Source organism: Natator depressus, chromosome 3 (genome assembly GCF_965152275.1).
Source record: "Natator depressus isolate rNatDep1 chromosome 3, rNatDep2.hap1, whole genome shotgun sequence".
In the NCBI taxonomy this organism is placed as follows: domain Eukaryota; kingdom Metazoa; phylum Chordata; order Testudines; family Cheloniidae; genus Natator; species Natator depressus.
The window spans coordinates 74,266,374-74,338,462 of record NC_134236.1 but is presented as its reverse complement, the minus strand read 5'-3'; the positions used below and the strand labels follow the sequence as shown (position 1 = coordinate 74,338,462).

Genomic DNA, 72,089 nt, shown 5'->3' with positions numbered 1-72,089 from the left:
GCTATCTGAAATGCCCTTGTAGTTTCTACGCTCCCACATCCCAGAAGATATATTGCTGTGGACAGAGGATAGCTGCCCCATTTCCACACCAGAATGGAAGTTTGCATTTCAATGATGAATTAAGCAATCCCTGTATATAGTCTGTATGTCACTATGGGATCCTTCTGGATAAAAAGTTTTATACAAATAGAAGTTGTTACTTTTATTTATTAAAAACACAAAAATATCAAGAAAAGAACTTTCTATGAAAACTAAATTATTTTTACTTTCTATTAATTATTACAAGACAAATTTTGTTTCCAGCGATTTGTTAATATATTGAATTCTCTTATCCATAGATTAATAAAGTTAGAAGGGACCATTGTGATAATCTCTCTGACCTCCTGTATAATACTGGCCATAGAACTTCCCTGAAATAATTCTTGTCTGAACTAGAACATATCTTGTAGAAAAAACATCCATTCTTGATTTAAGAATTCCCAGTGATGGATACTGCACCATCCTTTATAACTTCTTCCAAAGGCTAATTATTCTCTTTGTTAAAAGTCTGCACCTTACTTTATTTCTAGGCTGAATTTGTGTAGCTTCAACTTCCAGCCATTGGAAATTATTATATCTTTGTCTGCTAGAATGAAGAGCCCTCTATTATTACATTTCTGTTCTCCTTTTATGTACGTACAGTCTGTGCATATAGTAATGCCACAGAATAGAAGATTATGCTGCTCTATCGATCTCTAAATTGCTTCATATAGCAATTCTACTGGATTTCAGTGTAGCACTGCTATAGGAGATATTTGTTGGCTTCATGCACCTTATTCAATACAACAAAATTGCCAGTTAATATTATTAGCTCTGAAGAAGCTTCCTATCCAGTCATAGCATAGGGATGCTCTTTAAGTACATACATATAAAACTTGTGTAATAATTACTGCTTGTGAACAAGAAGTGAAAGTCATTTGAAAAACTAAAACTGTTGTAAAAATGACAGGCCCAACAAAAGTCTTACCTATTCCAAAAAAGAGAATACTAGCAATAACCCTAATCTGAATTCCAGCTTATTCTCCCTATTGAGCAGAAACACACCAGAGGCTGTAGAAGTTGTTTTGTATACTACAAACTGCTCTGGGACTTGCTCTTTCTCTTATGCACAATGATGCTATTATGTCAAACTGTGACATAAACATTTTCTATTGAAGTGGGACGAACTGTGTGATCTAAAGGATCTTTTCCATTTCTAGATGCTATGGTCCTCTAGGCAAAACCATGAAGTAAATATACTAAAAATTGCAAATAAACATTGAGAAATACATTTCTGTGCATTGGCCCAATCCGGCTGCAAACCATTACTTCGTCACTATTACCTGAAGGAAACGTGCCTGGTTTACCCTGCACGGTTAGGTTGTTGTAAGGCAGCATACATCAACCTAATTATGTCAGCGTACACACTACAGCCTTGTCCTGCTGATGTAAGTGCCCTACTACACCGACATAATAACTCCACCTCCACAAGAGGTGTAGGACTTACACGGGTGTAGTTAGGAGAACTGCATTACTTACATTGGCTGTTTGGGAACCTCTGGCCTATGTGTTTGTGGGAGTGGAGGGTACAGTGCTGTCTGGGAAGGGAAGAGCTCGTTTACAGTATATATCCTGTCTGAGTCTCTATGGCAGACTGCTAACTTCCTGGTGATGAGAAGCATTTCTCCCTTGCTTTGCTGGACCTTGACTGTAAAGTACATTTTCTGCTGTTCACACATTAGTCCTAATCCTTTACACTTGTCACACAAGGACATAGGGCTGAATTAATCACGGACGCTAAATGTGCTCCTACTCAAAAGAGACTGCAAAAATGACTCCTCCCTGCCACTGTTTTTCTGGAGGGTTCACCTTCCATGAGACTGGAATGGTGTTATAAATTTAATTTCTTTTCAAACAAAGGCTGTTCCTTGGATGCTTTACAAAACAAACAAAAAATGGCACCATATTCTTCTTAATGGAAAGTTGTTCTGAAATGCCAATGTTTTAAAGCACAGATTACAAAGGGAAAAAATGTATACTATAGGAATAGCTTATTAACTGGCTATGCACTTTCCCTATGCACAAGTCTCATTAACAAGCATTACTCTTTTGTGTGGATGATGAGTGGCCAAGAATTAATGAGCAAAGTGAAACATAAAAAAGGTAATGCCATTTAATTTCAGTCCACAAGGGATACTTTCCTGCTCCCTCCATGTTAACGCAGCTAAAGAAATAAAACAATGAACCAGCTTTTTCTATCTTTGTTGATCCCAGAAAGCTTTACCATAGCTTTGGAGAGGAGCCATGGTCCTGTGATTAAGGTACTGGCTTGGGATTCACGAGATTTGTATTCAGTTCTGGCTTCTGTCATCTACCCCTTGTGTGATTTTGGGCAAATCACATAATCTTTCTGTATCTCCGTTCCCCCATTGGTAAAATGGATATAAGAATACCTCCCTTCTCCCATCCTGTGTTTGTCTTGTCTATCTAGATGGTCAGATTTTCAGATCAGGGATTGTCTCATGATGTGTATGTAGAGGGCCTAGCTCAGTGGGTCCCTGATTCAGATGGAGCCTCTAGATGCTACTGTAATAAAAATAATAATACTAAACATACCTCATGAGTGGCCACTGTCCATACAGAAAGAGTCAATGCCCTTTAGAGGAATGAAATAAAAAAAATCCCTACTTCAATAATAATTCATATGTGGGATGCCAATGTATAGGAGCACCCCTCACCTCCCTCCTGCCCCAGTTCACTTCCTCCCAAAATGTGTAAGCCGCAGCCCAAAGAAAGGTTATCACAGGGCCCAGAGGAAAGATGTTGCAGAAATAACTCTACTTTGCTTTCTTTTGTATCCCCTACCCCAGTTAGGGATCCACTGTGTTTGCATCTTGTCCACTCACAGAAGCGGAGATGATAATTTTGGATTCATTTATTAAGAATGCCATTTGACTTCAATAGGAGTACTACATGTGGAAGGGCTATTGCACTGTTGCCAATCCATAGTCATATCTGATCCTTCATGTAAAGTGATCACATGCAGGACTCAGGATCACAGATATGCTCCCTCCCTCCTATCAATTTACATAATTGCACTATTGGCTAGATTTGTCCCCTTCCTCTGAAGTGTGTAGATTCCTTACAGTGTTTCCATGGCATCTAGCTCTATGTGTATGAGTTGAAAAGTCTCTTTGGAAAAACTCGGTTGTCAGAAAGTTGATTAGTACCTTTCTGTAAGGACCCCGAGAAACATTTGTAGTCAAGCTCCACTGTTCCTAATGAAAGACAGCAACTAATCCCATACACAGCTTTTGATTCCTAAGTAGGGTAATAGCTCTCTGAGACTTAATTGAAAATTGTAGCCAGTACTAATATAGCAAATTTATATTTTTGTTAAATTCTTCTCATTCAAAGCGTTGCTTCAAGATGCACTATTTCTCCATCATTCTATTTCTCAGGGTTGGAGAAAAACTTTATGATTTTTATTGTTTACTTTCCAGTTTGCAGAACAGGGCCTTGAACAAATTATTCTTGATGCTGAATTGTTTGCCTAATGTACTGTAATGCTGGCCTGCAATTATAAATAAACACTTAACCGATTTTGTTTGGTTAGATCAAGGATTCTATGAGAGGATATTTGTGACCTGTCAATGTTTCAGTGATCCATTTTATTACAAGGTTTGCTTCTTCATCATAGTAAGTATATGGAGCATTGCCTAAGGTTTTGAACAACAAGGGTGCAAGAGATTTCTGTTAAACAGGGTTTACTCCCTCTGTAAAAGTATTCTAAAGAATACAGGGCAACTTTAGCACAAGGGCCAAAATTTAGTTTTCCTAATACTCCCCACATTAGGCATAAAAACAAAGGAAGTTGATTTGTTTTGGTGTCCTTTTTTTTTTTTTTTTTAAACTATATATGGTTTCATTCTATAGCTGTGAATTTTCCTTTGGCAAACTCCAGACATTTTTGAAGAGTTCTGTGGGTGGATTCCTTTGTTTTTAAGACATTAGAATGTCACTTCTCCAGTCTTCACCAAACAATGATGCAGAGACTCCAAGGTCTCTCCCACATAATACTGAAGAATACTTAAGTTCCCATTTGAAAGACAGATTTGACATTTTTAAAAACATCAGAGACTGAAATGTAATATGAAAGTGCTATTGAGAATCAGGATAACCCATATTAGCCTATTATTAATGTGCTAGATTAGCAAGCAAGAAACTAAATTATTCCTGGAAAGACCTGTTTACTAAAGTCTCAGTGCATATAATCATGGATCTATTCCATCTTCCTATGCTATGATCAGCCTGCTTTTCCTATTTCTGCTCCATATAAACTAGTAAAAGCCTATGGGAATTTGGATGAATGACTTTGATATTTGCCAAAATGCAATTTTTCTTTAAGGGCCTCCCTCTTCCACTTCTGTGCTCCTCTCCCACATCTGATATCTATTAAGAGATTAAACTCTCTGCAGTGGTTTTGGTGTGCTGGCTGTGACCCGGTGTGCCTGGGGTAGCCCTCACTGGAAATGCCAAGGTCAGAGCAGGCTGCAAAAGGGAGAGCAGATACTCCCAAGACTGGTGGGTAACACTGAAGTTAAACTCCTCAACCAGTCACAAACTGTGCTTCTGATTCCCCATACTGGTTATCAAGAAGCAAAACAAAAAACAAAAACAAAACAAAACAAACAAAAATCACACCGCCCCCTTTACTGCATTCCAGTTCTCTGGCTCCCAGTCAGCACCTAGGTCCAGTACAGTGAGAAGTTATTTTAAAACTCTACTCACATATACGAAATGTTCTTCTGACCCCAAAAGGTCAGCCACGTTACCAGGTCAGTATAGGTTTGGATCTTACCCAAAATACCATGCTGCCAGCCAATCCTTTAGTGTCTAAAACTAAAGGTTTATTATAAAGAAAAAAGAAAGAACAAGAAGAGAGATGTTAAGTGGTAAAATAGTCACATACATACAAAGACTTCAAAGTCCATATATCGGGTTCCTAGCAGTATTGGTGAGCTTGCTGACTTGAAAGTCTCTCTGGAATACATCCACAGCTTGGATGGGCCATTCAAGCCTTTATTCAGAGCTTCAGTTTGTAGCAAAGTTCATCCAGAGGTTAGAAGCAGGATTGAAGACAAAATGGAGAAGATGCAGCTGCCTTTTATAATCTTTTGCCATGTGGCCTGTAATTCCTTTGTATCAAACACAAGCTACCCAGCACATGGCTTGGAAGCCTTAGGGTATGTCTTCACTAGCAATGTTAAACGTGGCTTTAACGTGGCTGTAGAGTCGTGGCACCAGCGCTGGGAGACAGCTCATTAACACCTCTCATTAACAATCTGAACGGTAGCATTGTACACCCACAATACATTAACTTTACAGAGATGTAAATGACTATACAAAGTGCAAGGCAGTGGAGAATCAGGCCTGGTTTTCAGTGGAACTGTTCTATATTCTTCTTGTTTGTTGTCCCTGACTTTACATTGAATGAGCAACAAAATAATTTGGACAATAGAAAAAAAAAAACCCAAACCTCCATAACCTGAACTTCTACTTCAAACATGTTTGTTGCTGGACTGACTGGAAAGTACAACTAACAAGAAAGTCACAGATGTTGGCATATTAGCAGAGAGCAGTGTACTAGAACTCAGGAGGGAGGCCTTGCTCTGATCTCCAACCATAAATTATAGCAGCGGGAATAAGAGGTGCGGATTAGATAGTGGCTGGGTAGGGATCCCCAGAGATTTAGGGCTTGTCTACACTGGCAACGTTAAAGCGCTGCACTTTAACATGGCTTGTGTAGTCGTGGCACAGCGCTGGGAGAGAGCTCTTCCAGGGCTCTAAAAAAAACACCTCCGTGAGGGTGTAGCTCCCAGCGCTGGTGCTCTGTCTATACTGGCACATTACAGCGCCGAAACTTGCAATACTCGGGGAGGGGTGGGGTGTTTTTTCACTCCCCTGAGTGAGAAAGTTGCAGCACTGTAAAGTGCCAGTGTAGACAAGCCCTTAGGTAAGCATTCCAACTTATTAGAAGAGAACCTCTGGAGGTTCATTCCTCACTTGAAAATCATAATGCAGAATATTTTACTGTATTAGTGCAAAACTCCATCTTGGATGTGCATTTGCTCCAGTGGTAGCAATAGGGCCAGAACTTCACAGATTCAGGAAAGATATATAAAATTGCATATTTAAATACACACACACATATGCTATAGCCTCACAGTTACAGTGCTTGTAGCTATGACTAAAAGAGTTAAAGGCAGTTTATTTCTAACAGTCGTTTTCAGTGATTTATAATTTCCCCCCAATATTAGCATTCAGAAAAATAATCTTACTTTATGTATCTATTGCAATTTACAACACTTGAGAGGGTACCTTTCTGTTAAACTGGGTGCCTTTGACATTATTTTAAATAATCCAGTAAAAACAGAACCAGGAGCAACCCCCTAAGAAATGTACAACCTTTACACAACCCAATCTATTCATCCACTCAGGGACAAACAAATGGGCATTGCAGTATTTCTGAAAGTTCAATGATTCCTGACTATTTAGGAGCAAGGATAGAAGCTGATTTCTTAGCTGAAAACTCCTTGTGGAGAATGTTCTATCATTCAGCTCCCAGAGTTACAAGCACCATAATAAATAAATAAGTAAATAAAATAAAATAAAGGTATTTCCACAAATAGGAACAATTTTGGTGCATTTCTGCTCTGCTAACTATTGACCAAATTCTCTTCCTCTTAGTCTGTGAATGGTCCCACTGGTGCTAATGTAATCCACACACCTTCTTGATGTGGTTTCTGTCCCATCTAGTGGCACCAAGACCGCTATAGAGAGAGATTAATGAGTGTGCCCTATAGCCTTAGCTAACAGGGAGTTGGCTTTTAGCTCATGCGGTAGAGGCTCATGCACTAAGCTCCAGAGGTCCCAGGTTTAATACTGTCCTCCGTCAACCGGGGTCTGTTAGTGTTGCATTAAGACTTGGAGATTCTCCTTCAGATCAAGTGATAGTAGCCTGTGCTTTTGGAAAAGGAGGATCTAAATTCTATTCCTGCTTATCCCATCATCATATATCAAGAGTAAAAATAATAGTGAAGCCAAGACTTGTGTGAATAAAGTGGGCAGGACTTGACAGTGTGTGTCTGTTCTAAAATGTATCCTTTCTCCAGCTCTTTATTAGTTAAGTAATATTTTATTGTCTTTTCCCCACCTCTGAACTATTAGAACTGTTAGATAGCCCTTCTAAAATTATCTTAAGCTTGGAAGCACTAAAAGACATCACTATTCAAAAGGTGAGACTAGAATTTAATGAGGGTATTAGCCCAATAGATCACAGCTTGCATCAGGAAGCATATGTTCATTACTAAGCTGTGATTGCTTCAGTGAGTAAAAATGCTTTTTCAAATCATATCAAACACTCTGCTTTTCCCAGAGTCAGTCTTGTGCCATAGCAATACCAACCTTTTGCAAATAAAATGTGGTCATACATTATTTGTTTTACAGGATCAAGAACTGGAGCCTGTTGTAATAGGCTCTCTACAAATACAGGAAGACAAAGGGACAGATTTGTATGTGTATTCAGGCACCTGGAGATGCAGATAGGCTCCCAAGTCCTCTTAGAATCAAGCATCATTGTCATAAAAGGGCATAGAAGTGGAAGATGGACTTTGACATAGTTGAGGTCCAGGCCCTTTAGGGCTTCCTAGATCACAAAGGACACCTGAATTTCACCCAGATTAAAGAGACGATGAGGATGACACACAGATGCAACAGGATTTCTTTTGTCTAGCCTATTTCAAAGGCAAGCAGATCCACACTGCACCAACTGTGAGTGGTCTTTTTGAGAGAGTGGCACCATTGATGGTGCCAAAGTGCCATTGACTTCCATGCACAGATAGATGGAAGGATATTATTTCATATAATATCTTTAGCTTTGTCACTCTTTTCAGGTACATCTAACAGAGTTAATTTACAAATCCTTGTTGTGGAAATCTCTGAGTCTAAAGGCAAGGGAAGTAACAAAAGAGTTACTTTTGTTCTATCCTCTTGGTTCTTAAAAAGGATTGGGCATGATTTATGTTTAGTTTTTTTTAAAGATTTGTTTGTCAATAACAATTTATTTTTAATCTCAGGTTTCCAAAGGTGTGATCACTGTCTCTTGTCTTCTGTTTTGTTGCCTAGTAAGGGAGACAGAATACTGAAACTGTAACATGGGAATGGGATGTGTGCATTCTAGCACAGGCAGCTTCACAGCACATCACAGGATGACTCTGAGAGGTGTGAAATGATTTTCATGCTACATTTCAAGCTCAGCTCCAGTTCACTAGCCTTCTGCATCAGTTAACAGATAAATGTCATATGCTTCCACTGCAAAAATAGCAGTCTATTTTTTTCAACATAACCCTTATTCATTTAGTCTTTCTTCGCTTGCTTCAGTTAATGTCATATGGTTGCATGTATCCTAGGCCTAGATTCAGCAAAAGAACTTAAGCGTGTGTGTAATTTTAAGCATGAGTCGTCCCATTGAAGTCCATGTGATTGTGCATGTGCTATGCTGTGCTGGAGCCCAAATTGTTGCAGTGAGTGTTTGCTTTTTCATGGTCGTCAAATTTAATCCTCTATTACAGTGATGAAGCAGGCATTAAGAGGGTGGACCTCATAAAATCTTGGCATTAGAGACGTGCTAGAACCAAACCCCCCAGATCCAAATGTCTGCACTTGGGGGAAGAAGTTCAGATCCAGACCTAAGTATTGAAACTCAGGCCCTGTTTCTGGTTAGCACATGATGGTACTTTATAAAGGAATCTGAATATTTAATGTTATGTAATTGCTTCATAATAGAATAAGTGCTCTTGCCTGAAGTCTGTGCAGCATCTCATCCGGTATGCCTATTTCCTGAATCCAGTACTCTTTGGCTTATATATAAATATAATTGGCTTATTCCATCAACTGTGTTCCACACTTTGACAATTTTCATGAATAAAGAGATTTTGGGAGGGTGTGATTTCTGCTCCTAGTCTTCCCTATATTATTAAACTTTGGCCCGTGCTGCACATTATGCAGATACCTCAAAAGAAGCATGTAAGATCTTTTACGTTGTATCAAGCTCCATTAGGAGGGAAATCTGAACGGGATATGGCTCAGAATAGTACTTTGGCTGTTGAAAGCCACCCTCCCACAGCCACCTCTTAGGTAGGGTTGAAAAAGCAATATCATGGATGAAAGAGAAATATTCATGCAAATATTCCTGTGAGCAAAATAATTCAAAAAGTCTAAACACAAATATTCTCATGTAACATGTTTGCAGGTAGTGACTGCTTCAAGGATTCTGACAGTTGTAGTCAAAGAAATAAATTACATAGTACTTGTGCTAACCATTGTGTATTATGCACTGTGAGTAAGACAGGCCAATGACATTTTAGATGGTTACCCACTGCTCTCAAAAAATTGAACACCACAGCAGGTAAAGGGTAAACAAAGATCTTAACAGTGGGGGTATCCTTCTGCAAAGAACCAAATCTAAAATGAGTCTCTGCCATCAGCATTGCCTGTTCCCACACATCAGGAATTAATATAGACCAGTCTTTGCTACCATACTAGTCCACAAATTGGGCTACTCTTGCTTCCAGGACTTTGTCCACGCTGAAATATTTCCTAAAATCTCTCCATTGCTTTAGCACTGCTGCAGCTCTACAGATGCTAACAAAGGTGGAAATGCTGGTGTTGAGAAGCCACTAGCAGTTTGACCATTGTGGTTCTCAACCTGCAGCCCGCAGGCTGCTTGCGGGGGCCCAATCAGCACAGAGCTGTGGCCCATGTGACATCCTCAGAGCCAGCGAGATGGTATTGGATGTGGCCCACATAAAACATTGTGGCCCACAATGGTAAACAGAACAGTTGAGAACCACTGTGTTATCTAAACCTGCAGTGCTAGAAGAAACAGCAGTAAAAATGTCAACAGCCAGTCTTTACTTTCACTCCTACCCCTGGAGGACCTGTACTAATGCTGGGGCAACAGGATTTTCAAAAACACTTCCACGTAGATGTAGCCACTCATGACAGTCCTTTTACGTTAGGGAAACTTTCCCTCCACTTTCCCTCCCCCATCCCCGCCACTTGCTTCTGGGGTAAAATGACCAGAAAAGTCACTTTTTATTCAAGGGCCCTAGCAGGTACATTTAGATCCTGCTCATAGTTATTTTTTATCTGAGACAATGTGTTCTCCCTGGCATACCAGCCTAAAAACCCAAGCTTTCCTCCAGCTGTGGGCCGAGAGTAACCCTTCCTTGTATTTTTTGCTACTCATTAGTTTGTCAAAGGGTCCTCTCTCCAGACCTGGTATCTTATCTTGGGCAGTTATTACAGGATTGGCCTTTCTACTTTCCTGATTCCAGGGAAGTCTGTTAATCCCTTCCTGCACTGGCTAGGTATGAATATGCCATAAGTATTTATTTCTACAACCATTTTCTTATTATTTGGAGCTGTTCTGTGTGGTCAGAATGGGCATCAAGGGAGAAAGGCTCAATGCCCATTGAAGGCTACTTGAAAGGTGAGGGGGGCAAAAGCTCATTTGTGTGCATTTCTTGACCAGCTCTGTGGGTCTCGACTGCATAGACAAGTGAAGCCCCTCCATCACCCACCCCATACTTGGTCCAGTGAAGAGCCAGCTTACCTATAGAGGCCACAGTGTTGCCAGAATACTGTTTTTTTGTAAGTGTTTCCTAAGCAAAGATTTGAAAGACTAATGATCTACCCATTGGTCTCCTTAGGCATTCTGAACTGTCAGTTGGGAAGACCAGTACTCAGTCTTAGTGTTAGTGTATTAGTGCACTTGAGAAGGGAAACCTTCTTTTGAAGTGCACTGCTGGTATTCACCAGAGAGCAATGTTGCCCTCCATGTACAGCCCTCCATGGAATGACAAAGCTCTTCCCTCAGACAAAGAAGAAAGAGAGGTGAAGCTGGTGCATTAATTCGAGGGAACAAAGAGGAAAACAATGTGCGCACTGCATTCTATCCAGATGAGCTGAAAATATAAAGGTCAAGGCAAGATTTATTCCTTTTGTCTGGGATGAAAGTCCACTATCCATGCTGGCCTGACAAGTTAATTGTTCAGGCACATTCAACTGAAGCGTCTCTCAATTAAAGCACAACTGTGTATGCATACAGTAAAACCAGCAAATAAATGCAGAATCCTGTGGGAATGCTAATCTTGAGCAGTGAAAATATAACAGGTTGTCAATTAAATAAGCTTTGAAGATATGTTTTAAGAATATTCAGGGAGTTAATTTCCATCTTGATAGCCACTTGATAGTCACTGATTTGCTGTGTGGCCACGGAAAAGTCACTTGGGTCACATTTTTTAAAGCAGCTGTTGATTTTGGGTGTCTTCATTTCTGAAAGTCCAAAGTTGATTTTCAAAAGTGCTCAGCACCCACAACTCCAGCTGAACTCAGTGGAAGCTACATGTGCTCAGCATCTAAAAAACAAAAGAAAATATCCCTCCTTCCCGTTCCCTACAAAAAACCTGACCCAGGTTGGATGCGTATTTGGGAGCTATTATTGAAAGCGTGGGCCTTGACTTCTTTTTGTTATAATGCCCACTATCTGTATTGTGTTCAAGAAATTAATATGAGAGAACCTGAAGCTTCCTGTAATCTTCATTTTCTTCTCGTTCTCATTTTGGTTATTGTCCGATACTTGGGGATTGGATAGAGACACATGCTGAGTGCCTACTACAGTCTTTGTAATAGCCAAAGTGCAGTTTGACTATGAAGAGCTCTGTGTGCCTTGAAAGGTTGTCCCTCTCACCAGCAGAAGTTGGTCCAGTACAAGATATGACCTCACCCACCTTGTCTGTGTAAAAATGGCATTCTGGAGTTTTAAGTTTGGCTTTCTCTGAGTGAGAGATCAAATACACTCACTTTATAAGTTAAAAGAGAAAAAGAGTTTTCATAGTGGCATTATATCCTTTCAGTCTTGACACTGCTCCCATAAAGAAATAACTAGTCTTCCACAAATTCTTTTAACTGAAAATACAATTAATTGAAATAAAATTAATACATTTGATACAATGTAATAACATTTATTGAAAGCTAAGCTCATTCCCTGCCTGAATTGTTTCAGAGTAGCAGCCGTGTTAGTCTGTATTCGCAAAAAGAAAAAGAGTACTTGTGGCACCTTAGAGACTAATCAATTTATTTGAGTATAAGCTTTCGTGAGCTACAGCTCACTTCATCGGATGCATTCAGTGGAGTTGTAGCTCACGAAAGCTTATTCTCAAATAAATTGATTAGTCTCTAAGGTGCCACATGTACTCCTTTTCTTTTTGCCTGAATTGTGTTACTGATGCTATTAATAGGCACCTTGCTTGAAGATTCTGCAGTTAGACTTAGTTAATGATGATGCATGAGCTAGAACTGAATCCAACCCTCTTCCTCTTGGTCGTATTGGCTCTATGGGGAGTCAAAAGCAGTAAAAATGTATCTTAGTCACTAAAGTCAGCAGATATGACTCAATCCACAAAGGGAGCAGATCTCTATGGAGTGAGGAAGTGTTATTTCTACAGTCATTTTTCTGTTCATAACTAGAGTTAAGGATTGGGGGGGGGGAATCCAACATTAGAGAAATGGAGCATATTTATACGTATGTGCCAAACCAATGGGAGGCAAACGATTTATTGTAAATAGTGTGCAGCAACATCCATCTCCCCTAATGGAAATGTCATGTGTGCATCTGTTTTAAACATCCAATTTAACAGAAAGAACTTAATGCGAATGCAGGAAGAAAATAAAAGTGGGATCACACACACAGTGTTTCCATAGCAGTTGGTGCTAAATCCCAGTGTGTTTCTATAAACTGCTCCTTTACATACCCAGAGCAAGAGCAGACTAGACTTTCCAGTGCACGCTCCCCCTGCCCAGGATTGGTGCAGGCAGGTCCACCCCGGCTCTGAGCAGCCCCTGGCGGGCAGCGAGCTCTCTCCCTCCCTTGGGAAGCACCAGCCTCGCTCCATTGCAACGGGCCTCTGCCGTGCGCTCGCTCGCCCCTGCACTCAGGGCTGGGGCCGACTGCTAACGCAGGTGCAAGGTGCGCCAGGCTGCTACCACATACCTGGAGCGGCCGGCGCGGCGAGCCCGGCCCGAAGGATGCTCGGCGGGAGCGCGCGGCCACTGGTGCACGTTCTCGGAGCGCGGAGTCTCCTCCCCTCCCGGGCGGGGGCCCGCCCCGGCAGCAGCGGCGGCGGCGGCGGCGGCAGCATTGCACAGACCGGCCGGGACGGCCAGCAGCCACTTGCAGGGAAGCAGTTAGTAGAAGGAGGCGGCTGGCTGGAAAACGTTTCCTCCTCCTCCTCCGACCAGGCTTTGAGTCTGTTTGTCCAGCAGCAGCAGATCCGTCCTCAAAGCAATGGGGAAGGTTGCGCTGAGCGGGGCGCAGGCGGGCTACCCTGAGGAAGAGAGAGCAGCCCCAGCTTGCAAGCAATGCGCCTCCTGGGCTGCCTCCTCCTGCTCCCAGCTTTGAACCTTTTGTTTTCTCCAGTCGGGGGCAGCGAGCTGCTGGCTGCTGCTATGTCAGGAAAGTTCCAGGAGGCGTCGGATCAGGCCAGGCGTTTGCTCTGCCGGGATCTGCAAGGCGCGGTGGTTGTTCCGAGGTGAGACTTTGTTCTCTTCCTAAACACCCTTCTGCCCGCTGTTCAGAGCAAGTGGATTGCTCCAGTTGTGGGTGCGGGGGGGTGCTATGCGTGTGCGCCAGAGGGAGCGGATCATCTGAATGGGAGAGAGGGGAGAGGTGAACCCCAGAATTGTGCTGGGGTTTTTCTTTTTCTGGAGAGTCCTGCACAATTGTCCCAGGTGCATTTGTTTTGTTTAACTTACAGTGCGGATCCCATCCGCTAGACTAATTCTCTCGTTTCTGACTGGGGCTGAGCTAGAAACGCACCGTTTCTCCGTGGCACCTGGTGCCCTTTCACTCGGGCTGTTGTCTCTAAGCAGCTAGGCCATTTTAGACATCTGCACCCCGAAGAGTACTTGCATTCCTGGGCCCCAGGGCAACTGGCTGTCGAACCTAATTCGAGTTGCAAATAATCTCTAGCCAGCTGTCCAGGTGGGAAAAATCCGCTTCATCTTCAGGCTTTATTCCAGGAGCCATTTATCAAGCCATTAATTAATAGGCAGAGTGGTTACTAGGGTTTTATAACCCTAGTTATAACCCAGTTGCACTGCTGCAGAGTTCAGCCAAAGAAACTGACTCTTCTTTCCGAATCTAAAGGTGCTATAAAAAGTAGAGGTTTTGTCAGCCATGAGGTAGGCGCTTTAGGTTTCTCACACAATTGTTTCCCAAGACAAACCTTCACACGAGGCGTTTCCATTTCCTCTTTTTTAAAAGTGTTTCCTCGTCTGGCCCCTCAAATTCTGGCATTATTTTATATCTGTTCAAACTTGGCCATAAAGCATGTGCTTTTTACAGTGGTCTTTGGCCTCTTCGCAAAGGTGTTGAAAACACACATTCCATGTTTTTTCTTTTATTGCCTCAGTTGTGGGCTTGTTCTTTCGAGTGGTTGCTAAATAAAAGCTGTAGTTCAGTATGTGATCCAAACATGAAAGCTCCCTATTATCCTCGAGGAGTTACATTCATAGTAGATATTTAAAGGGTTGAATGTCATCTCTTTATCTTCCCTTACCTTTTTAAGAGTGATTCTTTACAGTTTGATTTTATAGCCTATACAGTATCTATATTTCTCTATTTTTCATTCCAATTCTCTCTTTTATGTATTGTCTTGTTATCACTTTGCCTGCAGAAATGCAAATTAAATTGGGTGGCTGGGGACTCAGATTTCTACTTTTAAAATATATTAAATAGATTTCAAGTCCAAAATACTTTCTACCAGAGGATGCATGTTATTTATTGCCTAAGAAAGGAAATTGACTTGTGAATTCTTGGACTGTGAGAACTGCAACAGTATCTATCTAGTTATTTTAGGATTTTCTGTCCTTACCAGCAGTGTTTTGTATCTAAGGTCTTGATTGTGAAAAGTTTTTTACTAGACAAAAATACTAACATACACCCATTGATATATTTTTGATTGAAGAGTGACTCTTAGCCAAAAAAGTGCCCCATGTGAAAACATGAGAGAAACTGGTTTTCCCGTCTGGTTAGAACAATTTTATTTGTGGGATTTGTGTTTACAATGCAACTTTGTGCATAGCATCTTTCATTAATGACTGTACAAAGACACATAATACAAGACACACTCTGAAATGTTTCAGTAAGTAGAATTGTAAAGACATTTTTGGCAAATCAGTTAAGGTATAATTGTTTCCCCATGAAAATGGGGTGAAACAAAGGAATATATATGCATAAAGATATAAGCAACATCTACTTTTGCAAAATGGGGAGAAGATGTGACAAGCAAGTTGTGTGTGTGGCTGAGGGGACTGTCAAAAATTGTTCATTTTTATTGAAGAATGAATGTTTAAATACTGGGAAATATATTTTGTACAATGCATTCTCTGCTATTGTAAGGAACATATGGTACATAGCTGATCTTATAGCAGAGAGAATAAGAATCTGATATGAGAGACAGTTTCTCACAGATTACATAGACCATTTCTGAATATCTGTTAACTGCTTTTTTGAAAAACAGCTTTTAGTTGAACGGGAAAAACCAAGTTCCCTCTAATTTTTGACAGGCCGTGTGTGCAAAAAATTTCTTCTGTGCAAATTGTTGTGCTTCTGTGCAAATTCTTGTGCGTGTGGTGTTTCGCCAGGTGTGCAGGGTTTAGGATCTGTGTGCGTGCGCACACGTGCACAGCTTAGAGGGAACAGTGATTGCCAGCTCTTCAGTGTGCTTTGCTTCAATGTTTGCAGTGTTCTACTCTCTACTGTCTGATGTCAGGTTTAACAGTGATGTTGTCACTTCCCAGGGTCATATTAGACTAAAAAATTTAATTGTAATGAACCTGTCTACAGAAGCAGATTTGACGCTGACCAGTATTGAGGTTTATTTGTTTTATTTGCTGTGATCATCTTTGAATAATTTTTGCTTGTTTCCATACCTGAAATTGAATTTTTGCACTCATACTATCCCAGATCAGAAACCCAGATGCTTTTCTTATGCACGTTTACTTGCATAAGTTATTAGACAGTGTCCTTATTATTACAGTGTGTGTCAAATGGATAGCTGCCTTTATAAACTGAGAAAATAATATGAATCAGGACAAAACTGACAGGAGCATACTCGTTTCCCATTATCTGCTCATCTATTAAGAGATGTTGACACTTTTCATAAGGTAATGGCTGATCACGTTGTTTTCACATTTCATTCCTGTGCCACTCTGAAAATCTCCCTTTAATAATAAGAGTAGGTGATGTATGGAGGCATAGCATACTAAGGGCTTGTACACACTACCACTTATGTCAGTATAACTTGTGTAGCTCGGGGTGTGAATAAGCCACCCCTCCCCCACCGAGTGACATAAATTACACCAACCTAAGCGCGGTGTGGACAGCACTATGTCAGCTTCACCCACTGACACAGCTATCACCTCTATTGGAGGTGGTTTTATTATGCTGATGGGAGAGCTCTTCACCAGACATGCTACAGTGGTGCAGCTGCATTCATGCTATTGTAGACTAGCCCTAAGTGACGAAACAGTAGAAAAGGCTTGTAGTTTTGAAGTTGGAAACAGGTATTGCTGTTTTGTAACTATTTGCACGAAGATAACTTTACTTACTGTAGTAGAAAGAAATCTGGAGGAGTCTCTTACATCCAGTGTAAGACATTGGTCCTGCTTTGAAGTGCTGTAGATATGATGGGGCATTAAAACATATATAGGGATTATCACATGCTTCTTAGTGCCTTATTTCACTGGTAGATGTTTTGCTTATTCATTCCAATCTATATTACATTCCACTGTCTTGAATAAACAAAAGATCTTGAGATCAATTAAATATCTTAATTGGGTAGAATGTCTGCCAACATATTTTGACTTTGCTCATTTCAGGCCACATTCTGGTACCCTTATCCATGCTGAATAACACCTTGCTCAGTGAGTAGTCTCATTGAGCTCAATGGGCTCAATTATAAGTGGCATAAGTCACTTGCATAGGGGGCATAAGGAAGCCCAAGATTCTCCCTCATTCCCCTGTGTTGGCTACCCATAAGATCAACTTATACAGGAGAGTTGGGGAGAGCAGATGTATCTGTGATGCTACTCTTCTCTTTTGCATAGGGGGCCAGTCAGGAAGTGGGTAAAGGCTTGACTCCATTCCCCCACACCCTCCCCTTATGCACTGGCCAGTGCAGCAGAGAGGGGAAGTAAGCTGTTTCAGGAAAGGGCTGGCAAAACTTACTTTTCCTCCTCCCACTCCAAATTTGCTTCTGGGGCAGACCCACTGGGCTAGTAAGGCGTTATTCAATGTGAATAAGGATATGAGAAGCCAACCCAGAGCGTGCTAATATTCTTACACCAACTAGCATGACACAATGCTTGGGCTAAATGACTCAAAGCTGGATTTAAAGTTGTTAGCATGGCTGAAGTCCAAGAAGATTTCTTCATGCACTGGTCCTCTTCCATCAGAATTATGAACAAATCTTGGGCATGTGGAATCCGTCTGGAATTTTGTAAATATGCATCTTGCTGCTTGGTTCACATCTATGGTGTTTTTGAATTCTTGGTCTCACTGTGTGTGTACTGTATGTTATGTTATGTTATGGGTTTTTTTTTGTGGGGGGGGAAGAATTGTGAGGGAAGATATCTTGATGTGTCTAGATAATAGTCCTATCTCTTGCATAGTGCTTTTCATCAGAAGACCTCAAAGTACTTTACAAAGGAAGTCAGTATCATTATCCTCATTTCACAGATGGGGAAACCGAGATACAGAGAAGTAAAGTGACTTGCCCATGGTTAGCCAGCCAGCCAGTGACATAGCCAGGACTAGAACCCAATAGGTACACTGCCCCTCAGGAAAGCAATGCATTTTAAAAAGCATGTGTAGTCTGTGTGCTAAGGGCTATAACTACCATCCAAATTAGTAGTACAACTAAGAATTTAGATTTGCTACATGATTTTCTCATGTATTGATGAACCTGAATAAAGAAGAACATGGATGAATTACAGTGATATTTTAAATGTAGGAAATAATAATAACGAGGAAGTCTGGTGACATGATAAAACACAGCACACATGTTTTATACATTACCTGTCAAGACCCCAAGACCAAACTAATTCCATAGAACGTTTTATAATATGAGGGAGGAATACTATTAAACACTTTGTGAGTAAAAAGGGAAAGAGCAGGAACATGAAGCTTTTAATCACTTAGGTTGCAGTTCAGGAAAGTACTTAAGCACATGCTTAACTTTAACGACACACTGGAATATAGCAAGTGCTTAAGCGCTTTCTGAGCTGAAGCCCCAGTTTAGTCATTCCATGTAAATTTACTTGAAAGATTCCTCATAGGATACAAGCGTCTCAGTGTTTACATGTTTCAACACCTTTCTTTTCTAAAGCTTAGCTTACTGTCTAAGGCCCAGATTCAGTAAGGTATTTCAGTACATGCCTAATTTGAAGTATGGGAGTAGTCCAGTTGACTTCAGTGGCACTTTTGAAGTACCTTGCTGAATTGAGTATATTTTGCTGCCATCTATATATAGATAGCACACAAATAACTGTCGAAATAAACATTATTAAGACTGCAAAGTCAAACACGCAAATGTTAGGAAATGCCAAATTAAGGTTGCCTGTGTTCTTTTAACTTAGTTTTTGTGTTTGTAATTCCTAGGCTTTCTAAAAAGCATACTGAAAAAGCAGAAATTTGATTGTGGCATCCTATTGACGCCTGTGTAGTTGACATCCGTAGCATTTGAACCTTGAACCACATGCAGGCTTGTGCCACTTAAGCTAACGGACTAACTGTTAGCAGTAGTAGGTTGTCATTCTGCAAGTGAGTTTCACAGATATTTGCTGACATCAGAGGAATGGTGAGACTCCAAAATCTTGAGTTCCTTTCAAGGCTCTCGTGGGAAGTGTGCTCTAGTGGGTGCAGACTTTTCTGTCCATTTCTCTCCCAAAGTGTGACCCTTCTACCTCATCCCCTTCAACCTGTCTCTTTCCCACATCAGGCTCCTTGTCCTAATGCCATTCTCCTTGTCTATGCAGTCCCAGTTTCTTCAGGTTTCTCATCCCAGTCTTCTTGCTCAGCCCATCACAGTTCACCAGAAGCTCCCATTTCCAGCCTTCTTGCCTAGCTGGTCCCAGTCTCCATCCCAAAACACCTGTTTAGACCCTCCTGGCTTCAGGCCCAGTCTCAATGTCTCCACAGCTCCCGCTCCTAGTTCTTTTCCCCCCAGCTCTAGCTGTTTTGTCTATTGTCCCTGTCTGCAGGTCTGGCTCTTTTTCCCCCTCAGTATTCAAATCAGGCATTATCCTCCTCCACACTGCCTGGGTACCATCGGGGGGGGGTCATTGAAAGTACAGGAGAGACTGGTTCCCTGCTCTCAGTTCTGGTTCCCAAACCCAGCAGGGCCTATAGCAGCCCAGCGGTTTAATTTCAGGGAAAGTTCTACTCAGTCCTGGGATGAAACATAGCCAGTGTGGAGGGAATCTTGGGAATTTAGCAGCTAAAATATAAGATATGTCTACTGAGCATGTGCAAACGGCGACTTTTTTTCCCTAAAGGCTTATAATTTGGCCAAATCGGGGTGGATTTTCTTGGTGAGAGCAAAAGGCACGTCACTGATGCAAAGGCCACACCCCTGCCAAGTTTAAACTCCTTGCTTCAAAGCATGGTGGCATGAGAACTTTTCAAAGGACAGGCTGCTGGAATTTTTTAATATGGTACCCCTTAGGCATTCTGTGCCAAAAAATGAAAAATTCTGCGCCCAAATATTCTGCGTGCAATATTTTAAAATTCTGCACATTTTTATTTGTCAAAATAACCGTACATAATCACACCAGTTTCAATTATTTTGGTAATTTATTTCAAAATACCTGTAGAAAGTATATCTGTAAAAATACAGACACACACAAAAATTCCTCCAGGAGGAGAGAGTTAAAGAAACCCCTATAACAACCCAGTTCCTGTTTCTTTGCCCCCTTCTCCCTCCCCCCCTCAGAGCCCAGTTGGGGGGCCAGACACCCACAACCCCTCCCATCACAGAGCCCAGTCGCAGGCCCCCCCCAGTCAATACACCTGAACCCACTGCCCCCCACAGACCAGCCTTGGGGCCCCCTAGCTCATATACTCAGACCCCTTCCTCCCCAGAGCCTAGCCATTGCCCCACAGCCCAGACACCCCCTCCCCCCCGCCTCCTACCCCAGAACCCAGGGAGCCAGAGGGAGAAACAGCCTGTTGCTTAGTCTCAGGCCTGCATGGAGTTTCCTGTGCGCCGCCACCCGGTCCTTCACACAGGAGGTGCTGGGAACTGTAGCTGCCAGGCACCCTCTATCTTCTCCACCTCCCAGCAGTGTCTTCTATGTGCGAGCTGGGCTCTGCTGGGTCCAGTAACCCCTAGTGGCAGCTAGCAGCACTGTGGCCCATTTCTTTGGGGGACAGTAACATTATGTAGGCAGAATTTCATTTCGGAACCACTGCGCAATGCAAAATTTTGCAGAATTTCCCCAGGAGAAATATATGGGACAAAACAACATATTTTTCCTTATCCTTTTTCTTGGAAGTGGCTGAACTATTTTCACTGAAATTTCCCCAGCAATATTTAGTTAGTGTTTTTTTTGGCAAAGTTAAAAGCAATTGAAAACAGGGTCTTATAATGGGAAGTATCTGGCCTCCTCAATAATCAGCAGTGCTAACAGCCCCACCTATAATGTTACACATACAAAACCATGTTAAAAGAACATTAAGGTTGCAAAGTCAAGCACCCAAAAGTTAGGAAAAATGCCAGAATTAAAGTTGCTTGTGCAACCTTAATTCAGCTCCTTTGTGCTTATGCATTGTGATACACAGGACCAGATTTAGGGGCAAGCAACTGCCTGGGTGCCGCACTTGGAGGGCACCGGGCTTGGGATGCTGTTTTTGTTGTTAGCATCTTATATGACAGGGATAAATCATGCATACAAATTGTGCATCGAGGTCATGAAATTGGCTACAAATGCAATAAAAAATAAAGTATTCAAAAGTTTAACAAATTGGGTCGGGGCCGGGGAGGTGGTGCTGAAGATGCTCATCGCCTGGGGTGCCATTTGGTCTTAGGCCAGCCCTGATGATAGTCTTTAATTACATGCTATTTTTTCACAGGATTCCTTCCTCATTCAGTGCACAGGATGGCCAGTGTTCACTTAATGAGCATCTACTCCATATTTTGTTTTCTCCTCGTTGTTCCGTGTGTGGTCCCATGCCTTATGTGCAGCACACTATTCAAACCCTGCTCTGAAGACAGAATTATTCATTTCATCATTAATTTTCTATAGCGTTCATCACTATAGTATCAGAATGCTTTGCAAACGTTAATTCATTTATCCTCAGAAAATCTCTGTGAGGTCAGGAGGTGATATTATCCACATTTTATGATGGGAAGCTGAGGTACAGAGAAATTAAGGTCACAAGTGTCCACTGATTTAGGGTGCTCAATTTGAGTTACTTTAAATTCCAGAGAGAGAATTTATGCAACAGATGTACAAAGGAAAAAGCAGATTTTTTATATGAAGACTGTAAAAATCATATCTTTTTATGGCTGAATTGGACAGACTATAAAAACTATTAGAGCAGGTCATTGCTTTAGGATTTACTATACTCCACAAAATCACACCTTTTTGAGCATCCTCTAAAGTTCTGTGTTTATAATAATGAAAAAGTATGTGATTTCTCAAAAAAGTAGTAAAGATGCTTTTTAAAAAAGTGTTGAAAATGATTCTGAAATAGAAAAATTGAATTGTGTTGCTTAAATTCTGAAGTTCTGCAGATTTACTACTTTACTCTTATTCCATTGAGCCTTGTATTCTATCAGATCATTTAGGTTTAAAGTCTTCAGTATTATTTGTCACTTTTGAGGTTTTCTCCTGAAATTTGTTTGTGATTTGGTATGTTGTTGCCAAGAGTTGGTGTGTACATAGGTGTGTCTAACTAGGAAGCTATTAAATTGTGGTGTTCTGCCCTGGATATTGTTTGTTATAACTTCTTGTATTATATTAAAAAAAAGATGTGTGTATGTATATACACAAACACTCTTTATGATACAGGAAGTTATTCTAACTTCTATTTTATATCATAATTTACAAAAAACAACAACAACAGACTAACCAAAAACTCTTCTTGAAGCATTTAAAGAGTACACTCATGTGCATGCTTGCACTCAGTCTCTCATCAGAGGTTTGTGTGTGTGTGAAGTAACATCCCAGGAGATGGAATCCTTCTATTCACGGAGAAGAATCAACACATTTAGTGGAAATGAAGAACCTCCGCCCCCCGAATGTCATAACCCTGATTTGAAGGGCTTACCATTAGAGCTGAAAAGTTAGTTTGGTCTCCAGGACCACTGAAGGTTTGTCTACACCATGGAGACTATGCTGGCATAGCAGTGTCACTGATAATGACTTAAATCAGCAAGCAGGAAACATTGATTTAAATAATCAATTTCAGTCATGTTTTCAATTGAACTTTTTAGTTATTTTCTTAAAGGTTGATCCTCATTGGTTGGTAATCATTAAAATGTTGATTTGCAACTAAATATAGCCTTTGTACTAAGTTTGGTGCTTCTTTTTGCTAATAGGAGAATGTGCCATAGCTATACATGTATATATTTAAGCAGTTATATAAATTAATCTACATTCATTCAGATTTTTAATTTTTACATTTTTAATTACAAAATGGTGAATGATCTATTTCTTATTGACTAGATCATGATTAATTTTTTACTTGTGATTTGTCAAGCTCTATTTGGATGGAAATAAAAAATGCACTAAAACAGCATTTTAAATATTTTTATTTAAAATACATTAAATATGCTAGATGCAGAAGGGGGAAAAAGGCTTATCAAAAGTTTTGCATTGAAAATTGATTTCTTAAAGGAAATATTACCTGTAGTTAATCAATTGAATTGATAGTTTCCTATCCTCATGGCTTTCAAGATTTTAGAACTGCTTTATTTCATTCTCTCACTTATTTTTTCAACTCCCAGTTGGTTTCTTAACTTTGAATGAACTAGTCATTGAACTGAACTGGTTGAATAAACTGAAATGAAGAAAATGTTTTCGGTCAACCTGCAGAAACACTACAGCTGTCAAAAGTGGATTAGGCACGTCAGCAAACTCTGGTTCCAGGTGCTAAGCCAATGACTTCTACTAGTTCTGTGGTTTGACTTTCTTTAAACCATGGCAGCAAATATGTACTGCTTATAATTTTTTTTGTTTAAATAATTTAATAGATTATAATAAGTTTAGGCCTCCACTTAGGTTGTCAGTTTCAAATTTAGTTTTAAATAGGTTTATTTAAAAATCAAAACAAACCCATGTTTGATTTTAAAAACATTTTTTTTTTAATTTTATCTATTTTTATGCACTCTGTGTAGGAACACCATCACTTCCTGGAACGACGGTAGCTACGTTAATGGAAGCATTCTTCCATCAACATAACTGCATCTACACTGGGAGTTAAGTCAGCATAACTTATGGCGGGCACAGGTGTGGATTTTTTATACCCCTGATCGACATAGCTATGTCGACCTAACTTTTAAATATGGACCAGGCTTGAATCTTTGGAGTATCTGCTGAGGGTATGTCTAGACTAGAAACACTACATCATTTCCAGTGTAGACATTCATTACAGTGACCCAAGGGATTCTTCTATTGCGGTAGTAAATTCACCTCTTTGAGGCCTGGTCTACACTACAAAGTTAAATCAATGTAAGCTGCCTTGCATCAACCTAGCTGTACATGTGTCTACACTTGATGTAAGCACTCTCTTATGGTGACACAATTACACCAGCTCCCTGAGCCATGGTTGATGTAATGACATCGACATAGCATGAGTCCAGACACTGCATTACCCATGTCAACCCTAAAAGTCCTTCAGCAGCTGTCCCACGATGCCTGACAATGACCACTCTGGTCACAATTGAGATCTCCACAGCTCAGGAATGACCGAGACTGGAAGCTTCCCCTCTCTTTCTCCCCCCCACCCCAACCCACACACTTCAAAAGCTCTCAAATTTTTGAAAGGCTTTTTCCTGATTGTCCAGCTTACCGAGCACATTGAGCAGCTCTCCATTCTTGTCTGCAACTGCCCAGCTGACCATGCCAGCTACACACTTCAGATGCACTCCAGCCTGGAGTAGGCTGGAGCGATTAGATCTCCCTTGCCTGTGGTGAGAAGAGGCCATCCGTGAGCGGATTGCACAGGGGATGCAGGAGAAGGAGCACAACAGAGATCCGCAGCAGTGCCAAGTGAAAGCAAAGGAGCTGTGGCAGGCAGATCAGAAGGCTTGGGAGGCCAACAGTCAATCTGGTGCTGAGTCACAGACCAGCTGCTTTTACAAAGAGCTGAATGCCATAGTTGGCGGAGACCCCACCTGCACCCCACAGAGCATGGTGTATACCTCTGAGGAGCCGGAGTCACAAGCCCTTGCCTTGAAATAGGACAAGAAGGAGGAAGAGGAGGAGACTGGGGAGCATGTGAGTGGAGGGTGCGGCGGGGTCCAGCTATGCTACAAGACAAGACCTGTTTGAGACTCCACCACAGTCCAGTAAAGCACGGGTGAGCCCGATGCAGGGAAACAAACGTTGGGTAAGTGTGTACATGTATTTTCCATTACAATGAAGTACTGATGATGTCCCCAACTTAACAGGACACAGCTATTGACTTTTTTCACTAATTTATTCCTACTAGAAGAGGTAGCAGTACAACTAGAGAGGTAGTGTTGTTATTTGCTTTTTGTTCCCCTGTGGAGTTAGGTGGGGGCAGAGGGGCATGCGGAGCAGTTTGTTTATGTATGTAGGGATGTCCCTTGAATCCTCCTCGGAGATCTTGATAAAACTTTTATGGAGTTACTCTGTAGTCCTTTCCTGAAGGTTTCTACAGATGGCATCCCTATTTCTTTGTCCGCGGTAGGACACTTTCCCATCCTGGTCAACAGTTACTTTGGCAGTCACCATTGCAGTCAACAGGCTAACGGCATATGGGCCCTGGCAGCTTTGGGATGCCAGCAGCAGCTGTATTCTTGGTGCCTTTATCACCTTCAGGAGTGAGATATCAGCTAAAATCTCCACTGCCTGTAGAAAATGGTGCCAGTATTTAGTACCATTTCCCTCTACTTATCATAGAATCATAGAATCATAGAATATCAGGGTTGGAAGGGACCTCAGGAGGTCATCTAGTCCAACCCCCTGCTCAAAGCAGGACCAATCCCCAATTAAATCATCCCAGCCAGGGCTTTGTCAAGCCTGACCTTAAAAACTTCTAAGGAAGGAGATTCTACCACCTCCCTAGGTAACGCATTCCAGTGTTTCACCACCCTCCTAGTGAAAAAGTTTTTCCTAATATCCAACCTAAACCTCCCCCACTGCAACTTGAGACCATTACTCCTTGTCCTGTCATCTTCTACCACTGAGAATAGTCTAGAACCATCCTCTTTGGAACCACCTCTCAGGTAGTTGAAAGCAGCTATCAAATCCCCCCTCATTCTTCTCTTCTGCAGACTAAACAATCCCAGTTCCCTCAGCCTCTCCTCATAAGTCATGTGTTCCAGACCCCTAATCATTTTTGTTGCCCTTCGCTGGACTCTCTCCAATTTATCCACATCCTTCTTGTAGTGTGGGGTCCAAAACTGGACACAGTACTCCAGATGAGGCCTCACCAATGTCGAATAGAGGGGAACGATCACGTCCCTTGATCTGCTCGCTATGCCCCTACTTATACATCCCAAAATGCCATTGGCCTTCTTGGCAACATGGGCACACTGCTGACTCATATCCAGCTTCTCGTCCACTGTCACCCCTAGGTCCTTTTCCGCAGAACTGCTGCCTAGCCATTCGGTCCCTAGTCTGTAGCTGTGCATTGGGTTCTTCCGTCCTAAGTGCAGGACCCTGCATTTATCCTTATTGAACCTCATCAGGTTTCTTTTGGCCCAATCCTCCAATTTGTCCAGGTCCCTCTGTATCCTATCTCTGCCCTCCAACGTATCTACCACTCCTCCCAGTTTAGTATCATCCGCAAATTTGCTAAGAGTGCAATCCACACCATCCTCCAGATCATTTATGAAGATATTGAACAAAACCGGCCCCCGGACCGACCCCTGGGGCACTCCACTTGACACCGGCTGCCAACTAGACGTGGAGCCATTGATCACTACCCGCTGAGCCCGACAATCTAGCCAACTTTCTACCCACCTTATAGTACATTCATCCAGCCCATACTTCTTTAACTTGCTGACAAGAATACTGTGGGAGACAGTGTCAAAAGCTTTGCTAAAGTCAAGAAACAATACATCCACTGCTTTCCCTTCATCCACAGAATCAGTAATCTCATCATAGAAGGCGATTAGATTAGTCAGGCATGACCTTCCCTTGGTGAATCCATGCTGACTGTTCCTGATCACTTTACTCTCGTCTAAGTGCTTCAGGATTGATTCCTTGAGGACCTGCTCCATGATTTTTCCAGGGACTGAGGTGAGGCTGACCGGCCTGTTGTTCCCAGGATCCTCCTTCTTCCCTTTTTTAAAGATTGGCACTACATTAGCCTTTTTCCAGTCATCTGGGACTTCCCCCGTTCGCCACGAGTTTTCAAAGATAATGGCCAATGGCTCTGCAATCACATCCGCCAATTCCTTTAGCACTCTCGGATGCAACTCGTCCGGCCCCATGGACTTGTGCACGTCCAGCTTTTCTAAATAGTCCCTCACCACCTCTTTCTCCACAGAGGGCTGGCCATCTACCCCCCATGTTGCGATGCCCAGCGCAGCAGTCTGGGAGCTGTCCTTGTTAGTGAAGACAGAGGCAAAAAAAGCATTGAGCACATTAGCTTTTTCCACATCCTCTGTCACTAGGTTGCCTCCCTCATTCAGTAAGGGGCCCACACTTTCCGTGGCTTTCTTCTTGTTGCCAACATACCTGAAGAAACCCTTCTTGTTACTCTTGACATCTCTTGCTAGCTGCAGCTCCAGGTGCGATTTGGCCCTCCTGATTTCATTCCTACATGCCCGAGCAATATTTTTATACTCTTCCCTGGTCATATGTCCAACCTTCCACTTCTTGTAAGCTTCTTTTTTATGTTTAAGATCCGCTAGGATTTCACCATTAAGCCAAGCTGGTCGCCTGCCATATTTACTATTCTTTCGACTCATCGGGATGGTTTGTCCCTGTAACCTCAACAGGGATTCCTTGAAATACAGCCAGCTCTCCTGGACTCCTTTCCCCTTCATGTTAGTCCCCCAGGGAATCTTACCCATCTGCTCCCTGAGGGAATCAAAGTCTGCTTTCCTGAAGTCCAGGGTCCGTATCCTGCTGTTTACCTTTCTTCCCTGTGTCAGGATCCTGAACTCGACCATCTCATGGTCACTGCCTCCCAGATTCCCATCCACTTTTGCTTCCCCCACTAATTCTTCCCTGTTTGTGAGCAGGAGGTCAAGAAAAGCTCCCCCCCAGTTGGCTCCTCTAGCACTTGCACCAGGAAATTGTCCCCTACGCTTTCCAAAAACTTCCTGGATTGTCTATGCACCGCTGTATTGCTCTCCCAGCAAATATCAGGAAAATTAAAGTCACCCATGAGAACCAGGGCGTGCGATCTAGTAGCTTCTGCGAGTTGCCGGAAGAAAGCCTCATCCACCTCATCCCCCTGATCCGGTGGTCTATAGCAGACTCCCACCACTACATCACTCTTGTTGCTCACACTTCTAAACTTAATCCAGAGACACTCAGGTTTTTCTGCAGTTTCGTACCGGAGCTCTGAGCAGTCATACTGCTCCCTTACATACAGTGCTACTCCCCCACCTTTTCTGCCCTGCCTGTCCTTCCTGAACAGTTTATAACCATCCATGACAGTACTCCAGTCATGTGAGTTATCCCACCAAGTCTCTGTTATTCCAATCACGTCATAATTCCCTGACATCACCAGGACCTCCAGTTCTCCCTGCTTGTTTCCAAGGCTTTGTGCATTCGTATATAAGCACTTGAGAGAACCTGCTGATCGCCCCTCATTCTCAGTATGAGGCAGGAGCCCTCCCCTCACAGACGTTCCTGCCTGTGCTTCCTCCCGGTATCCCGTTTTCCCACTTACCTCAGGGCTTTGGTCTCCTTCCCCCGGTGAACCTAGTTTAAAGCCCTCCTTACTAGGTTAGCCAGCCTGCTCGCAAAGATGCTCTTCCCTCTCTTCGTAAGATGGAGCCCGTCTCTGCCCAGCATTCCTCCTTCATGGAACACCATCCCATGGTCAAAGAATCCAAAGCCTTCTCTCCGACACCACCTGCGTAGCCATTCGTTGACTTCCACGATTCGACGGTCCCTGCCCTGGCCTTTTCCTTCCACAGGGAGGATGGACGAGAACACCACTTGCGCCTCAAACTCCTTTATCCTTCTTCCCAGAGCCACGTAGTCCGCAGTGATCCGCTCAAGGTCATTCTTGGCAGTATCATTGGTGCCCACATGGAGAAGCAGGAAGGGGTAGCGATCCGAGGGCTTGATGAGTCTCGGCAGTCTCTCCGTCACATCGCGAATCTTAGCCCCTGGCAAGCAGCAGACTTCTCGGTTTTCCCGGTCAGGGCGGCAGATAGATGACTCAGTCCCCCGGAGGAGAGAGTCCCCGACCACCACCACCCGCCTCCTTCTCTTGGGAGTGGTGGTCGTGGAACCCCCAACCTCAGGACATCGCATTTCATGCCTTCCAACCAGCGGAGTCTCCTTCTGCTTTCTCCCCCCAGATGTATCGTCTGGTCCACTCTCCGCAATGGTACCTGTGGAGAGAACATGAAAGCGGTTAGTTACCTGTGTCTGCGTTGCTGGAACTCGGACATTCCCCCTTCTTCTTCTGGAGGTCACATGTTGCCAAGCTTCTTCACTGGCCTCTTGGCTCCGCTGTGCAACCTGCTCTAAATCTTTAGAGCTTTGCGCCTGTAGAAGCATATCCTGACGTTTGTCCAGAAAATCCTCAGTTTCTCGTATGCAACGCAGGGTCGTTATCTGTTGCTCCAGACCTTCAATCTTCTCTTCCAATATGGAGACCAGCTTGCACTTTGTACAGACAAAGTCGCTTCTGTCCTGTGGAAGAAAGACAAACATGGTACATCCAGTGCAGGTCACAACAGCTGAAACCCCCCCTTCCATATCACCTTCCTACTATTAGCTTCCTCAGAGAAGTTGGCAAGATGTAAGCCTCACTGGGCTCACTCCAGGCGAACTCCCAGGCAAACTCCTGCTGTGTGCTGCTCTGCTGTCCCCCGCTGCTCAGCTGGTTCGCGAAGCTCTGGCTATTTTTAAACTTATGATTTCATGCAACCGAGCAATACCATTCTAGTTACCCTCGCCCCTGGCAGGCCATTGTCACCATGGCTGATGTAGTGAGTGGTGCGGTGCACAAGCACTCCAAAGCAGACGTGCCTTTAAGCATGTCTTCTTTAAAACTTTAGGGGAGCAAGGGAAGGGAGTTCTGAAATCTTTATTTTTGCTTTCTATTGTGACTATACTTACAGTGGTACCTCTGTGTGTTTCATCTGTAGTTGCTGCTGTTATGACCTTGAGGGGTTCCTGCTCCACACCCACAAAATGCCTTAGCCAGCTAAGGAGCAGAAAGAAGAGGACTCAGGATGACAAGTTCAGCGAGATCCTGCAAGCCAGTGCTGTATCAGATCGTGAGCAGGGGGCCTGGAGGGTGAATATTGCAGTCTGCATGGAGAAGGAAAGAGCAGACTTGAGAAACTCTCAGCAGAAAGTGGAGGAGGAGATGCACTAGTCCATAATGGAGCTTTTCCAGCAGCAAACACTGCTGCAAACTCTTGTGAACCTACAGGTTTAACAATCATGGGTTGATCTCCCTTTTCAGCCTCTGGAGAACTCCATTATAGCACCTCCCTATGCTCCCCTCAACACTCCAAATGGAATCTGGGGGTGCATCCCTACCCCTGCCATTCCACACCAGGGGACATTTTGGACAATCACAACTTCACATACACTGACCTATGAGAGCAGAGATTGCTAAAATGGAAATAAATATTCTTAAGTTTTATTTCATAAATTTATTAAGATTTTAATGTACTTGCTCTTAACTTGCACAGAATTTTTTGCAGTGTTTTTGTTAGTAACATTCTATTGTTCGGAAAATAATTCATCTTTATTAGCTCCCAAAATATGCTGCAGAATACCTAGCAGTAATGAAAGCACCCACTTCCTCGTTGCACAGTGTGACACAACTCATAGGATCAGTAACAAACACAGTGTAGTGATCGTAAATGTATAGCAAATGCCACAAAATTAATAGATGCATTGACAGTGTTACATTATGCATGTGCACCAAGCACCTCACAGTTGCTAACAGGCACCAGAAGAGCAGGGCGAGGTAGAACACAGTACATCACAGTGCATGGGGGGGGAGAAAACCTGGATTTGTGCTGGAAATGGCCCACCTTGATTATCATACACATTGTAAGGAGAGTGATCACTTTAGATAAGCTATTACCAGCAGGAGAGTGGGGTGGGGGGAGAGAAAACCTTTTGTAGTGGTAAACGCCCATTTTTTCGTGATTTGTATGTATAAGAACATCTTCTGTATTTTCCACAGTATGCATCCGATGAAGTGAGCTGTAGCTCACGAAAGCTTATACTCAAATAAATTAGTTAGTCTCTAAGGTGCCACAAGTACTCCTTTTCTTTTTACTATTAAAGTTCTTTTTCAAAGCCTCCCTGAGTTGGATAGCTCTGCACTGAGCTCTTCTGATAGCCCTTGTGTCCAACTTTTCAAATTCAGCAGACAGCTGCTCCACTTCCACCCTCCAGCCCAGCTGCAACATTTCCCCCTTTGCTTCACAGATGTTATTATGCAGGTCACAGCAGGCAGTGGGATGATGTTTTCACTCAGATCCACTCTTGTGAGTAAACAATGCCAGCCTCCCTTCAATCTACCAAAAGCACATTCAACTGTCATTCTGCACCTGCTGAGCCAATAGATTAATTTTTCCTTGGTGCTGTCAAGGTGGTGGGTGTACAGCTTCCTGAGTTAGGTAGGCTGGGTTCCCCAGGATCACTGTTGACATTGCAGCATCACCAGTGCTAATCCACCAATGGGGAAAGAAAGTTCCTGCTTGTAGCTTTCTGTACAGTCCTGTGTTCTTAAAAATGTCAGCGTCTGCGGCAAGGTGGTCTGGTGCCAAAATAGGAAGACGAGTTCTGTCTGTTGCTCCACTGCAGTTCAGGAAAGCCATTGCTGCAAATCCATCCATCTCAGATTGCTGAAAGTCACAGTCCTGCATAGCCGGAGATGATTAATGGCCCTGCAGGCTGGCATGGCAAGGGCCCCCCTAGTGGATTTTCCACCTTCAAAATGATTTCCCACTGACTGGTAGCAGTCCGGTGTTGCAAGCTTTGAGAATGTGATTGCCAATTGCTTCTCCACAGTCCATGAAAGTCTCCTTGTGATGTCCCTGTGCTGGAGGGCTGGCGCAAGCTTGCCATATAGATCCAGGAGCATGGCCTTGCCCATCCAAACGTTCTGCTGCCATTGCTCATCATCCCAGATCCGTCTTGCATTGTGATCCCACCAGTCAGTGCTTGTTTCTCAGGCTCAGAAGCAACACTTCACCATCTGCAGCTGCTCTGTGAATGCCACCAGCAACTTGAATTGGTTCTTGCTGTGTACCACATCAACCTGTCCTCCACAGAATCATCATGTTCCCCTCTGATTCAGTGGTTCTTGTGGCTCTACAAATACTGAAGGATCGTGCGCCCTGTGCTTGTAACACTCATGACAGTAGTGCAGAACTGTGAAGGCTCTGTGCTTCTGTCAGAGATGGTGGACAATGAGAAGGGCCAGATGGGTTTATGAGATTTTTTTTTTTAAAGGTGCAAAAATTATGGGAATATAGATGACATTATGAGATGGAGAAAGTTGCGTGCTGGGAGGTTGACTCCTTGCTCCCAGGCAGCCAAGCATGACCCGTTTCTGTCCCCCCTTGCATTGCCAAAACTTCCCAAAAAGTGCACTGGATGGGGGTGAGTTGCAGGCTGGGGTACCTACCCATGGTGTACCACACTGTGCATCGTCACAAATGCTTCTGGTGAATACGCATAGCACCAGTGCAGGGAGCCAAGTATCACGTGTACAAGTGATATACTATGGTGGCATTATATTGGTGCAACTTGCATTGGCAAAAGTTTGTAATATAGACATGCCATGTGAGGAGGTAGCTAGGTCGACAGAAGAATTCTTCTGTCAGCCTTGCAGTATCTACACTGGGGCTTAGGTAAGCTTAATTACATTACACAGGGCGTGAAATTTTTTACATCCCTGACAGATGCAGTTAAGATAACTGTGCCTGACTTGTAAGAGGGCAGGCAAACCTTTTCTCTTTACTCTGAGACGTTTCCACTGCAGTTACTATGTGGACACCTGTCTACCAGGAACTGGACTGTATCCATTCACTCATTTCACAGAGACTAAGAAACATCAGTTCGTAGCAGTGTATGGGCAATACTGACTTGGGCTGAATTTATTTCTTTACGTTTATTTAAATTGCCAGTTCAATCAAGCTCTAGGTACCTGTACAGTTATCTTTAAAAAACCACCCAAAAAATAAAAAAAAAAAAACTGAAGGAGAAATATCCTTACCATAAATAATTCTGCTGCCAGGCCACCTCATGTCTATAGCCTACTTAGTTGCGCCATAAGCCTGTATTACACTTAATAGTTCAGTGTATATAGCACCGTACCTCAACTTCCTCAAACTGCGCCTCCCAGAAAGGCTCAAGAAAACAAATGAGCGTTGTAGTGCATCCTGAAGACTGTAAAATCTGAGCTCTGTAGGATGAAGATGAAGGAAGAGTTCTAAAATTGAAAATTCTTCTTGGAAAATGACCTGCCAGCATCTCTCTCCCTTTCAAACCAAGGGACTGTCATCTTGAGCAGCTCTGCTGATTGCAGTGAGAGGAGCGGGAGTTTTTCAGGCAGCCCAGTGAAAGACTATGTATCCCGTTATCAGTCCTCCGAGGCATCCAGTTGATCAAGCCAATGTGTGTACTTTTCCCCTCCCTACCCCCCAAGAATACCAATAACTTCTTTGTTTTATTAGCATACTCAATTATCATAGTGACTACACACTTTAAAATATAAATGCCTTTTTAGCCTATTTGTGATATAGATGAACTATGGTATTAGTATTTAGCTGTGTGCAGCCAGATGGCTTATATAGTGTTGCTAAGGAAACACACTATAAATGTAGTGGTAGCTGAGTGTTCCCAGAATATCAGACTATTCGAAGCTGGTATTTTTAACTCATGTAGGCAGATAGATTAAATAGATACAATTATGAAATATTAATTTCCTGAGTTTTACATTTCATTATTTTTTATTGCTCATTTATATTTACTAAAGGTACTTGAATTCCTTATGGTGCCAATGAAGGTACATGGGGCACTTCGCTATGATTTACAGTTAAATGATAAAATAAACGTTAAGAAACTACAATAAAAAATCTACCATAAAAATAATTATCAAAACTGTTTGATGGATGGGTAAAGATATAAAGACCAAAGAGCAGTAGGGTCCTATGGAAAAATAGGGGTGGGAGGAGAACTTTGGGGTGGGAGGAGAAGTTAAGGTAATTTAAGTGTGGAAGAGAGAGCGCTACCAGCAAGGATGATAGAGGGGTAGGAGTATCACAATTTGTTACTGTTTGGTCTTTATAACAGCCTGTCAAAGTACACTCCAGACAGCAGCCCTGCCCAGGAAAGGAGTTTGATACCTTGTTGAAGGACTATGGGTGAGAAGGTATCAAATCTGCAATCTCAGGCCATTGACTTTGATTGACTCTCAAATATTGGCCTACCTCCATGGAACAGTATTTTTTCTACCCGGTGGTGTGTATGACTGTGGGAGAGGACTACAGAGAGAGAGAGAGAGAGAGAGAGAGAGAGACTGTCCTTAAGAACAGGTTTCAGAGTAGCAACTGTGTTAGTCTGTATTCGCAAAAAGAAAAGGAGGACTTGTGGCACCTTAGAGACTAACAAATGTATTTGAGCATAAGCTTTCATGAGCTACAGCTCACTTCATCGGATGCATTCAGTGGAAAATACAGTGGGGAGATTTATATACATAGAGAACATGAAACAATGGGTGTTACCATACACACTGTAACCAGAGCGATCACTTAAGGTGAGCTATTACCAGCAGGAGAGTGGGGGGGTGGGGGGGAACTTTTGTAGTGATAATCAAGGTGGGCCATTTCCAGCAGTTGACAAGAATATCTGAGGAACAGTGGGGGATGGGGTGCGGGGATAAACATGAGGAAATAGTTTTACTTTGTGTAATGACCCATCCACTCCCAGTCTCTATTCAAGCCTAAGTTAATTGTATCCAGTTTGCAAATTAATTCCAATTCAGCAGTCTCTCCTTGGAGATTGACAGATTGTCAGAGCCAGAAGAGCCATGTTTATCTCCCCCCACCCACCCCCCACTGTTCCTCAGACGTTCTTGTCAACTACTGGAAATGGCCCACCTTGATTATCACTACAAAAAGGTTCTCCTCCCCCAGCCCCCGCTCTCCTGCTGGTAATAGCTCACCTTAAGTGATCACTCTGGTTACAGTGTGTATGGTAACACCCATTGTTTCATGTTCTTGCTGGAGAGGGAGAAGGCAGGAGGGACACTGCCTTGCCTAAAAGGCTGATAAACCTCACACTCACTGAAGGGCTGGGATCAAACATGGGGACAGTGCCTCTCCGGTCATCTGTTATTTTTCAAAGATCTGTAACTCTTGAATGCTTTTAAGAGTAAAATCTTTGTGGTTAAGAAACTCCTTGGCTAAGCTTTAATATTAGCAAAATGAGTTAACTGAAATATCTTTAAGCTCATGGAGGGAAACACGTTCTTGAATTAGTGAGGGAAATATGATCTTGAATTACTAACGTGTAAGAAAACATGAGTTAATGTATAACTGCTTCCAAATATGTAATCCTGACCTTTCCAGAATTCTAAGTAATATACTGGAAAGCAGTCTGAAATTCTTTTGGTTTTATTTGTGTAAGAGTTAAGGGAGATATGGTAGGATATTTGAGAAAGTTTGGGGCTCTGCAGGTTTTTTCGTTTAGGAGGAGAAATTGCTGATGAAGTCCGATATTTGATACAATTCTGTTTATTTATAGAAATTGTACAAAGACCTGCTCCCCCTGAACACAGGAGAAAACAAACAGAAGATACAGTTTCTTTGCTTACAGTTCAAAGCCCCCTTTCAGCCGGAACCCAGCCCCAAAGCTCTTTCTCTAAGCTTTTACCAGCACCACACATTCAGTGCTTGTTCAGGCTGGTGTTTCATGCTAATTTCTGTCTCGGCTTCTCAGGAGTGTCTCTTCTGCTTCTCTTACACACACAAACTTCTACTACAAACAGTACCCAGCCAAGCCTCTCTCCCTCATAATTCAAATTCCTGATCAGCCACCATGTGTCTTGGTTTTGGGTGGTGACATGTACCTTTGTTTGGGGTGAAGGCCACTACTGTTTCCTGAAGGAGCTTAACTGTTTCTTACAGCTATCTTAAATGTAGAGTGGCAGTTACGTGTAGGGCTCTACCAAATTCATGGCCATGAAAAATGCATCACGGATTGTGAAATCTGGTCTCCTCCCGTGAAATCTGTACAGTATAGGTTAAAAGCACACAAAAGACTAGATTTCACGGGAGGAGACCAGCGTTTCTCAAATTGTGAGTCCTGACCCAAAAGGGAGTTGCAGGGGGGTTGCAAGTTTATTTTAGGGGAGTTGTGGTATTGCCACCCTTACTTCTGCATGGCCTTCAGTGCTGGGCAGCTGAAAAACAGTGGCTGTTGGCCGGATGCCCAGCTCTGAAGGCAGCACTCCGCCAGCTGCAGCGCGGAAGTCAGGGTGGCAATACCATACCATGCCACCCTTACTTCTGCACTGCTGCCTTCAGAGCTGGGCAGCAGGAGAGTGGTGGCTTCTGACCACTGTTGTTATCTCTGGTGGATCATTATGGCTGCAAAGTTTGCTAGTAAAGATACTGCCAAAAGGCTTTTGCAAACCGTCTATGCCACAGGTGGGAGGCTCATTCAGTCACTAGATACCACGTGAGCAACATACCCAGCCCACAATTTGTAAAGAATACAAAATAGTCACATTTTTTCCACTCATTCTAATACCCCCATTTCCACCCTAATGCCCCCCCCCCAATCCTTACTCTTTCACAGTCAGGCAGGTATCTATGAAAGCAATAATGAGATAAGAGTGCATATTTTGCCTAGCTCTGTCAGTAATGGAAGTTAGGACATTTCAATAATGATGTGTTACCTCATAAAAAGGACAAACTGTGTGTGCACTTTAAGTTCCATTCATAGACAGCTGCTAACGTTTTGTTAAACCATTAATGACTAAGGAGCAAATCCAGCCAGCTCCCTCTTCCCTGGCAGCAGAACAGGTATATTTCCAGGATGTAAATGGGTGAAAGCGTAGAGGGGAGCCATGGAAGAGATATACCCCCTTCCTGGCATGGAGCCTGGGTTTAGGTTCTCTCTCTGCTTGGCATTGCCCAGTGGACAAAGCTGAAAGTGTACTACATGGATCATCTGATCCTCCCATGCCATGAAAGAGTGCATGTAGGTGACATGTAAACTGCCTCAGCCAGGAAGCTGAATTAGCTTTAACAGAACAGCTCTGCAGCTTTGCAACCTAGAGTGGGCTTGTCCTAAGCTCTACTTACCACCTTCTCAGCGTACAGACCAAGTTTTCAGGTGGGGCATGGAAGGTGTATTTGACCCTGATTGTGCAGTTTAAGGTATTCAAGGTAAGCAGGGTTTGGTTTATTTGAGTACAAGAGCTCAGACATTGTATCATATGTTACATTCCCAAAATGTCCAAACCAAATTTAATGAAAGCTAGCCAAAAGAATATTGTTGTTGGACTGACACCAAGCATGGAAAGTTGTCAGAAAACAATATTTTGCCAAACATTATGACCAGTTTGAAAAGAGATATGTATGTATTGAAAAGCTTTTGCAGCCTTTGGAGGGAGTCACGAGCATGCTGGTATGTCTTGTATGATGGATGGTTCTGAATACTTGCATGTATTATTTGTATTACAGTGGTATCTAAAGCCCTCATCTGTGTTTGTGGCCCCTTTGTGCTAGACACTGTATGAACACATACTAATGGTCGGTCTGCACTGGGAACTTACATCAACATAGCTATGAAAAATCCATATCTCTAAGTCACGTAGCTATGCCGACCTAGCCCCTGGTGTAGACACTGCAAGTCAGTGGAGATAGTCTTCTCTCAACCTAGCTACTGCCTCTTGGGAGGTGGATTAATTACAATAATGGGAGAACCCCTCCCATCGCTGCAGTGAGTGTCTACAGTGAAGTGCAATCTAGCATTTTAAGTGTAGACATATCCTAAGGGACAGTCACTATCCTGAAGAGCAAAGAGGGGTGAAGTGATGTATCTCACAAAGCAATACTCATTCGTGGTGCAGTAAGGTATTGGTTTTGACCTTGAAATCAAAATAATTTGGGTATTCTTATATTTCTTTGAGTGCCTTCATTAATATACAGTGGCCAAACTTAGGTAAGCTGCTTTGTGTGGGCAGACATGCCTGCACAGAGTTGCATTGACTCAGCTCTGTGTATGCATGGGGTTCCATCTATGCAGAACTCTGCTGGATCAGGACATTTTTTTTTTCATGTTGATAGATTCTACTGATTTGAGAGAGTTCCTCAATACATATAATGGGGAATACCAATTGGACACAGTACAAACTGTTCTGATTGACTTTCATTTCTTTAAAAAATGCTTTATTTTTATCCACCTGCTTGGCAGCTTGAGGTTAAAGTTATTCCTAGATGTCACAGATATTCTAGATTGCTTTTTTAATTGGCTGTAAAAACACTACCAGCTCTTACTGATGGCATCTTCTCGTAGCATGCAAGTAATGAGAAGAAATAAAAAATTATTTCAGAGAATATGCTTACCTTGTGGGAAGATCTGACAAGTTAAATTTGAATTTAATCCTTCCAAGTTCTTGGCACTGTTTTCTCCCTGCTGGCAAACCCGTTCCCTTAGCTGATGCTTTAGTGAGGCTGGGAGAAAAGATTAACAGTTTATGACGCTGATCTTGTTAAACAGGGAGCAGATTTAGTGATGAATGCCTATCATAATCTTAGCACTGCATTTTATCTGTGTTTGTTTTTATACATGGCTAAATAATATTCCCTCCTATCCTATTTATTGGAATAAACACATTGTTAATTTTGAGCTGATTGCAAAATAACATCCATTAATACTGACTTCTGACCATTTGGGAAAACTGTGACAGAGTGATTGTGAAACAGGTCAAAGCCTTTCCAGCCTTTTAAGAACCAGAAAGAATGACAAGTGTCCGTAAACATTCCAGAGGAATGCAATTCTGCCTCCCACTACATTTACCTTGTGCTTTGATTTTTATATATACAAAATATTTGTAAATAACTGAGATCATTGGGAGCTGCCAAAAAGCATTAAGATGTTTCAGCTTTCAAGGCTCGCTGATACTCTCTCATTTCCCTTTGAGAATAAGTAGAAGAGTTTGCAAAATGCTCATTTCAAAATGGATGGTGTGAATTCACCAGAGCCATATGAACAAGTAATACTCAGGCCTCCTAGCCTGTTTGACAGATGTCACATTAGATATTTGTTAAAGTAGAGAACTATTCTGTTGACAACTGGGTGTGGTGGTGGTGGTGACTAGATGGTCCATTCCTATTATTGTAGCTGTCCAATCATTTTCACTCCTCTAATATGGTTGTGTTGATGTCCGTTACTTTCTGTGAACTTCATTCACCCTCCTTATGAAATGCCACAGCAGCCTGTGTGTTTAAATGCTGTTTCTTTCCATTGATTTCAGAGGGCTTTGGATCAGGCCCTTAACACAGTTAGGTTTCTAAGCATGTTCCTAATTTTAAGTACATGAGTAGTCCAGTTGGCTTCAAAGTTAGGAATATGCTTAAGTACTCTGCAGAATTGGGGCCTAAGTTATACTTAACAGAATATTAACCCCATCCAGCAAAAAGTATCTTTTCAGTTTTACTGGAGGGCAAACTGCTGCTGTTCTCCCTTATGTTTGGACTTAGTTGTTACAGTTTCAGAATAACTGCCTCTTTGACAACCTCCAGGGCTGGCTCCAGGAATGCTCTCTCAGGTCTCTAGCTGTCCCCTCTCTGGGCAGGGACTCACGTTCTCTCCAAGCAGATCTGACTAATGTCCAGCTTCTGGAATTTGCTTTCTCTTCAAGGACAATGACAGTGGTTTACCAGTGGTTATAAGTGACTATCCAGCTCTTTCTTAGCAGAGTACATTTACTGAAGGACAAAAACATACAGAGAAAACATGAAACAAATAAAAGGTCTCAATGCATACTAATTGTACCAGGAGTTGCCCATCAGTCCTGTGTAGACGCTGGCAGGTTCCAGTCGTTCTAAACCTTCAGCAGGGTGGGGTGCTACCTTAGATGAAAGGTCATGACCATTTGTGGGATCAGAAAGAAGATCCCCGAGTCTGTTTAATCGTAGTCTTTGTATCCCCAAAACTGTGTTGTCTCCCAGCAACCTGAAAATAGGTAAAACTAGTCAGTGCCCCTTCCCCTGGGAGGTAAGACTTCAAAGCCTGCAAAATCAGCCTTGGGATTTTGCATTAATCACCCTTTAGTGATTCCAGATTCACCCAGTGACCAGGAATGCACAATACATGTAACATGTATTGATACAAAAGGCTATGAATATTCTATGGGTCTGTATCATCTGGCAAAGCTCAACATAATGGTCTTCGAAGTTTTCGTACTTTCAAGGCTGGCTCAAACATTCAGATAACATTCATAACGATAAATACGATCACCTCGAGAGGCCTGTGTTTGTCATATCTGTGTCAGTAGACTTAACTTATTTTTTAACAGGCTGCTCGGAATGGGAAGATTCTGCTGAACATCAGTGCATGCAATCTCACAAAGAGCACTGAAAGATGACTTATTCAGACTATTCCTTATTCTGTTCAAGGGATCCTGCCTGGATTTGTATGTTTTGGATTTTTGTGACAGGAAAGGGTGTTACTGCAGGGGTAAATGGACGCTAAACTTAAATATCCAATTTAGATACATTGGATACAAATCCAGTGGAAATTTGAGAATGAAGTTGTGAAGTTAAAAATGGATCTTCCTGTTGGTTAATCTAACGATTAGGCAAAGACCATGGAACATCATTGGCAGTGCAAGTTTTCAGCAATACTTTGCACTTCTTTTCATTTGATGATATTGAAGAGTGTCCCAAATGCTAACTAGTCCTCACGACATCCCTGTGAAGCAGGTGGATAATAACTGTTTTACTAATGAGGAAACTGGGGCACAGCAAGTCAGTGGCGGTACTGGCAGTTAACCCAGAACGCTGATGCCCTTTCTTGTGATCTAAAGACTAGACCATGCTCTTTCTGAAGAACTAAGTAAATGCTATTTTTCTTTTCTTTTTATATCTGTTCACGGTTTGTAATCTCACTTCCCATGTTGGGCATTTTTTGGCCATTAACCATCGCTGAATTAAGGGCAGAAGGCATACTCCTTAAGAGGGTAATTAAGTGTCACTAATTGCTCAATCCAGAGGTGGTGGTTGTTGCTTTAGTACTTTTCACTTTTAAAATATATAGTTGTAGTTTTAAATGGAAAAGAGAAAAATACTTCCATTTTAAATAAACTCTTTTTATGAATAGTTCTGCTTAAATCATACCTCTTGAGTGCTTTTCACAGATCCTCTCTGTTTACAAAGTCTAATGCTTAAAGTCAATGAATGTGCAAAACAGAGGTTCGTTGAACTCTGCATCTCTCCAAGATTTGATAAAAAACAATATCTTATCTACAGTCCAGGTTCAGGTGTAAAGCCAGCTTGTGACTCAGAAGGGATTTCCTGTGCTCTTTTTTGCATTTGGCTGAGAATCCCTCTTCTACAGAATATCTTGCTAGGAATGCTTATAAGACATATTTCTCTGTAGCTGTTGCAATAGATTGGGTCATCTGTTTAAAAGAGTGATACAGTGATTGAGCATAGCCAGTCTTCAGGGACTTCACTCTTCGTCCAAATGAGGTTAAATAGTTTGCAAAGGAGCATGACTATGCGTGTTCTGCCATGTTTTAACACTTCAGGCTCATACCATCTGGACCAAGTTCCTGGTTGTTTTTCAGAGACCTGATTATTTTCAGACCTGATAGTGGTACATTTTAGAAGCAAGTTGGCTCAAATATTGCAGATTCTATATAGTATAGCTTGAGATGCAATACAAGTCCTCGGTGAGCTAAACTGGGAGGGGTGGTAGATACACTGGAGGGTAGGGATAGGATACAGAGGGACCTAGACAAATTAGAGGATTGGGCCAAAAGAAATGTGATGAGGTTCAACAAGGACAAGTGCAGAGTCCTGCACTTAGGACAGAAGAATCCCATGCACTGCTACAGACTAGGGACTGAGTGGCTAGGCAGCAGTTCTGCAGAACAGGACGTAGGGGTTACAGTGGACGAGAAGCTGGATATGAGTCAACAGTGTGCCCTTGTTGCCAAGAAGGCTAACAGCATTTTTGGCTGTATAAGTAGGAGCATTGCCAGCAGATTGAGGGACGTGATCCTTCCCCTCTATTTGGCACTGGTGAGGCCTCATCTGGAGTACTGTGTCCAGTTTTGGGCCCCACACTACAAGAAGGATGTGGAAAAATTGGAAAACGTCCAGTGGAGGGCAACAAAAATGATTAGGGGGCTGGAGCACATGATTTATGAGGAGAGGCTGAGGGAACTGGGATTATCTAGTCTGCAGAAGAGAAGAATGAGGGGGGATTTGATAACTGCTTTCAACTACCTGAAAGAGGGTTTCAAAGAGGATGGACCTAGACTGTTCTCAGTGGTAGCAGATGACAGATCAAGGAGTAATGATCTCAAGTTGCAGTGGGGGAGGTTTAGGTTGGATATTAGGGAAAACTTTTTCACTAGGAGGGTGGTGAAGCACTGGAATGGGTTACCTAGGGAAGTGTGGAATCTCCTTCCTTAGAGGTTTTTAAGGTCAGGCTTGACAAAGCCGTGGCTGGGATGATTTAGTTGGTGATTGGTCCTACTTTGAGCAGGGGGTTGGACTATATGCCCTCCTGAAGTCCCTTCCAACCCTGATATTCTATGATTCTATGACATAGTGGTTTGAAGTGAAAACTGAAGTCAAACAGGGATTCATACTAAATCCAATATTTTTTGCTGTACAGTTAGGCCTGGTCTACACTTAAAAGGTTTGCATAGCTACAATGCTCAGGGATGTGAAAAATCCACACCCCATAGTGCTATATCTTTGCCATCCTATGCCCCAGGGTAGACATAGCTGTGTTGATGGAAAAATGCTTCTGTTGATCTTTCTACCATCATTTGGGATGGTGGAGTTCTACAACAATGGAAAATTCCCATCCATTACTTGAGTAAGTATCTAAACTATTGCAGCATAGCTAGAGCACCCTAGCTGTGCCTCTTTAGTATAGACGTGGCCTTAGAAAACATCTTATACAAGCTCCCTTAGTAACGTTGGTGGAGGCTGCAGGATATCATGGCAAATTATCAATCATCTTGACTTTGCAGATGATATAGTAATGATAATGCCTATCATAATGATAATATAATCAAGAAGCAGCAATTAACCTGTAAACACCAGCCAGAGAATGGGGATTAAAAATGAATGAACAAAAGACCAAACTAATATGAAATTAGTGAAATCAGAAATCAACAAACTGACTAAACTAGTCATTAATGGTTTAGACATATCACACGTAGATAGATTCTTCTACTTGGATTCCATTATAACATATGACAACTACCATGAAGATGACATTGACAAGTGGATAGCTGCTGCCAGGAGACCATTCATGTAACTGAATAAAAATGTTTGGAAAGTAAAATCCGTAACAGCTAAAACCAGATTATATACAACACTCGTTGTACCCACATTTCATTATGGTTGTGAAACATGAGTATTGACAAAGTGTCTGGAGCAAAAGCTACAAACATTGGAAATAAGGTGCCCTTGCCATATCCTAGGTATGACATAGCTAGGTAGATTAAGAAATGGCGACACTCATAAAGGACTGAAAGTGTCGTGCATGTCTAGAGTCATCAAAAGATGCAAACTACAGTGGTTTGGCTATGTTGCTAGATTGACCCCATACTGGCTGCTTAAAATTGTTTACTATGGAAGAGTGCACCAAGAGAGAGGCTGTGGATATCCAAGGAGACAGTGGTATAACATGGTATATAAGACCAACCAGGTAACACCCCAACTGGCTCAAATGGAAATGGTGACTTAAAACAGATGTGGATGGAATCTGTTCATAGCCTTGGCCCTATCCAATCTTCACTGAATTAGCTAGTTTCCAATCATGCAGTCTTGCGTGTCCAGTATCACCAGCAGATTCACTCATTCATTCATCTCTTTTTCAATCTGCTGGTGATACTGGACACGCAAGTCTGCATGATTGGAAACTAGCTAATTCAGTTGTCTCATCAGTCGAGAGTCAGTTAGGTTAACAAGTAAATTACCCATTCCTGTTGGTTCTATGCCCCACTCCTTGCTCTATCTGAAGCAGGGAATTGAATGTTAAGGCATTGAAAAAATCCTTTCCCTCCTATGTAGCGAGAGAAATCTGCCAGGCCCCCCTTACACAGATGTGGGGTCAAAGAAGGGATGTAAAATTAGTTACATTATTTATAACATTTTGGTTTTGTATTTAAAAAATGTTTCCCTAATCTGTACTACCTACCTATATCCCTATTTGTGCTAAGTGTATTTGTTCATAGATTCATAGATATTAAGGTCAGAAGGGACCATTACGATCATCTAGTCCGACCTCCTGCACAACGCAGGCCACAGAATCTCACCCACCCACTCCTGCGAAAAACCTCTCACCTATGTATGAGCTATTGAAGTCCTCAAATCATGATTTAAAGACTTCAAGGAACAGAGAATCCTCCAGCAAGTGAGCTGTGCCCCATTCTACAGAGGAAGGCGAAAAACCTCCAAGGCCTCTTCCAATCTGCTCTGGAGGAAAATTCCTTCCCAACCCCAAATATGGCGATCAGCTAAACCCTGAGCATATGGGCAAGATTCACCAGCCAGATACCCAGGAAAGAATTTTCTGTAGTAACTCAGATCCCACCCCATCTAACATCCCATCACAGGCCATTGGGCCTATTTATAGACTTACATAATAATAAACGTGGTAAAAAAAATTAACTTAACATTACAGGTCATCTTTAACCCAACCAAATGTGAATTAAAATAAACCATGATAATTGTAAAAACAAAGCAAAACAAAACCCAAGTGGGACCATGTAAAGGGGCATGTTAGAGTTCTTCCTTTCTATGTGTTTAAGCCACGTGTCAACTTTAAGATTTTGAAGAAAATCACTGGTAGGTGGCTAGAATTTGGTACAGAAACTGGTCAAATTAAAAAGGAAAACTTTAAATTTAATGGCAAACTTGAGCAACAGCCAAATGTAGACTAGCTTACTCTGCCTTGAACACAACTGTTGCTGTAATACTGTATTTACAAGTACAAAGAAAAATCCTCCACCATTTGGCTGTATAAGAGGTTCTGGTTTTGATGGTTATTGGCTTTCTACATGAGACATAATCTTTGACCATTGGGTATACTTTCCAAATTCTAAACAGATAGGTTTTTGCCCTTGGCTTCAAAATCTGCTAAATTCAAACAGAGTTCTGCAATAATTATATTTGATGAATGAAATTTGTGAGATATTTAGCTGTGAGTTTACACTGCATCAGAAACAATTATGTCTATTATGCTCCATATAAAGAAAGTTGCATTTGAGTGAGAAATTTGCTTCAGAGGAAATGTGCGTACCCAGTAATTTTCTGCATTGAAAAGGAAAAAGTAATTTGGACTGTAGCTTTTCTGCATTTGAAAAGAATCAACGAGAGTGCATGTTCCAAAAATGAGAATACAGTGACAAAAATGTAGCCGCATCGTACTTGTCCAGTTTGACCAGAAGCAAATTTTCCAATTTAGATTATCTTCACTCTATGGGCTCATTTATGCTCAGTTCAGTAACTGCTATCCAATGCATCTGTCTCAGTTTCAAACTGTAGGATTTGGCCTTCACAGCTAGTAACAGAAGAGTGAAACAAAACCACTGTGAACTCCTCTTAGCTCCTTTCTTTCTGACTTCCTTTCAACCTCTGTTTCTATTTTCAAATTTTTTTGGAGGAGGGAAACAGGATGGATCATAGAAACGATTGTGTGCTTGATGGTGGGAAGAGAGAACAACTCAAACACCTTTTTGTTGCAACTTGCTCTCTGTGCAAAAAGCCTGATTGCTCAGGTTTTGTGGGAGGAACTCTGTGGGGTTGGACAAAAGGAATCCTACCCACTCTCTCAACTCACAGACAGGGCAGAGGGCTGAAGCTCAGCCTTTCCTTGCTCCCTACTCTATCCCAGTGGGCTGGGAAAGCATCTATAGCCATTCTGTGCACCTATATGGCTGTTTTTACTCATGGACTTAGCAGGTCATCCACAATGCTAATTTATTTGGAGTCAGTGAGGAGACCCTGTCCTCTGTACCTGTTTCATTTGCAAGGAGTGAAGCTGAATGCAGATTAAATTGAGCAAATTGAGCTGCTTTAAGCCTTGTACATTGCTCTTTCCATGTGGCTGAATTGCTCCCAGCCTAACGTCCATGTTGCCTGTTTTTCTGATGTCCCATCATCAATGAATAGCAGTCCCTCCAGGGAACATCGGTCCTCTGTCTCCAATTCCACTGATCCAGTACCTAGAGGGTTCAGAGGTCCCCCGAGCACAGTCTTTCAGAAGGGATTAAATGGTGCAGAAAACCTTTCACTGGTACTCTGCACCTGGGTGAATTTCACCCTCTCGGTGTTGCATATATTAGCTACTGGGATTTAAATAGAAAGGAAGGAACAGCGCATGTATGCTTGTGAGTTGGTACAATATATGTAAAATAAGCTTTGTGGCTCGTACTTTCCCCCCAAGTTGTTTTCTGCGATAGTTAAAGGGTAATTAATCATAAAAGCCATATATTTTTAAATTCCTTGCCTCTAAACAAGAACACCTTAGACTGATTGATTTGTTTTCTGTCTAGCATTTTGTGCAACATCCTCTGCTATAGTATCTGTGCACCTAATGAGATCCTAAATTTAAAACATCAGAGCTGGATTAGACATAACATCTAATCCGGGATTTTGATACTCATACTGTCAAAATTATTGTTCATCTGAACCAGAAAAGAGTGGGATCAATTCCTATTAGGTGCTGCTTACACACAGAATTCTAACATTTTTGGTGGAGAAGACTATTAAAGGAAAGATTTCTAAATTGGCTTTTTCGCTCAGTAAGTTCTTGGCACTTTCTCACTGTGAGTCTACTGTTTGTGCTTTAGTTTATTATTAACATTAGTGCTTGTTGCAGAGGAGTTAATATAAAATATAAATGAAGGGCAAGTAATAAGGAGAAGAAGAAATCTAGAACAAAGTTTATCTGGCATTTTTACAAGAATCTCACTACGTAGTTTAGGAGGACAGTCTGCTTTCCCTGAGCTACCAGCAGGGCTTTGAAATGTAAATGGTAGGAGGAAAACATAAAACATTAATCCTCCTCCTTCAAGCAGTAAGGGAAAATAATTAAACTCATGAATCAACAGTGTAGTTATGTTCATAGTAATACTGTACCTTCCTGTGAGGGAGTGAACAAACACCATACAGGACCAGAGTAGGAAGAGGTTAAAGGTCCATCTGGGAAACAGAAGCTGAAAGTTGCCTTGCACTGCAACACCTGCCAGCAATATCGAGCCTGGACGGAGGCCACTCCTGCTGGGGGTATTTGAAGTGGAGGAAGCAGACTTGAGGGCTGAGAGATCCTAGACAGCTAGGAACTTTAGGGAAAGCCTGGATAAAAGTTTGGACTTTTTGTTCATGATTTGTTTTTATTATTGTTCATTTCTTTGTTAATAAACTCCAGCTGTGGGAAGGGATTACATTTTTGATCCTATGTGTTTTAGAGCAGGTAGGTTACTCTCTGACTTATGCTTCTTCATTACACTGTGACTTCAAAGTGTACCTAAAACTGGTGCCAAATAAAACTAAGCCAAAGACTGTGTTTCTGGGTGTGGTGCTCCATCTCCCTTCAGACTTGAAATGTTAACAGTCTCAGACTCACTCAGATTCCTAAACACATTCAGAATGTTCAGATTAATGGTCTAGGACTGGGGGGTGGGTGAGGGAGGAGAACAATTACAGAATGATCAGAGAGTTAATATCAGAAAACAGGGGTTTTCAAACTTATTACATTATTTGTCCTGTAGTGATGTCTAAGAACCAATTTTTTTTTCTGCTCATTTTAAGTTTCATTCCTATGTTTGTTTGTTTTTTGTTTTTTCAGGCATAAATATTGTCATGAAAGTTGGAGCTCTGCTGTTTTCAGTTGTGTAATCCTGATTTGGTCCAGGGCCAAGGAACGTGATACTACCCTTACCAGCTGAAATGCCTTGAGGACCTTGGCTCTGCATTCATTCCTCCAGAAGCAATGGTTTTCTCCGCAGTGTTGACATCTGCCCATTCTAGGACATTGAATGCTACTTTTATTGTCTATGAAAATGCCTATATGAATGTTACCACTCTCCAATTTTTGCTTCGTAGTGGCACGACACAACCATTGAAACACAGTTCAGGGGCCATGGTCACCACTGAGATAAGTACTTTACTAGTGAACCCTACAGCTATCCTGCCAACACAAGAAGTTTTCAAGAGCTTGAGTCTGCCACTCCAGATCATTCTTTCTGCTGCTATGATATTTATACTGTTGGTTTCTTTTCTTGGAAACTTTGTTGTCTGCCTCATGGTCTACCAGAAGGCTGCCATGCGATCTGCAATTAACATTCTCTTAGCAAGCCTGGCTTTTGCAGATATGTTGCTTGCGGTGCTGAACATGCCTTTTGCTCTGATAAGCATCATTACCACGCGATGGATTTTTGGAGATATCTTCTGCAGAGTCTCTGCCATGTTTTTCTGGCTGTTTGTCATAGAGGGGGTGGCCATCCTACTCATTATTAGCATTGATAGATTCCTTATTATAGTTCAGAGGCAAGATAAGCTGAATCCTTACCGTGCAAAGATTCTCATTGCTGTTTCATGGGCTGCATCCTTTGTTGTCGCTTTTCCATTATCTGTGGGGAACCCCAACCTGCAGATACCTTCTAGAGCACCTCAGTGTGTTTTTGGCTACACCACTAGTCCTGGCTACCAGGCGTATGTGATACTAGTTGTACTAATTTCTTTTTTTATTCCATTCATGGTGATGCTGTACTCTTTTATGGGCATACTCAACACCGTACGCCACAATGCAGTTCGAATCCACAGCCACCCGGACAGCATATGCCTCAGCCAGGCCAGCAAGCTTGGTCTCATGAGCCTTCAGAGACCATTTCAAATGAACATTGATATGAGCTTTAAAACTCGTGCCTTCACAACCATATTGATTTTGTTCATCGTTTTCATAGTCTGTTGGGCGCCCTTCACCACTTACAGCCTTATTGCCACATTCAACAGTCACTTTTACCACAAGCACAACTTTTTTGAGATAAGCACTTGGCTCCTTTGGCTCTGCTACCTCAAGTCTGCACTGAACCCGTTGATTTACTACTGGAGGATTAAGAAATTTCATGATGCATGCTTAGATTTAATGCCCAAGTACTTCAAGTTTTTGCCACAGTTCCCCGGTCACACAAGGAGACGCATTCGGCCAAGTGCCATCTACGTGTGTGGGGAGCACCGGTCAGTCGTGTAAAATTGCAGCTATTTGACGTGACGATTATTTTCTGGGATTATTTGTTTTTATGTATTGCTTTATTTTAATATGGCTCCTTCAACTGCCATATCTTATAACTTAAGTATGGTTTTCCAATATCTTGTTCAATTTTATGGGAAAACGTGATTGATTAGAACTGGGTTTACTGTCAGAAACAATGTAAACAAAATTACAAATATTACCTCCAGGATTCAGCAGAAACCCAGACTTTTTTTAAAATTACATTTCTAATATTTTGTCAGTTTTCTGCTTATTAAGCCTGCAATTGCATCTAATTGTAGGGTTTTTTATGCTGCTATGGTACAGTATATTTAGTTGGTGTAATTTTTCTGAAAATGTTGCTGCTTTCTGCCAAGACATTAGAGCCAAAAAGTCACATTTAGGTAACTTCTGTTTAATTTTAACAAAATTTCAAGAGTTTTGATGATGACATTAGAACATTTAAAAAATATTTCCATTAATATTTTGTGCACTTTACAAAACTTGCTACAGAATCTGTTTTTTAGAATGTTTGTGTTGCCTGTGGAGGAGGTTTTTACACATTACAGTGGTAGTTTAATGAAAGATCTGTTTAGTTTTGTGAGGGCAGATTTACATTGGTGTATCTAAAACTACAGTTACTGATTTGCTGGATATTGTTCCTGAAAATTAACCTGATGGGATATTAACTCCTTCATCCTGGTGAATGAGGAAATGGAGGCAGAATGAAAAGATAAAATATCATTGCACACATTATAATATTTTGGTGGTTATGAAACTTCCAAATCTATTGCTATGTTCAAAAGTCAAAGTTATAAATTAGGGCTGTGATCCTGTGATTTACAGCATGTGGGCAGACAACTGTTCCCATTCAGAGCCCTAAGGAAGTCAGCGGGAGTCTTTGTGAGTGGAATGCTGCACCCAGGCATTCTAAATGGGCAGGATCAAGGCCTGGGAGAGTCTATGGCCAAGGAATAATTGGAATAGGTGTTTCTGGGTCCAAAAAAAAAAAAAAAAAGCACATGAACCATGTTTTGGTCTGGGGCAATAATAAACACCTTCATCTAAAGACTGGCCACAGTCCTACAATTTATAACCACGACAAAAATTGAGAAAATCTTTCCATGAAATAATTTGATCTGTAATTATAAGAAGTTGGGGAGATGGTTTAACAAATGGGGAAAGGTTGGGAAGCTAGTTCAGAATTTATAATGGAGAGCTGGGCAGTGGGGCTTGAGTGGGATCAAATACATCAAATTCCCTACCTCTCTTCTGTATTTCTTTATATTGTTTTTATTTGCCATCTCCCACTCACATGCCCACTGCCCCACTCATTTACTATGTATTACAAATCAGTTTGTTTAGTGGAAGCTTCTTTCCCTGGAATGCCACACCATCTCTTGGATTCACATCAGGTACTTACTGACTTTGCCTTTCTCGATAACTGCCTTGAAAATATCCATTCTTGTTTGCGAATAGGAAAAATGTTGGTGGATTTCCCTCAGTGATCATAATCCAGGTATGTATTTTTATCAACTACATAAACTTGTAAGTGACAGGTGAATCGGATAAACGGGAAAATTTGTGGCATTTAAGTAACAGCCCTGAATTGGGCATCAGGGTGGAGACAGGTACTACCACAGGGAAGATTGTGCTTGTGGAAGATAAAGTCTCTTCTGGGCTGTATTTGTGCATGGGAGGAGTGCAGCCTGCTCCCTCCACACACAATCCCATTGGCTACAAATTGAAGGAGCAGATTGCACCAGCCCTGCTCCAGGTAGGGGATACAGTCATCGCCCTGCTACCTTCCTACCCCCTTTTTCAGCATCCTGCTCTCCAGGAGTAAGCAGTCCCTGTGCTCTCCAGAGTACGGTGTCAGTTCTTTTAAGTGTCCCCTTCTAAGCTGCATAAAGTGTGCGTGTGTGCATAGAATCATAGAATATCAGGGTTGGAAGGGACCTCAGGAGGTCATCTAGTCCAACCCCCTGCTCAAAGCAGGACCGATCCGCGACTAAATCATCCCAGCCAGGGCTTTGTCAAGCCTGACCTTAAAAACTTCTAGGGAAGGAGATTCCACCACCTCCCTAGGTAACCCATTCCAGTGCTTCACCACCCTCCTAGTGAAAAAGTTTTTCCTAATATCCAACCTAAATCTCCCCCACTGCAACTTGAGACCATTACTCCTCGTTCTGTCATCTGCTACCACTGAGAACAGTCTAGAGCCATCCTCTTTGGAACCCCCTTTCAGGTAGTTGAAAGTAGCTATCAAATCCCCCCTCATTCTTCTCTTCTGAAGACTAAACATCCCCAGTTCCCTCAGCTTCTCCTCATAAGTCATGTGTTCCAGTCCCCTAATCATTTTTGTTGCCCTCCGCTGGACTCTTTCCAATTTTTCCACATCCTTCTTGTAGTGTGGGGCCCAAAACTGGACACAGTACTCCTCACCAATGTCGAATAGAGGGGAACGATCACGTCCCTCGATCTGCTGGCAGTGCCCCTACTTATACAGCCAAAAATGCTGTTAGCCTTCTTGGCAACAAGGGCACACTGTTGACTCATATCCAACTTCTCGTCCACTGTAACCCCTGCGTCCTTTTCTGCAGAACTGCTGCCGAGCCATTTGGTCCCTAGCATGCATGCATACTGCATAAGGCTTGTGTGTGTGTGTGCAAAGAAGCTTCTTGTTCTGTATGAATGCATAGGGACCACTCACTATCTGGAGAGCATGTCTGGATTAGATTTTATGAAGCTATTTAGTGAAGGTCTAAGACCACTCTCAAAGTAATCTCTACTCCTCTCACCTAAAAATATTGATAAAAAGGTATTTGTATTTTGAACATATTAAAGTAGGAATTTTGCCTTGATTTTTATTTCAGTTTTAAATAGTATCTTGTTTTGAACAATTAAATGCCCTGCCACTCAATGCAGATTTGACAAGGCTATGGGCTTTCAAGCCGAGGCACCACGGCTAAGGTGTTGTTAAAATGAAGAGGCCTCTTGAAGTCAGCTCTTACATCCACATTTAATTCTTCTGGTGGCATACTTGTAACAATTATCCTCTGATCAGATGACAGGCAGTAATGGGGTTTTAGAGCAAAACAACTTGTTTTTTTGTGTTCCTCTTAGAGTACAACTCTTGTTTTTAATGAATTTTGCATTTGTGGCTCCAGTTTATGGCCGGGCTCGATTTTGTATTTCAGAGCTATCCACTCCTTTTCTCTCTGAAAACAGAAACATTGTGCTTTAACTAATGTCATACAATGGGAGCACACACACTCTACCACTGGCAGGAACAGATATTTTTGCTCTGTCTTCCAGACGGACAAAACTGGTTTGAATGGATGTAATAAAATATAATAATTCAAGGAGGAAAGAAGATGAGTAATCCAGTGAGGTTAGTTAAATGATTCCTTGAAGGGGGAACATGACCTTGCGGGGATTTCATAATCTCTGATCTGTGCAAACTGTGAAGTAGAAATTGCATCTGTCAAAAATGTGATTTGTCATGGTAATGCAATGTTTAAGCCCACATTGGAGCATGTTCTCTTCTCAATGCTTGATCTGTTAATGTCAGCTCTTTGCATTGGGTCAAACTCAGAGGAGTCTTAAAGTGGGGGTGAAACATACAAATGGAATAGGTTTTGGGGATTGGGAGGTAAGCAGAAAAAAAACCCCAGCTAACCAAGAGGGAGTACAGTAAAGTAAAGGTGAGTTGCTCAGTATAAAAATCAGACCAGTTTACCCCAATGTGTTATTTACAGAACCAGTTGGTTTATTGTGTTCAATTGGCTGTTACAGAGCAGTGCCTTGTTAATTTCAGTTGAATTCCTAGGATCAAGATAAAGATTGATAAACTGCTTACTCTCGCTGGCTATGATCCTGCAAACAGATGGTAACTTTACAAACAAGTGTTTGCAGTATTAGGGCAATTGTGTAAGAGAGATTTTAACTGGGGGGGGGGGTTTAGAATCTGAAATTAATTTGATCCTTCTTAATTTTAGGAGATTACAATATTATTCTTCCTCTCCAAAAATGACTTTTTTTTTTTTTTTTACTCATGACTGAACTGTGTTCCCTTCTATTATATTCTGAAGATTCTTTGGTATTGAAAATGAAAATGAATGTTTTTTTTATTACTTTGCAGTTATCTCAGTGTTGTTCAGTCAAAGCATGAAGCTGTCACAACTTTCATGTGTACAAATCTGTTGCTAAAATGAGTTTTCTATACTCCTAAGGGATGTTGCATTTCTTGGATAGTTTTACTACTTATGTAAAGGTATTTAGTTATATAGAGAAGAAAATGCTTTTTCTCTTTTCTTCCTCTGTTGATTTTCACTTTTATGCCTGATACTTTTATAATTTTATTTGGTTTTATGCTTAAACGACTGCCAGATTTTAATGTTCTTTCTAAGAACGTGAGAGATTTTTCACTCTCAAGTCATGCAATCTTGCCCTCCTTGAAAGATTTATTGGTTTATTTTTATGTGAAAGCAGAACTCCAGAACACACATTTGTTGCAGCGAAAAGGGTGAAGAATTTCTTAAAAGTCAGTTTTTCCTGGAGCCACGACTTTGTCATTATGAACTGGTTTAATATTTTTGAGCAGTAGTAATTTACGTATGTGGAGAAACCTTGAATTTATTGTTTTAAAAACAAATTGTTAAGTAGAATTGTGTTGTATTTTCTGTACATATCACACCCATGAAAATAACTCAAAAACAAAAAGGGAAAATAAACATGAACATTCTTCAACCATCTGGGGAAAGTCTGTGACATTAAGAAATTGTTATGTTCACACTCAGATGTAGGCCTGTCAAAACGCCTATAATTTTAATCTCTTTTATCATTTCAAATATTTTTAAAGCTTCCTTTATAATTCATATAATGAAGACTAATGTCTGCACCATTAGAAACTTTCCTATATTTGTAGCTGTTTTTGTTTAACCCAAAACATTATTTCCTTTATGGTAATTGTACAACAAAATGCAGTAATGCTAAAACTGCTATGGAGATGGTGCCAATATATCTGAAACATATGTTAGCATTTTTAACGAAGGAAAGAGTGAAAGCCTAAAGGAGGATACATAACTTTCTTTATTTCCGTATAAAGTAGATGTGCTACCTTTTAGCTATGACTGAGTAATTAGAATCATCTTGGAATAAATAGAACATATGCCACGGGCAGTGGTACAGTACAGCATGATTCATTTCCACACATGACAGTGACTTTTATGACTCAATTTCTGTCTATTTGTAAGTGACGGATTATTTCCGTCAGTCGTAGAAATAAGAATTGGGGTGAATTGGATGATAAGCATCTTGTGGTTTTATGGGAATTTTCAGTTAGCAAATGAATGACACCTCTGCCAATAATTTTTGAAAATTATGGAGAATTAATGTTATACTAAAGGACTGGTACAAGGTGATGTGATACCGGTCTAAGGACTTGTCTGCAGAGGGAAGCTTCGCTATTGGTAACTGTGGTGAGAGTGCAAGTATAAATAGGATGCTGCTCACATTTTAAGCAGGGATCTAATGCGGGATTGGGGATCCAATATGTCTATGTCATCACTAATTTATGGCTCTACGTAGTGTATAGATTATGTTCACCAGTAAAGGCCCCAGTTTAGCAAAGCACTTTGTGTTTACACACCATTGACTTCAATTGGACTAAAGCACTTGCTTAAGTGCTTTTCTGTATCGGGCCCATATAGTATAAGTAAATGTGCAGGATTCCAATGAATTGGTCCCCAGTACAAATGGGCCTGGCAGGAAATGTGATAAATACAATTTATTTCAACATTTCTAAGGCTAACACTTTCCCCCACAACCAATCTCATCTGAGAAGAAACTGTCTCTAGTAAGTGTTACTTTTTATGCAGTCTGAGAAAATAGAGAAATCTTGTTATTACAAAAGAAAAAAATTGAAAAGAGAGACACAAAATCAGTGGTACTGCTAATACTTTAAAAACAAATAAATGCTGGTATTTTTGCATACTTCTGTAATTTTGTGAATGTTCAGCAAAACCACAGTTTCTATGGATTGCTACCAGAAGGATGTGCCAGAATTCAGATGCTATTATCAGATATACCAGTAGTTTGCTTTTATGCGCAAAATGTTGGTTTTTTATAAGTAAGTTGTGCAACTGTTTTTATAACAATTATGGAACCATTAAAATCTTCAGAAATTTAAATATTGCAGATGATACAATATTCTACAACTGCAAGCTTTGCATAATGCAACAATTCTAAAGCAGTATGTGTACCTGTTTTATTTGCCAGTGTCTAAAGAATCAGCTTACTGCTATGTGGGTGAAGAACATAGCAACAATCATGCAAACATACTTGTAGCTGTGACTGGCATTCTGCCTCAAGCCGATCGTTGCATGGAAAACCTCTGTGGTTGGTTTGATACAATTTAGTTTTGTTCACCAACAATACAAATTGGAATTCTCTTCTCCCATAACCACCCTCCCTTCTCTTTCCAACATTTTCTAGGACTACTGACCCCTTTCATGTGACTAGCTGACATTTATGGTGTGTGTGTAATGAATGAGTGAGTGAGAGAGAGATTAAGGTTGTATGGAACCTATGAAAGTGGACTACATTTTAGGGTTTGTCTGTATGAGGAAACTCAGGAAAGTCTATAGTGTAGATACTTACTACAGCAACAGAATGGTTTTTCTGTCACTGAAGTAAATCCTCCTCTCCAAGAGGCAGTGGCTGGAAGACTTCCTCCATTTATCTAGCTGTGTACACACCAGAGTTAGGTTGACCTAAATACGGCACACAAAGCACAAAATTTTTTGCAGCCCTGAGTGATGTAGCAAGATCAACCTAAATTTTAGGTGTAGACCACGCCTTAGTTTGCTTAATCCCAGAATTTCCTCTGGTATTAAGGGCCTGTCTACACTACAGCCACTACAGCTGTACAGCTACAGGACTGCAGCGGTGCTACTGTGGAACTGTAGTGTAGATACTTCTTACATCAGTGGAAGGGATTTTTCCATCAGTGTAGTTAATCCTTCTATTTTAGAGGTGGTAGCTAAGTTGACAGAAGAGTTCTTCCATTGATTTAGCTGTCTCTACACCTCGGGTAGCTCAACCCAACTACGGTGCTCGGTGTGAAATTTTTTCACAGCCCTGGGCAATTTAGCTAGGTCAATCTAATTTTTAAGTGCAAACCAGGACTAAACTAAGGCCACTTTACTTCTGAATGTGAGAACATCCACATGGGGGGGTTTAATGTTCTTTAACTTCACACCATTAGTTAATCGGTCTTAACTTTCCTGAGTGCCTCTGTGTAGAGAAGCCCTTAATGCAATTGAGTAACTTTGGAGCCCAATTGTCACCGTAATGGTGAGGCTCTTTGTAGATTTTTTTTTTGTGAGTAAAATTTTTGGATCATTGTTTTGTTTTTGACTTTAGAATACACATTTGTAATTTATTTCAAATTCTGAAAACCAGAAGGCATCAGTCCATAGATCTGGGTGCCCGGCTATCAATTTTATTGTACAGTACAATTTTGTATGTTTCTAAACCCCTAATCAGCCTCACCCCTTAGCAAAATCCTATTGTAGTCAAAATTAATAGATCAACATCCCATTCTGTAGGTGCATATAGCTATAATGTCTTCAGAAATACTAGGTGTTGCCATTGTAGGAGACGGCACCAGACTGGACAGGCCCCTGGCTTGTTTCTGTGTGGCAAGTTTTTTGTTCTGAGATAGCAGTAATTATTTTTAATTCTTACTGTTTACATTTATTGTTGATCAAAGTTGAATTATAAGGTTAGTAATGGTATTTAAAAGGCCATTTCTTTGTACCTCTTTATTTACTTTTGAGATTCTTTCTGTTCATTGGCTCACCTTGACTATGGTGCTAGGAAACTTTGGTGTCTTTGTACGCACAACTGAAGGTCTGTCTTTCTGGTGCTGATTTCTGGAAGGCTGGTTTTCTTAATCAACTTTCTCAGAGGAATTCATTACCTTGAAACCTGTGCCTAATAAGAGATGTTTTCAGCTTTTGAAGTTCAACTAATTTCCATGAAGGATGACATTACTAAGCAACAGATTCTGTGGAGTGTCTCTTGAGGAGCAGAAGCTACAGTACACACAAAAAGTAAAAGAAAATTCCAGTACCAGAAGCAGCAGGGAAAATAATTGATGAAATGACATCCTAGATAGAGCAATCAGACCTAATATCACATACAGCATATCTGTCCAGGAGAAGAGGCTTCTTGGAGGCCAGTCCTATGCTGTGGCTTGAACTCCTCCAAGAACTAAGGACCATCACCACCTCTGTTCGGAGTGCAAGGTGCATTTCTTTGACCTTGCATTCTCTAACATAAATACATAGCAACATATACACTTAAAAAAACCCAAAAGCAAAGCACTACATTAAGCACACACAGTTCTCCCCCAGAGGAGAGTGAACCACACATGCCACATGTTAGTCACATTGCTTAATGAACTACTGGAAGATGCACAGATATTATGGTGATGAGGATGGTATAAGAATCTATATAGAGTAGAATAGAGTACAGGAATGCTTGCTTCTTAGGCCGTAAAGCATAATGTCACTTCTCCATATTGGTTTTGCTGTCTGGTTTTACTATGGCTAAGTGTACACTGGCACTTTTGTCAGTATAACTTATGACACTCAGGGGTGTGAAAAAAAAATCCCTCTGAGCAACATAAGTTACACATAGCCGGTATGGACAGTGCTATGTTGGCAGGAGACACTCTCCTGCTGACAGGTTTCAGAGTAGCAGCCGTGTTAGTCTGTATTCGCAAAAAGAAAAGGAGTACTTGTGGCACCTTAGAGACTAACCAATAAGTGAGCTGTAGCTCACGAAAGCTCATGCTCAAATAAATTGGTTAGTCTCTAAGGTGCCACAAGTACGCCTTTTCTCCTGCTGACATAACTGCTGTCGCTTGTTGGAGGTGGTTTAATTATGTCGACGGGAGACCTCTCTGTCGTCTGCGTAGAGCGGTTATGTAAGCAATCTTACAGTAGCACAGCTGTATCGATACAGCTGTGCTGCTGTCAGCTTGCTAGTGTAGACCTTACCTATGTTAGAGTGGAACCTTATATATGCATCATGGCTGGAATTATGACAGTTAAATTTTCTAGAGCACTTGTGTACTTTTTGTTTGACTTTGTCCTAGTTGCCACCATAGATACTAGAAGTAGGTGAGCATGCAGAAAACTAAACAAAAGCCTCCCCGCCAAGTTTCCCTATGAATATGTATTTGAATTTTTACATGATTTGTTTTGACCTTGTCCGTGTCCTTTTTTGTGTTCTGTTTGAGCAAACATTCAAGCTCTGTCCAGTTTATTGGCACAAATTTTGCATTATGTGAATTTCCGTATTCATGGCAGAAATGTTTTATATAGTAATCCAATCAGATAAGAAAAACAATACTATGTAATTTAGGTGACTAATCCCAGATAAGCTGTCCAGTATACATTTTGGATGACTATGATCAAGCCAGGGAGGAAAACATTCTAAAAGACAGATTTGACAAATTTTGAATGATAAGTACATTCAAGCATATCACAATCTAGTCATGAATGTTCCAGAGACAGAGAGAGTGAGGCAATCTACAGTACATTTGTCAAATTAGTGGTTGCCCAGTGATGGGATGAATCAATGAGTAATCAAAGCTCCTGGTTCTACGGTGCCTCCTCCCAATCTAACATCCAGTCATGCCCTAAAGCAGCAGGAGACAGATCTTATTTAGGCCACCCCCTCATTCAGCTGAAAAGTCCCTGAAAAATCTGCCTATACAACATGCTCTCAACAAAGGAAAAAAGCTAGATTCTGACTATAATATTTCCCACCCCTCCAAAGCAAAACAAAACAAACAAATCCAAACGCACCCATGTTTGAAACACACTGTTACTCTGATACTGGGCCTGTCTTGAGCACCGCCTGCCAGTTATAACAAATTGTTCCAGGCTGGGTGGTGCATTTTATATGTGAACCAATTATGAGGACTAGGCTGAGACAACCAGACTCAAACCCACAGGGCATTAATAGTGGCATAAAGTTAAGCCATAGCATAGCACTCCAGCTGGTGTAAACATGCCTGTCTTCTGAAAGCAGAAATACTGAGTTCTTGTCTTCTCAGATAAGTTTCAATATGTTGGTCTTTCAAACAATATTTTGTTTAATATAATAATAGATGATCCTGAACCACAGGCTCAAATGTTGTAGAAGTTCGGGACTGAACTGGATCCAAACTTTATGGCTCAGTCCTCTGCCTCTACCCCGCTACCCCCCTTCACCCTTTCTCTCTTTTATATTTATATATGGGTTGAACTGGAGCCCTGGCTAAATTTTCCCAAGCCACTGATTTTTGGATGCCCAGCCTAAAAATCTTAAAGGGTCCTGACTTTCAGGAAGGGCAGAGTATCTATTCTGTGAAAATCAGGCCCTTTTATGGTTTCTGAAGATGGGAAAAGTGTGTCAAAATTGAGGCACTCAAAGTCACTAGTCACTTTTGGAAATGACTGAATCTGAATCCCTACTAACTTTAGAGGAGTTCAGATCGACATCTCTATGTGAATTTCACAGCTTTGGCTCATTTCTATTTAAAGATCACATTCTGTGTCTGCTGGATGTATTATGTATGCCAGATATCATTACCTTTTTCAAAAATTATTGAGCTACTAAGAAACAGGAGTTCTCTTCTTGAATGTATCATCACTCTGTTCCAAGCTTTGGATCCTTTTAATTATGAAATAAGAAGAGGTAAGATATGCTCACTGATTAATTGACCACACAGATTATATGTCCAGTACTGGCACAATTAAAATGTGAAAATACAGCTATAGATCATTTAGATATCTGCTTTTGATTATCCTATTGCAGAGAAGTTTGGGTCACAAATACCTGGGAAATTACTTCATTTTAAAAAAATGTACAGTATCTACATAATGTAGTCGCTCCATCTGTTGACTTCAAAGGAGTAAGTAGAAGGAGACATTCCTTTTGATATTGTGTGTTGGATTTAATCAGAGAGCAGTTAACATGTTACATAGGCTTCAGCATGCTGAAAATAACTGATGTTCCCTGTCCCTTTTTATTACTCCAAGTATAAATTGCCGTAATCAGTTACAGAGTATGTTCATGCACAAGTAACCTGAAATCCACAACGATGTGTGAAACGGTGAATATAATATAAAATCTAGAGATGAGACCTAGCTCCTGAAGAACAAGCTTCTGGATCTGAAGCCTTATACAGATCTTACTTAGGCTTAAATGGCTTGTAGGTCCTTTTGTTGCACATCTGAGAGTGCTTAATGGGGTGGGGTAGTACAAAGGGGTTTTTTTGCCTGTTTTCCCATATAGAGAAGTCTTTTAGAATTTGAGAGAATATTTTTTCTCAAGGCTTGTTTTGTTTTTAAAACCATCCTTTAAAATGTAATACATTATATGAAATGTTAAAGGATGGTTTGAAAGCACCATAAAGAAAATATAGTCTCTCAGTTTTTGGAGGTTTTAAAATCCTGGCTTCATCCTTGCCACCTACTTTATAGGAAAAGATTTTAGAAATGTTTTAGAGAGGTGCAAAATTTTGAGGGTTATTTTTGTTGTGTATGTTTCCATCTATAAAGCCAGAATTTCTTAGTTACAATGGCAGGTTTCAGAGTAACAGCTGTGTAAGTCTGTATTCGCAAAAAGAAAAGGAGTACTTGTGGCACCTTAGAGACTAACCAATTTATTTGAGCATAAGCTTTCGTGAGCTACAGCTCACTTCATCGGATGCATACTGTGGAAAATACAGAAGATGTTTTTATACACACAAACCATGAAAAAATGGGTGTTTATCACTACAAAAGGTTTTCTCTCCCCCCCACCCTACTCTCCTGCTGGTAATAGCTTATCTAAAGTGATCACTCTCCTTACAATGTGTATGATAATCAAGGTGGGCCATTTCCAGCACAAATCCAGGGTTTAACAAGAACGTGGATACAATTAACTTAGGCTTGAATAGAGACTGGGAATGGTTGAGTCATTATAAAAAGTAACCTATTTCCCCTTGTTTATTCCTTCCCTCCCCCCCCCCCCCCAGATGTTCTTGTTAAACCCTGGATTTGTGCTGGAAATGGCCCACCTTGATTATCATACACATTGTAAGGAGAGTGATCACTTTAGATAAGCTATTACCAGCAGGAGAGTAGGGTGGGGGGAGAGAAAACCTTTTGTAGTGATAAACACCCATTTTTTCATGGTTTGTGTGTATAAAAACATTTTCTGTATTTTCCACAGTATGCATCCGATGAAGTGAGCTGTAGCTCATGAAAGCTTATGCTCAAATAAATTGGTTAGTCTCTAAGGTGCCACAAGTACTCCTCTTCTTTTTAGTTACAATGGGACAATTTCTGCTCTCTTTTACAACAGTGTAAATCTGGAACAAATTAATTGATTTCAGTATAATTGCTGTGGAAGTACCTAGGTATAACTCAGTAGGATTTCACCCCATAAGTTCAGTCTAGTCTAGATCTCAGAGGCAGATTAAAATACATAACATACCTTTTCTGTCTCTGTGTATATTAGTGCTCCACTTTTAAAGGTCTGATACGTCGAGCCATTTCAGGGCTAGAAGCAAATTCTGTCTATCAGATCCAATAGCATGTTGCTCCTTTTACCTGTTCTGATGGATATTGATGGATCAGACATGAAATCTGCCTGTGGTCCAGAACAAAATCTGGTCAGTCCTCCATATCAAGCCAGTGTAATTTTTGGAGAAAAGAAGGAAATACTTTTAGTGGCTTTTATTATTACTATTTTATTTTATTTTTATAAAGGCAACTGTTTAAAGCTGAAGAAGGTTTGGGAAGTTAGAGTAGTTTTAGCAGAAAAAGCTTTTTGGGCAGAGGGCAAGTGGAGAAGTCAAAGGTGGAGCTTCTCCCCTAGTTTTGCTTACCATTACCTGAGTTGTGTACCTACAGATCTAATATATAATCAATGTATTTGTTAATTATCTGTTTTATGGGAGAATTCCCTTGGCATACAGTCTGCGAAAGAGAACAATATTCGTGATGATGATATTCAGTATTCTGTCATTTCTAATTCCAGAATATTAACAATTTGCCCCCCAAAAGGGGGTGGCATCATATTCACATAATCAGATTCGCAGCATTCCAAAGCTATCTGGGGAAAAAAGCAGCCTTTACTATTCCATTTCAACAGCTTTAATTCACACTGTTCTTCGAGCACCTAAAGCCAGACTGTCCTGATTGCTGGCTTACTAGCAAATGACTTTACAAGACTGAGAGAAAAATAAGCATGCTTGTAGGATGAGTCTGAATAAATCCACGCAGACTAGGATGACTGTCTGAGTACCAAGTCTTGATTAATAATGTATTCATGATCTGTGGATCACTTTTCTTCTCCAGAATTCAGGAATACTGCTTAATGACAAGTTTTGTTAAAGAAGAGATTTACATTTTTTCCCCTTCAAGTGGAGTAGACCATCAGAGTGATAGCATATTTTAACTTTTTCCCTGTGTTCCTGTTCAGGACTATTTTATCTAAGTAGTCATCAGCCCTCCATAAACCATGTGCTTTGAATAGTACTGTGTCCTACTGAACTCAGTGCATGTCAGAAGACTATAGGTAATGTAGTTTAGGAGAGAATTTAGGGGTATATGTATATATAACAGAATCTGGTTTTATATTGTCTTTCATACCTACGGTATCTCAAAATGCTTTACAAGGTAGTGAGTTGGACAGTGGTAAGGCAGAAAGAGCATGGCCTCAGCCCTGAATCCTCTCCTGAAGTTAGGGGCCTTAGCCAGGTCAGGCTGTACTCACACAAAAATGAGAAAAAGGAGCTGTCCACGCTGCCAGACCCTCTCCCCTTATATTTCCAATAGTCCAGGGACTTAAACTTGGGTTTGCCACATGAATATCCTAACACACCAGGCTGTGGAGTCAATCTCTCACACTTGTTCTCTCTCTGGCCCAATAAATATTTAAATAATGTATAAAAAATGGAACAGCTTCAACAGGCAAGAGACCCACCCCAGCATACTCCATAGTCCAGTGGTTAGTGCACTTCTCCGGGAGATGAGAGACCTGGGTTAAAGTCCCTGGTCCATGTGGGTATTTAAACCTGAGTCTTCCACATCTGAGTGAATCCTCTAACCACTGGGCTATTGGGTATAAGGAGGCGGCTACTGCCTCCTTATTTTGTGCAGGCACTGATCTGGTAGGTAGCTTCGGAGAATGCCTGCTGGACCAGGGGCTGCAGGCAAGATAGGTGGGGGAACGCCTAGTTTGAGGATCCTACTGGGAGCTGGGCACCAAGCTCCTCAGCAGGGTCAGGATACAGGTGGCTGTGCACATGCGTGTGGACAGAAATGTAGGTGCCTTGGGGACTTTACTGGCAGAAACTTAGCGCTGATGGGAGGGGTGGACAAAATTTTTGGCCCAAAGGCCACATCGGGGTTGCAAAACTGTATGGAGGGCTGGTAGGGAAGGCTGTGCCTCTGCAAACAGCCTGGCCCCCACCCTCTATCCGTCCCCTCCCACTTCTCACCCCCTGACTGCCCCCCTCAGAACCTCCGACGCATCCAACCGCCCCCCCCGCTCCATGTCCCCTGACTGCCCCGTCCTGGGACCCCCCACCCCTAACCGCCCCTCCGGAACCCCCCACCCTATCCAACCCCCCTGCCCCCTGACAGGACCCCCGGGACCCCCGACCCATCCAATGCCCCTCCTCCTTGTCCCCTGACTGCCCCCTCCTGGGACCCCCAGAACCTATCCAACCTCCCCCGGGACCCCCCCATCCAACCCCCCCTGCTCCCTGTCTCCTGACCGTCCCCCCCCGAACCTCTGCCCCATCCAACCACCCCCTGTCCCCTGACTGCCTCCCGGGACCTCCTGCCCCTTATCCAATCCCTCCACCCCCTTACCAGGCCGCTCAGAGCAGCAGGACTGGCTTATTGGAAAGCCTGGGAGGTGGGCGGGCGGAAGCTGCGCCGCCCTCACGGCGGCATAGGTGCAGGGGAGGAGGGACAGCGGGGGACGGGACGGGCTCTAGCCTCCTCGGCCGGGAGCTCAGGGGCCGGGCAGGACGGTCCCGCGGGCCGGATGTGGCCTGTGGTCCGTAGTTCGCTCCCCTCTGGCCTATGGACTTTAGAGACCTACAGGGTTAGGTGTTAGCTGAGTGGAGGTTTTGGATCTAAATTTTAGACTTGGACACTTAAAGTGGCAGTTAGGCACCTAAATTCATAGCCTCTAGTGTCTCCCTGATGAATCAACATAGATATTTCCTTTTATTCCCTGTAACCAAGTACATGTTTGCTTTCACAGGCTTGTATTTGCAAATGGGCCTATTACAGATACACTTTAACATCACATCTTGTCTACTTCCTAGTAAACAGTAATGTGAGACACAAAACTAACTGTTAAAATGGTTCCTTGTTATTGCACTTACCTGCTCCTCGTATGTCTTCCAAATTGCACCTGCTTTGTCTACTGCCAAAAGCAAAGCTTTAACTGCTGTCAGCCTTTCTAAAACAATACAAGGGTGGAAAAGTAAGCAGAGTTCAATATTCCTGATCATGTATCTTTTGCAGCAATCTTATTCTAGAATCTTTGTGGTTGTTGATGTAGAAAGCTGACCAAAAACACAGTGTGAATTTCAGATACCAGGTTGGGGCGGCAGTACAGGAAACTTATATGTATATATTTTTAAAGAATATCCATCATCCTTATACTGTACTTACATTGTCCAGCAGTATCAGCCTTGTTTGCAGGGGTTTTGTGCCACTCCAGTGTTGCAAAGCAGCCATAAACCCAGTTTACCCACCTAGTTAAATTGGATTTACTGTTACTTTATATCATCAGTGGCACATGGCAGTGAAAGTGAATCTAGCCCATGGTTTATAAGAACAAACCGTCTGTGCAAGAATCTAGTTTTCCATCCATTAATCTGTTGAGCAGCGTTTCCTTTGTCACAAACAGTATCAGTACACAGGAAAGACGGAAGCTTCAGTTTCAAAATGGATTATGCCTTTGTGCCATTTAAGATGATTTGATATGATCATTGATAGATGACAGAATTAAATGAAATCATTCCTATTTTATGAAGGTGTGGGGTTTTTTTTAGTTCCTTCGCTGAGTTGCAATCTTAGTGAACCTGTAATTATCTCTGCCCTGCAAGGCACACATACCAATATACTACAATTAGGACCTGATCTTGTGAGGGGTTGAGTACTAATCATGAGAGTAAGGTTTATAGGATTGGGCCCCTACCTTGTAGCAATATGGCAAACACTGCATATATTGTAGACATAGTAATTATGTAATTAAGCAGATGTGGGTAATTACACTTGGAAATATCAAGTAATTCAAAGGTTAATTACTATGTAACTTGTTTATTAAACAGAACATATTGTGATTATGCTTTAGTTTTAAAAACAGAACCACATTATTACCCAGAAACTATTAAATACACATAATTATCCAGTGATTATTACATGGTCCTTACCATGTACTTGTAAGGAGTCAGAATCTTCCATGGGTGTGACTCATTTGTGGCAGGAGCTAGGAATTTTAAACACCACCCACTTTGTGCATTGACCCTGTGCGGCAAGGCTGCACTCAGAGGTATAAGGGGTTTGAAGGTCACTTCAACTGAAATACGACTGTCAGTGTGTTGTAACATCTGTTTTCTTTCTTGGGTATACTTAGGTGCTTAGGCTATGGTTTCCGTGAACGCCCCTTCCTCCTCTCTCTCCCTCCCCCCGATGTCCTTTACATTATTTCAAGTACATGGACAACTGCTGACATTCCTAAGCGCACTCTCCCTAAGTTATTGAGTTAACAGTTCTCAGACTTAGCAGTGTGATTCTTCTAGAAAACCTTGGAGTTTCTCTGAACTGCCACACTTTACTTTCTTACTGTAGTTTACTCTGTTAAAGTTTGCAGTGGTTAAGTCACACAGTGAAATCTCCATCCACTGTTTTGATAATGTAGGGGTAGAAGTTTTGCTAAATTCTCAAGAAAACTTACAGCAGAATAAAATCCTTGCTAATGCACACACACAGCTACAGCACCCCAATTACCTTATTAAATCTTTGACAAGGCTTGTTCATTTCTTCTTTGGATAGCAGCGGTGGTTTACTTGTGATCTTTGTCAAGAGCTATTTCCTTTCTCTGCACAAAGTTTATAACTTGCACCGGAAACCTAAGAATTTCAGACAAATACTTCACCTAGGCATACCTATTACTTCAATAGGTAGCTCTTAAAAGGAGGAGTCAAAACACATCATCAGATAGCTCCACCTCTAGCTCAGTGTGTTTACGATGATTATGTTTAGAAGGATGTAGGTATTTTCTATAAATTTCAATGGATAATTTATGATTTCAAAGTAGCTTTTTTATTGAGGTATCAGATTGTTGTTTCTTCAAAATGTAATCACTGTAGAAGTCAGTCCAGGTACATTAGTTTCAGAAATAGTCATATTTATAATATCTTATTGTTGTCAGATACAAATTACAGTATGAGCACATCAATGGACTACAAATGCAATTTGTAATAGTGGTAATCTTTTATTGTTAACTATGGAAAAAAATTCATCTTTTTTTGGTGGCAAAAGAAATTAACTACTGACATTTTACAGATTAAAATACAAGTTTGTTGTAAGACTAGGCAAATATTCAGTACACCCATACCATTCTCAAAAGTAGCACACCAGGGCCATATACTTCCTTTTTTCAAAAACCCAGAATCAGTGGAATTTGCACTGGAGTTCTTCAGGGAAAGTGATGTGGGGAACAGAATCCTTTTGTTTCCTGTGGCCACTAAAGCAGCCAGGCTTTGGCTTGTGGGTGCAAATCCTCGTCCCCCATGCCCAATGACTCGCAATACTGCTGCATTTGGGGGCCCCATAGAGCATAAGTTCTGACTTCAGGATTTCTGCTGCCTTTATAGTATATCATCAAATCTATTGTCTTTTTGGGCCCCGTATGTCTGTGGAAGGATATGGATAAGGGGAGGACAGAGTTTGGATCTGAAAAGTTATCTTAAAATAGGAAGCATTTTATATCCCAGTTGACCCCTATGCAGCATACAAGGTGTTAATACATTGTGAACAAAGTGTGCCACCTCTGGGATGGAGGATAGCAGGGCTGCATAGTACATTGCATAACAGTGAAGGTGGGCAGGTAAAATTTTGCCTTTATAATCTGGGAGCTAGATCCACAAAGGGATGTAGGCACCTAAATCCAAAATTCAGATCCTTAAACCACACCTCCTGCCTAACATAGGTGCTTAAATTCCCATGGCACCTAAGTTTCTGTTGCTACAGTTCCCTTGGCACCTACCCTTCTGCTGGTGGGTACGAGCAAAGCTGCCTCAGTCCTGAAGCCCAGCACATAGCTCATGCCTTAGGCCTGGTGGGATTCACAAACTAGCTGTTCCTCCTCCTATCTCACCTGTGGGGCCTGTACAAAACACAAGAGGAGGCAGATGAGGTGGTGGAAATACTCATTAGCTCAGAATAGGCAACCTGGATTCAAATCCCTGTTCCCATCTCTCACATCCTCGGCGAGTGTTTTTACCACTGAACTATTGGGTAAAAGGGGGGAGCATAGCACCACCATCTCCTCTTTTTTTTTTTTTTTTTTTTTTAATTTGCGAGAAAGGTCTCACCTGATTTAAGTGCCTAACTCCAGGAGGGGGCTCATGGGGATGATGCTTTCTGTAAAGTGCCTGTCTTCCTTTGCGGGGCATAGCTTAGGCCAAACCTCTCTCCTTGGCATTTTCTATTTGTTAATTTAGGCAGCTCCCTTCTCATCGTGTTGGCTTTTGTGAATCCCATTTTTAGGCCTCTAACTCTGGCCATGCATTGTATAGGGAACCTGGGCACCTAACTCAGGGCTGTCAGTTCCACTGGGTAGCAGGGTGCCTGATTCTAAGTCCCATCTATGGATCTAGCCCCAGAGGAAAACATCTCTGTTTTTACACCCTGTTCCATGGGATCATGGGACCATGAGATGGTGAGTTCAGGATCCTGACAAAAGGAAGAAAGGAGAGCAGCAGAATACGGACCCTGGACTTCAGAAAAGCAGATTTTGACTCTCTCAGGAAATTGATGGGCAGGATCACCTGGGAGGCTAATATGAGGGGGAAAGGAGTCCAGGAGAGCTGGCTGTATTTTAGAGAAGCCTTATTGAGGGCGCAGGAACAGAAAAGGGAAGCTTACAAGAAGTGGAAACTTGGACAGATGACTAGGGAGGAGTATAAAAACATTGCTTGAGTATGCAGGGGTGTAATCAGGAAGGCCAAAGCACAATTGGAGTTGCAGCTAGCAAGGAACGTGAAGGGTAACAAGAAGGGTTTCTACAGGTACGTTAGTAACAAGATGATCAGGGAAAGTGTGGGACCCTTACTGAATGGGGGAGGCAACCTAGTGACAGATGATGTGGAAAAAGGGGAAGTACTCAATGCTTTTTTTGCCTTGGTCTTCACAGCCAAGGTCAGCTCCCAGACTACTGCACTGGGCAACACAGTATGGGGAGGAGGTGAGCAGCCCTCAGTGGTGAAAGAACAGGTTAAGGACTATTTAGAAAAGCTGGACATGCATAAGTCCATGGGTCTGGATCTAATGCATCCGAGGGAGCTGAGGAACTTGGATGATGTGATTGCAGAGCCATTGGCCATTATCTTTGAAAATTCGTGGCGATCGGGGGAGGTCCCAGACGATTGGAAAAAGGCAAATATAGTGCCTCTCTTTAAAAAAGGGACGAAGGAGAATCCGGGGAACTACAGGCTCACGTCAGTCCCTGGAAAAATCATGGAGCGGGTCCTCAAGGAATCCATTTTGAAGCACTTGAAGGAGAGGAAGGTGATCAGGAACAGTCAACATGGATTCATCAAGGGCAAGTCATGTCTGAGCAACCTGATTGCCTTCTATGATGAGATAACTGGCTCTCTCACTGGGGAAAGCGGTGGATGTGATATATCTTGACTTTAGGAAAGCTTTTCATACGGTCTCCCACAGTATTCTTGCCAGCAAGTTAAAAAAGTATGGATTGGATGAATGGACTATAAGATGGATACAAAACTGGCTAGATCGTCGGGCTCAACGGGTAGTGATCAATGGCTCAATGTCTAGTTGGCAGATGGTATCGAGCGGAGTGTGCCAGGGGTCGGTCCTGTGGCCAGTTTTGTTCAACATCTTCATTAATGATCTGGGTGATGGGATAGAAACGCTGAAAGGTGGGGATAGGGTCCAGAGTGGCCTAGACAAATTGGAGGATTGGGCCAAAAGAAGTCTGATGAGGTTCAACAAGGACAAGCGCAGAGTTCTGCACTTACGACAGAAGAATCCCACGCACTGCTACTGGCTAGGGATCAACTGGCTAAGCTGCAGTTCTGCAGAAAAGGACCTGGGAATTATAGTGGATAAGAAGCTGGATATGAATCAACAATGTGCCCTTGTAGCCAAGAAGGCTAACGGCATATTGGGCTGCATTAGTAGAAGCATGCCAGCAGATCGAGGGAGGTGATTATTCCCCTCTATTCGGCACTGGTGAGGCCACATCTGGAGTACTGTGTCCAGTTTTGGTTCCCCACTACAGAAAGGATGTAGACAAATTGGACAGAGTCCAGTGGAGGGCAATGGAAATGATTAGGGGACTGGGGCACATGACTTACAAGGAGAGGCTGAGGGAACTGGGCTTATTTAGTCTTCAAAAGAGAAGAGTGAGGGGGGATTTGATAGCAGCCTTCAACTATCTGAAGGGGATGGAGCTAGGCTGTTCTTAGTGGTGGCAGATGACAAAACAAGAAGCAATGGTCTCAAGTTGCAGTGGGGGAGGTCTATGTTGGATATTAGGAAAAACTTATTTCACTAGGAGGGTGGTGAAGCACTGGAATGGATTACCTATGGAGGTGGTAGAATCTCCATCCTAAGAAGTTTTTAAGGCCTGGCTTGACAAAGCCCTGGTTGAGATGATTTAGTTGGGGTTTGTCCTACTTTGAGCAGGGGGTTGGACTAGATGGCCTCCTGAGGCCTCTTCCAACCCTAATCTTCTATGATTCTATGATCTTTAATTTACAGACAAATTTGTCCCAATGTCATCATTTCTCAGCAGCTATAGAAATCAGAATGCCAAGTGCCAATGTCGATGAGTGCGGAAAAAGGAACACGGTATGCTAAAAATTAGAGGAGAACAAGCTGTTTTAAGAATTTGTCCCTGGGGCCATCTGCTATGCAGTGTAAATCTCTCATGGGGTTTGGTGTACTTGTGGAACTAGACAATATTCCAAATAGATTGATTTAAAGTGAACTGGAGGTCTTTTAGGACCTCTCTAATGGTTTGCACATCATATGGGAAATGCAATCAACTAATGTTTAAAGACACTTGCAGTACTTAGGTACAGAAATTCAAAGAAACTTAATCCTGAATTATCTTGGATGGTTATCTTGTAGGATGTAGTTAGTTGCTTGGGGAGAAAATTTGTAAACTGCCTGAAATGTGCTCCAAATGTTATAAATTCAGTCTAGGTAGCCAATTCTAGAAGTTAGGCTATAAATATTTTTGGGTTCCAATTGGTCTACAACAAAAGATTTTAAAGCAGAGAAGACAATTCTGAGAGAATTGAAATAGATTATGGCTTTGCATGACACTTTTCATAGTTATGATACCCCAAAGCACTGAACGCACCAATGTATTAAATACTGTACTATGCAGCTAGACTTGGCAGTTATTTTGAGCTCCACAATAGCTCAGACATAGCCTTAGATATTAAAACCTATTTTATTGAGAGAGAGAGAGAGAGAGAATATTAATGCCCTAGTCTTTCTGAAGGCTGGCAATTGGGGGCCAAATTCTGCTCTGTAATAAATCTGGAGTGATGTCATTACAGTCAATGGAGGTACTCTGGAGGTACTCCGGTGTTATTTTGAGCAGAATTTGGCACTAGTACTTTAACTTCCATCTGGAAAGTCACTAAAGATGAGCAGAGGGGCAGACTTTCTCCACATTTCATCTGAAAGACAGAATAACATGTTAATAGTGTATTTTCATTTCCATGGTTTAGTACTTGACTGAAAAAATGACAATTTCAATAATTTAAAAGTATCCATTGTTGGAGACAAAAAACCATATAATCACAGTATATCCTTTCCTAACTGAAAGTGCTGCAGCTTTATTGACTATTCTGTTTTGTCAGTGGTTGATTAAACTTTTCTACTTTCCATGCAAGTCAGGATTCAAGATGTCATTATTAGTACCACCACTACACAGTAGTGGTGACTAATTACACCCTGCCTGAAACCACAAGTAGCCTTTGGCATTGTGTTGGAGTGATTTATCTTCCTCAAAGTAAATTGCATTCTTGGGTGAAGACTAGAGTGACACAGTCACTAGAATCCCAATCAACTACAAAGCCATCACACAATATCTTGGAAGTTTCTGTTACAAAGTGAGAGAGCACAGAAGCTCTCTGAGACAAGAAAATATTGATCTGCTTGGGAAGCATTAATTAACATTTATAGGAAAGCAGAACAACTTTTAAAGTGGACAGTGCTATCCTTCCATTCACTACTTCCAGCTTTCCTTCATTCATTGTCCAATGAATAACAATAACATTTACGGTACAATTAGTCTATGGAGCAAGAATGTCTATAATCAATAAAAGATCTTCAAATGTGAGCTCCCTGTTTTCATGTTGTTTTGCTTTTACTGTAAAGTTGGGTTTAACAATTAAATTGATTCATAGATATTTAGGTCAGAAGGGACCATTATGATCATCTAGTCTGACCTCCTGCACAACGCAGGCCACAGAATTTCACCCACCACTCCTACAAAAAAACAAACAAACAAACAAAAAAAACCTCACACCTATGTCTGTGCTACTGAAGTCCTCAAATCGTAGTTTAAAGATTTCAGTAAGAATTTAATAAAGTGGATTAATGTTAAAACATCAACCCATAAATACTTGGTCTATCATAGTTCTCTTTGTAAAGGAGTTTACTTTTAAAAATGTTTGCCATCAAGTTTTAATGGATTTCTTTGTGGTTTTATTCATA

The 72,089-nt window shown here is 41.7% G+C and overlaps 1 protein-coding gene across 2 annotated transcripts; it reads left to right on the top strand.

Moving 5' to 3' along the window:
* The first annotated feature begins 13,188 nt into the window (after positions 1–13,188).
* Positions 13,189–50,203, top strand: GPR63 (G protein-coupled receptor 63). Of its 2 annotated transcripts, XR_012638799.1 has the most exons (3): positions 13,241–13,673; positions 23,547–24,760; positions 29,682–30,605. XR_012638799.1 is itself a non-coding variant. In XM_074948126.1 (2 exons), the coding sequence occupies exon 2, from the start codon at positions 47,767–47,769 to the stop codon at positions 49,024–49,026; it is 1,260 nt and encodes a 419-aa protein (XP_074804227.1). In that variant the 5' UTR covers positions 13,189–13,673; positions 47,623–47,766; the 3' UTR covers positions 49,027–50,203. The 2 variants fall into 2 exon arrangements, 1 of the variants encoding a protein (XP_074804227.1); XM_074948126.1 differs by lacking the exons at positions 23,547–24,760; positions 29,682–30,605 and adding an exon at positions 47,623–50,203 and having other exon boundaries at positions 13,189–13,673.
* Positions 50,204–72,089: the final 21,886 nt, after the last annotated feature.

Excerpts from the sequence above, each read along its gene's own strand:
- GPR63 (XM_074948126.1), top strand. The coding sequence starts at position 47,767 with ATGGTTTTCTCCGCAGTGTTGACATCTGCCCATTCTAGGACATTGAAT.